Source organism: Corapipo altera, unplaced genomic scaffold, assembly GCF_003945725.1.
Source record: "Corapipo altera isolate COAL_440 unplaced genomic scaffold, ASM394572v1 61281, whole genome shotgun sequence".
Classification (NCBI taxonomy): domain Eukaryota; kingdom Metazoa; phylum Chordata; class Aves; order Passeriformes; family Pipridae; genus Corapipo; species Corapipo altera.
The window spans coordinates 3,331,753-3,403,841 of record NW_020884921.1 but is presented as its reverse complement, the minus strand read 5'-3'; the positions used below and the strand labels follow the sequence as shown (position 1 = coordinate 3,403,841).

At 37.4% G+C, this 72,089-nt stretch overlaps 1 protein-coding gene and 1 long non-coding RNA gene across 3 annotated transcripts; both read right to left on the bottom strand.

Annotated features, from left to right (window-relative positions):
* Positions 1-19,935: 19,935 nt before the first annotated feature.
* LOC113953600 lies at positions 19,936-23,388 on the bottom strand. Its single transcript, XR_003529937.1, has 3 exons — positions 23,281-23,388; positions 20,675-20,740; positions 19,936-20,065 (listed from the first exon to the last, which is right to left on the bottom strand). It is a non-coding gene; the product is annotated as an uncharacterized LOC113953600 (long non-coding RNA).
* A 9,460-nt stretch (positions 23,389-32,848) lies between these two features.
* SLCO4C1 (solute carrier organic anion transporter family member 4C1) lies at positions 32,849-62,050 on the bottom strand. 2 transcript variants are annotated; one of them, XM_027656865.1, is made up of 13 exons: positions 61,754-62,049; positions 57,475-57,738; positions 53,373-53,567; positions 50,601-50,697; positions 49,577-49,698; positions 48,466-48,581; positions 48,029-48,173; positions 45,896-46,091; positions 41,612-41,768; positions 39,647-39,834; positions 37,505-37,569; positions 35,539-35,676; positions 32,849-34,006 (listed from the first exon to the last, which is right to left on the bottom strand). In XM_027656865.1, the coding sequence occupies exons 1-13, from the start codon at positions 61,986-61,988 to the stop codon at positions 33,882-33,884; spliced, it is 2,043 nt and encodes a 680-aa protein (XP_027512666.1). In that variant the 5' UTR covers positions 61,989-62,049; the 3' UTR covers positions 32,849-33,881. The 2 variants fall into 2 exon arrangements, with proteins under 2 accessions (XP_027512666.1, XP_027512667.1); XM_027656866.1 differs by lacking the exons at positions 49,577-49,698; positions 50,601-50,697 and having other exon boundaries at positions 61,754-62,050.
* Positions 62,051-72,089: the final 10,039 nt, after the last annotated feature.

Sequence of the window (72,089 nt, the reverse complement as noted above, 5' to 3'; positions counted from 1 at the left end):
GTGCCTGGCATTCCTTCAGTGTGAAACCTGCAAAACCTCAGGCTTTAGCAAATTTACTGCTGATTTGTTAAGAAAAGGTGAGAAAAATGGAAGTGTTAATGTGTCAGCTTGGCAACTGGATGAGTATAAGAAAAGCTGAGAAGAATCTCATTGAAAAGCAAGGAGGAGGGACATAGGAAAAATTCAAAAGATTAAGAGGAATTCAAGATCAGTCATTAAGGTTATTCATTGATTTAGTTTACTTGACAACTTTTTTAATTCAGTTTCTCGAGGCAGAAGAAATAATCCATCCACAAAGAACAAAGTAGCTAATAAGTAAATGTTCATTACAGAAGATATACGAAAATGGTAGTAAACACAGGAACAATTGCAGTAAAACTCTCAGGAGAATATTTAGGTCTTCAAGAAAGCTCAAATTAGCTAAGAGATGTAAAGCCTGAAAAAATTGCTTTTGGTATTTCATCACATTTAGAAAGTCTTTTACATTTTGTCCTTGGTGACAAACTCATAAGAGTGTCCTAAGAGCACTTGGACTGTCCTACTACCCTTGCAGAATTTTTTTTTCACACCTTCTCACTGTTTCTGAGAGTTGAATATTTTCCCTGATTTTCTAAACTTTATTTTGGTTACTTTATTTGGTAATTTATACAAATTGTTATATAGCTAAACCACTCCTTTCCCTTTCTAGAGGTCATGCTTTCACTTTGCTAGTCAAACCCATAGTTTATTTCAATTTTTCTCATAACAGGCTGCACATTGATCCTTGCCTGTATCCTTTTTCTTGAACACTGCATTAGAAATACTCTTATACTAGAAAAGAATATAGTATGCTAGCAAGGAATCCTGAGATCTCTTTGCCCCTTTTCTTGGGAACAACTTTTTTCATAACTCTTGAATTCTACTTTTTCTGTTATCAACTGTGACACTAAATTCCTCTAATCTTTTGTCATTTCCAACTAAACAGCTTTCAGTTAATAATGAATTTTCTTATTACCACTCCCTAAGGATATGACTAAGTAGTTGTACTATTACATTTCATATCATACCTTGCAGACTATTGCACAAGGTGACCTAGTTTTTCATCTCTCTTTTTGATGATGCTGAACAACTTTGTTTTATTAGCAGGCCTCATTAGCTCTCTTCTGCCAAAGACGGCAATGAAAATATTAAATTATATTGGTCCCAAGACTGATCCCTGAACAACTTTACCTGTAAGTTTCCTCCTACCTGACAATTTCCTTTCCAGAGCAGGTCAAAGCAATTTTCTCTTTAACTACCTAAAAGTCTTCACAAAATTTATTCACAAAGAAATGTTTTGAGTTATTTTCTGATGTGTTACCTTTTTTTAGTCCATGAGCTGGTTTTTTTTTCTTCTAAATTCTTAGTCCATTACTTCTAAGGGCATATTTTCTCTTTTCTTAAAAGGTTCAATTAAATAACTAAGAAAAGGCTAATGCTCTTACTGTTTTTTGCCATACAAGGCACTGCAATTTTGGAATCAAAGGTTGTAAAAGACTTTTAAGATTGTCAAGTACAACTGTTAACTCATCAGTTCCAAGTCCAGCGCTAAGCTGTGTCCTCGAGTGACAGATCTACACATATGTTCAATACCTCCATGTATGGTGACTCCACCATTTCCCCGGGCAGCCTGTTCCAGTGTTTGAGTACCCTTCCAGTGATTAAATACTCTTCATATCAAATCTAAACCTCCCCTGTCTCAATTTGGGGCCATTTCCTCTTGTCCTGTCATTTGTTACCAGGGAGAAGAGACTGACCCCCACCCGCACCTCCCTTCAGGTAGTTGTAGAGAGAGATGAAGTCCCCCTTTGAGCCTCCTTTCCTCCAGAGTAAGAGGGGTCCTTGAGAGGTCATGGAACTTTACTTAGTGAAAGCTAAAAAACTACCTGGAAATTTTCACTTTCCTAAGGAAAAGGAAAATGTAGGAATGTGTTCCAAACCATTTCATGCCGTCTTCTTCTTAAGTACTATCACTTACAATGAAACTTGCTACACAGGTAGTGAAGGAACATCGGGCACTTCTTTCAGTAGTCAAGGGAAAAGGTTAGATAATGAGGTTTGAAAACATTAATTTCAGTTTCACTTCCACCCTAGTTGAAGCATTCTTCATATTCTAGCCTTTCCTCGATCACTGCTGCAGCTTAACTCCAGTTACCGGTACTATTGTCCTAGATGGACATTGACAATCCAGTTTTAGGTCTTTACCTAGACTTCTCCAAACCTCTAGGTTCACAGGATGGTATCTTTATTACTTCCCTTTATTCTTTTTATTAGTGAAGTTGAAGAACAATGTGGCTTTTGGTTTACCTTTTTTGCAGACCAAACTTCCTGCAATTTTTATTTTATTCCAAAACTTCCACATATCTAAAAGTTAAAAATTTAGGCAAGAAAACTGAGAAAATCTTTTTCAATTTCTGAAGATTTGTGCTAGTCCCCACCTTTCCTTTAGCAAGTACTTTAGGCTTTCTCCTTAGTTTAGTACAAGTTCTAGCTATTTTCCATATTTGATCTAATTATTTTCCAATTTGACTATATAAAGTTGACCTCTAACGTCTGAACCATTGTTATTTTGTAGCTGACATACTGGTTCCATCTGTTTATTCTTTATTTACAGTGAACCATTCTTTAGTGATTCTGATTATTTATCAAAGGCAAATTTGAAACCATCAACATCTTTTGTATTTTCTGTGAATTCAAAGAAAATCTGCAAATATCCAGATGTACCTGACAGTACATTTATTTTCGAATCTTCAAATGGTAAGTTTAATTCTCACATCATTCCATTATACTCATTACTATCAAACCCATGAAACTAACAGCAAAATGGCAGAAGATTGATCAATCCCAGCACAACCCCTACTTTTTTTTTTTTTAATGAATCTTACCTTCTTTCTGTACTATTCTTATATCTTCTTTGAAATCTATTGCACCATAAACACTAGCAGTATAGCCCTGCCTTCAATTGGAAAGCTCTGGTCTTCCCAAGACTAATATCCTACAAAGTATTTCTTCTATTTCTTTTATGACCAGACTCAAAAGATGACATACAACCCTTTCACTAGCTCCAACAGCCATTTACTGTAGTCAGTAACAGATCTTTCCTTGTCTTTTGTCTCCGTCTTCAGATATACCTTCAACCTTTTTTAAATCTGACTTTCACATACCTTCCATTCCTCCAAGAGCTGAAAGCTACAAATTGCGACCAAACCTTGATCTGTGCAAACAATACCTGTGAAGAAAGAGTTGCCAAATGACCTCATTCACATATATCTTTCTCCAAAAGCTCTCTTTCTTTTTCAATTATTCCCAGTTTGCTGATTTTGTCCAATGTTTACTACAGTTTATGATCTTCAGAATCATATTCTACTTGCCTGAAAATCTGTTTTCCAAAGCATCTGCTTCAGAAAATAAGCATTTTCTCAGAAGAGTTAAGAGATGCCAGGGAATTCACCAGGACCAATTGAGTCCGAGTTTAATGTCTGCAGGAAAGAGGAAGGTCTTGAGAATGCTGCAGGCTCCTTTGGGGGCCAGAGATGCCAGCCTGCTGACATCATCCGAAATCTCGGGCTTGTGGATGACAGGAAATTGTGAGAAACAAGTAGTGCTACCATTTTGGGGGAATTTGGGCAGGCTGTGGAAACGAACTGACCTAAATGTCATCCCACACCTAGATAAGTGACATAACCACTGTAGGATCTGTGTAGGGTTTTCTTATTTTTCTTCATAGGAAAATTGTATACAGATTTTTCACTCTGAATAAAAGTGCAGGACTAAGAGTCTTAATTAACAAGTCACTTAAACTGATTCCTGAATATTCTTTCTTGCTTACCATTTAGATGATTTGTATTGGAAGTCTGTAAAGCTATATCAGCTCAGCACTCTAAAAATGCTGCCCTCTGACCAGTTAAGTGGTACAACTAATATTCTGGAGATTCAAACCTTCAGGAACATTTTAGCTGCACATCATGCAAGGTACCCTTGAGATAATCAACAGCCATCTAATAGTGATAAATGTATTTGTCAAGAGGTAGAGCAAATGAAGAAATATACATATTTCTCTTCCATTAAAAAATAAGAAAAAATATAGCTGCGGAATTTGTCAGTTTCCTTTGTCACCTCAAAACCAAGTGATTGAATATGACTGGTTAGGGAGAAAAGAATTCTGAATCCTAGCTTTGTGTGATGCTGCTTCAAAAGGAGAATAAACCCTGACTTATCTTTCATTCTTCATCAGAAAAGAAACTCACAATCAAGGCTGAAAACTGTATGTGTTAAATAACCATTATAATAATGTTGCAATCATCATATATCTCCATTTTCTTCCCACTCTGGACATAATTGGACACACATACATTTGTGACTGAACTGTTAAATAGAAAAATCTGCTATTTGATTATCTTTCATGTTGCTGCACATGACATTTGAAATACTGCATTTTATCTGAACATTTTAAAATAAAGGAACAAATACTTCAAAGCATCAAAGCTCAACACTAGCTTTTACAGTTGCTTTATCACTGATTTGAGTTTTTCAGTTCCAGTTTCACATTGTTCAAAAGATTAAGTAGTGTCATCAGTTTATGTTATTTCCCACTGCTGTGCTTGGTAGCGATCCATGTATAGGTAATAATATATATTTTAATTGGAGGAATATATAGTTACCATTATTTAGCTCATATTTCCAAAATTCAAACATACCAAATTTTTTGTTCGTTAAACATATGACAGAGTAGTCACTGATACTTGAAGCTATGAGATGGAGTTACACAAAAGACAACACAAAATATTAATCCTCATGGTTTTGACGCAGAGGAAATAAACAAATATATACCTTAGGTTTTTTAGGTAAACCACACAACTTGTATTTACAGATCTGCTTTTTCCTTTTAATCTGATCTTCTGTGGACCTTGCTGAAAATTTTGGGCTATGCAGATTGTATATTATTTTTACTCTATCAGAAGTCAGCCAACATATTTTAAACACAGCAGTATAGTGTCAACAGAAGTCAAGCTGATCATAGAATAAGCTACAGGAGATGGCCCTGCTTGAAGCTATAAAGGGTCTTGCAGGGGAGTACTGACAAGGAAACACTACATAATTTATATTGAATGATTTTCAGTGGCAGTAATAGTCAGTGCTCAGCTTGCACAGCATAATTCATTGGTGTTGAACAACATCATTCCGCCACCAAAACAACACATTGTAAGAACCACGAATAAGTACATTCCTTCTCTGCTCAAAGTGGCCTCCAATAACAAAGTAGAAAGAAGAGCCAGCACCACCTTACAGAAGTTCAGTGGAAAGAAGACTGTATACCCCTGTATGTGTGAGAAAGCAGGACAAGGATTCACATACACATAAGGTAGAACCATTGACATAAAGGTCTTACCACAGCTCAGAGCTTCTGCCCAGTGTAGACATGGAAGGTTTTCTTAAAGCACTGAACTCTACTTACTGCACTGAGGATTTTAGATATGGTTGAATTATAAAAGCCTAAGCTTTATTTTAAAATCCAATTAATTGGATTTTAATGTCATTATGAGTTTGTAATTCTCTAGGCATAGCTACAGACTTCAATTTTAACAAGGCTGTAACCAACTTTCTGCTAATGAAGATGTTCTCTTTATAACAAAAAACTCAGGAATTTATGTATACATTCTAAGAACAGCTGATGCTATCTTCAAAAAGTCTCCACTCCTAACCCTGCAATACCAAGAGCTAAATTCCCTAATCTTTTATGGTACATTTCACTGAACTTTTGTATTGTTTTGTCATTTCTAGAAGCTGTTCACAGTGACCCACCTCTAGAATCTGCACCCTCTTTCTGGGCAATACCTATTTTCTCCTTTTCTTTGCTGTAATTACTGTCCACTCCCTGATGTATTCTTCCTGCCTTCAGACATCTTTCCTCATCAGCCTACTCGCAAGGCCTTCTTCCTTCCTTGGACTTTCACACCTATGTTCCTTGGCTTTAACTTATCTCCTGATGGCATATTTTTTCCACTGTGTATAGAGCTGTTGAGGAAAAAGACCTTGTGAGACTGAAATAAATAGATAGACAGTTCTTCTATTTTAAGTGACCATTTAGGAAACTAGTTAGTTATCTCAGCCACGCAGAAGAACCATAGGTAGGAGTAACATTTTTCATGCAGTGTACTTATACTGGTCCCTATGCACAAAGTAGCAGAGAGAAAAAGTGACTTTCTGCTTCTAAAATAAGGAGGGAAACAGTAGAGAACAGTGTGAGAGAGGAAGAGGAAGGAAATCAATTTAACAAAAGAGTCCTGCAAATCCATGTCCGAACAAACCATTATTGAAACTGACTCCTTGAAAATATGGCATGGTAGACCTTGTTTGAATCAAATAGGAACATATTCAGATGCTCTAAAGTGACAAATCATGTTCAGTGGCCTCAAAACCAAACATTTTCAGATCAGAGTAGGGGAGTATATCATAAAGGGAAAAAGAAAAGTAACCACTGCACAGCTGAGTTCCCAAGCAAAGTGGGCACCAAAATCTATACAGACCTCTACTGTGAGCAATATATCTCCTTTTTTTCCAGGGATCAGCTTATACTGATTTTGGTTGTGGGAAGTCATCCTGAACATTCTGGATGTGGTATCATACTGAGTGGTCAATAGGAAAGATTTTGACAAGTTAAATTAAGAAGTGCAATACATCTGAAACAAAATGGTTAAGCAAGCAGTAGGACATTGTGATCCCCTGCTAGCAGTAATAAAATTGAGGTCTCTACAGGCTATTTCATATGAAAAGACACTGATCATAACTTGTCATCTTGTGAACATTTTAATTTGAACCATTACATTTTTTTTTAAATTTAAATCAGCCTGGAGTACAGACCATCACCATAATAAGCATGAAAATGCAAAAGGATTTTGAGTATTACTAGATTTTGATGAAACAATGGTCTGTACCTTAGTAATAAGAAGGATGTGAATTATTATGGGGTTTTTTTTAACAAGATCAGGCCAGAGGACTCTTTGAACATAGACTTCTCTAAAGTACAGAAAGTAGAACAACTTCCCATCTCATTAGAAACATTCACATCATGAGTTCTTCATGGTCCCCTTTAAATCCTGCAACTTCTTTGAGAATGAATTCTGTTAAAAACCCTATACAGTTGAATCTGTCATCAGTTTACCTTCCCATATCCAAATGGTCATAAAGGAAAATCATTGCCACCTTTTATCTGTCTTTGAATTAATGATAATCTTCAGTCTTCATTCAAACCTCCACAGGCATAGCAAGTTACTACAAAATCCCATATGAAGATGGTGCACTGAGAAACTGAGATTTAGAAACCCTGCGTGATAATACAAGCCAAACTGAAAACAGAGGAAAAACTCTTAACATATCTTTTAGCTGATTCTAGCTTTTAGTAACAACTATTTTGCAACCATGACCCTGAGGCTGGAAAACAATACAACTTCTGGGACCAGGATTTCTCTGAGTGGCACATTAATTTAAACGAAGTATCAGTCAGATCTCAGAAGAAAGCATTTTTTAAAAAATATTTTTCAGCATTTAGAGCTTGTGGGATTTGTTTCATTTTACACTTGTTGTGTCAGTTTACCCACCCACCAGCACCTTTTCATGGTATTTTATGCTCCCAGCTCAGCAGAGATGCACTCTGTTCAGAGGTAAGGGAGAAATTTATTACTATGACAGTGGGGAAACACTAGAATATGTGGCCTAGGGAAATTATGCTATCCCATTCTTAGAAATGCTTAAAAATAAAAGGGACATTGTCCCACATAACCTGTGGTAGCTTTGACAGTTATGGCCTAAGCTGGTGGTCAGACCATAGAACCCCCATCAAGTCTAATTTATTTTACAAGTCTGCAATACTAGTCTAGGTCCAAAGTTGAAATCCCATTTCAGAAGTAAATCTGATGGAGTTTTTTTCCCCTTGTCTTTGCTATTTATATAATTTGTGGGAATATTCAGCAATCAAAAATTCATTGGACTGTATACTGTTAGGGTCAATTACTTATTTCAATTAAAATATCTTATGCGAACAGAATTAAAGTCTTTGATGCATTTTTGTTTAATTCCTCATATTTAAAAACAAGGATAGTAGCAGTACTCAGACTCACAAAATACCATAAGGGCATTGTAAAAGTTTTATAGACCATATTTTGCTAATTTAAACTTAACATTATCCATGCAACACATATCCACAGATGCCTACACAGAGTTATAGGGCTTCATGAAAGGAATAGAAAAATATTAAACATTTAGATGACTAAGAATAAGCCATTTTTTCTGAAGTCTACAAACATCTTAAGACCTTGCGCACAGATAATGGTAAAGTTATACATAAAATTCATGTCTTTCATTTAAAAAAGTATGACAAAATTGCAGTGTTGATTTCCTCTACTAATAGCTTACCCCTAGCAAGAAAAAAAAAAGACAATAGATAAAATTCTTATTACTAAAAAAAAAAAATGCATAAGCACGAAGTCCATTAAACACAGTCTAACCACATTCATTCTTAGAAACATTTTGTATATATTTTACAGATATTTATGGTGTATACAGTTGACTTGATTTCTCAGATAAAAAGGATGTTAAAACAACACTTTTTTTCTGATCTGTAGTATATATTTTGGACACAAAGCATTTCTTTATGAACAGACTTCTCCACCTGACCTGAGTCTTGTGAAAGTCTGCATGTTTCTGGAATATGCAGAGCCTTCCAATGCAGAAGACTCTAAAGGTAACAATGTGTGCATGCTAGAGTATCAGAGCCTTATTTTCCACTCAGTATGAAACCACAATTGATTCTCACAACAGTATGAAACTTTATCAGCCTTTCAAGGTTCACAGGCCACCTACTGTGCTTGTTGGTGATGTAAGGTGCTCACTCATTGGTGAACATGTGAAAAGCTCTAACTAATTTTAATGCTGCTTTGCAGTTTCAGGATTTTCACTGTTTGAATTTTCTTAACCAAAACTGTCTTTGTTTTACGAACAGCAACATGACAGCATTTATTCCCTTAAGAAACAAAGATGCATTTGATTTCGCTTAAGTGGAAATTTGTTCCTTGATAGAAAAATTTATCTTAATTTTGTCAATATCATTCCAGAGCAATTGGATTTAATTATACACATTAGACCCTGTAGAATATCTGTGGAAACTACATCTCAGTTACTGTGCCTCTTATCCTTCACTGATATCAGTCGTGGTATCTCTGGGTGACCCTTTTCCATGTCATTAAAAGGGAAAAAGCAGATCTTGAAATTAATGTGAGACACTCTTTTCCCCAAATTAAACTTCCGACTTCTCTTTGAATAGTGGTGGGAACAGATCTGTATTATGAGCAGCAGCAGTGACACCCAATGGTCACTCACAAATTATGCTTCAGACGGAGTGTGAGGTACATACTGACTGCCACTGAAACAGAACAGCTCGAAGTAGTAGTTCAAACAGAATTTTATGTGTGTGAATTTCTCACTATAACTCTACTATAAACATGGTATTTAAAGTCCATTAGACTTAATCTTTTATTTGGATCAATCAACAATGATAGTCAAAGATAAAAACAAACTACTAGCAAATGAGAAATGTATCTTAGGGATCTCTTCACACTTTGGAAAAATCATGAATTTATAAGGCTACAAGGTGGGAGAATTTTCCTAGAGAACACAGAAATACAGATATCCTACATTAAATTTACTTAAAAGTTTAATGACTTCAGTGACATCCCTCATCAGTGGATGAGCCAACAGCTCCAATTTCCTTGGACTGTCCTGTACAAGTTCAAAGAAAAGAACTGTAGAAGTAAAAAAGTAATTGCAATTTTTCCATGACTATCTTGTTTTGACAGATTATATTCCATGTGGATAAGTAAGTACTTGGAATAACTTGTGATTCCCACTGTAAAAATTCTCCTACAAATATTGAACATAGTCAATTATGACTGCACCCTAAAAAATATTTATAGATTAAGACAAAAGTATTTATTAATTGTACTTATTAATCATCAGTGAATCTTCTACCATAGATTAGTATATATGGATTACCACTCCAGAGACTAGAGATTGAGGCTGGGGGTAGGAAGAAACATCTTTTTTTTTCTTATCAGAATTTTCTTGAAGTTGTTTTGGATTATTTTTAGTAGAAGTCAATAGTTCATCATGGAAAGAAAAAATCCAAGCAGAGCAATTCTAGAGGAATATACACCAGACAAATAAAACATGAGAGCTAGAGTCTTTTCTTCCTGTCAGGAATATAGACATTCAGATGAAAAAAATAAAAAAATTATGCAGGAGAAGGGAAAGAAAGTGTCAAGGTTTTTTCTTGTCATTTATAACTATGAACACTTTCCAAGTGTGTAAACTGATGGAAAATTTGGGTAGGAACATTAGGGATTTTTTTCATAATATAATATGATGAAACAACACAGGGACTGCTGAACTGCACTGAAAGGTAAAGCACAGTTTGACATCTTCAGATTCCTTCAAGATTTTGCTTAAAAGACTGTAACTTTAAAAAGTGGTATAAATTCCATAATGATCCCTTCAATTTTTATTCTGCAAAACACAGTCAATAGATTTTCATTCCATGATTTCCATAGCAAAAAGCAATCTTGGAATCCTCCAATACCTACTGAGTTATATGAAGATGAACAGCATATCTGTATTTTGAAATCCAGGACAATATAGAAAATTGAATTATTTAAGTTAATACTCAAAGAGCAAATTCAAGACCAAACAATGGTTTTCAACTACATCACCATTCAAGTAAGTATACAACAGCATTGTCATTGTCAATGTGTGCATTAATTTGAACTTAATATTTCTGCCCAAATAATCAGTTTCATATTTTTTCTTTTATTACATGTACACATACTAGAATCGACACTTAGTTAAAACTTTTCTTAAGATGAGGATTTTAATGATTTTGTTTCACACTTCCTATTCAATATACTTTTCATCAATTTCTTCGTGTGTTCAGAGTCCACATCCAGCTATATTACTCTTGCCTTACTCTGTCAGTAGTAAAGAACTGTGAGCTCCTGTTATTTTTTAGCAATAATATTTCTCTGAAGCAATACATTTATAAGGAAGACCATATTACAATGTCAGTTTTCAGAAAAGACCACACAAAACTGTGATCTGGACTTATTCCCGCCTGTGATTACTCCAGTCCTGCTTTCACTTGTGTCATAGAGATCCACAGCAAAATGTATCCGCATTCTATCCAGATCTGGAGGCTGTTTAATGCTTACACATTGTGAAATATTTCTGCATCTGTAAGACCTTTTAAAACATGGAATTTAATGGGGAAAGAAAAAAAATACTAACTTGAAATAGTTATTTCAAATATTTCGAATAACAATAAAAATTTCAGGCACCATACTAAGTTCCTCATTAAAAGCTAATCAGTGTTTAAGAATAGCTGATCTGACACAAAATTAATGTTTTTAAGGGGAAAAAATGGAATCTATGAGTTGTGATACAACAGTGTGAACATCATGAATATTGTCACTTTTTCTCTTACCAACAAAAACAAGCTGCTGACATCTCTAGTGATAATGCTGACTCCGATCAATAAATTTAATATAAACCACTGAGACCTACCCACCATCTTTCCTCTGCTGATTAACTGTGCCAAAGTGGATGCACCTGGGAAAAGATATTTCATTTTAGTGAAATGGTCAGTAAAAGACCAAATTCAAACTGGCTCTGTAACATCATGTCAGAATTAACACTGAAGTTGGACAGAAGGAAGATAACTACCTTTTACATTCTGAAATTTGCAGAAATTTGACACCATCAGGGAACCATCAGTCCAAAACCATTTATACAATCACCCAGGTGCTGCAAATCCATCCAGAATAGGTCCTGCCTGCCCTGAAAACTGTTTGTACCACTTTGGGAAATATGAAGGCTCACAGGAAGGATTTATTCCCTCACCTCTACTGGAATGACCTGGAAGCTACCTTAACAGCAAATGGCAAAAAGGCATGAGGTAGAAAAGCCCTAAGGGAGGGTAGAGCTGAGCTCAGATCTTAACTTTATCCTCATTAAGATTTCACAGTGAAGATATTCACCACCACCTCTCTGAGGTGCTGTTCTCTATTTTCTCACAAACCTTCTAAACTCCAACCAGCTCAAAAATTTCTGAAGCTGATATTCTAAGTGCTCCCATGAGATCACAGATGCAACTTTTATTGCCTTGTAAAATTGCATTGCTTTGTTTTTCTCAAATTTTTACAAGAAGTAAATAGTGTAGAATAAGTATCTAAGACAACCCCTGAATAAAACATATAATCTCATTAGTGCTGATATTTATTATAATCTCATTACCAAGATTTTCAAATGGGAGAAATTATATGAAATTCATAAAAAATACACATAACACAATATGTTATGCCAACTATGCAAATAAAGCCTAAATCAAGTTTAAGAAAACACACTCGAGCAGGAAGAGAAACTGAAAACACAGAAAAATTTCTTCTGGCTTCAACTGGCCTTTGTATTAAATTATTAACTACATCAGTAGTTTTCTACTCCATTTCTCTCTAAATTGGAGAAAGATGGATTTGATGGGTGGACTGTTAGGAGGATCAGGAGACACTTGGATGGTCAAGTCCAGACAGTAGTGAGCCAATGGAAATCTCATGAGGTTTAACAAGACCAAGTGCCAGGTGCTGCACCTGGGTTGGGTCAATCCTCAGTATCAGCCTAGGCTGAGAGGTGAACAGATTGAGAGGAGCCCTGGAGAGAAGGACATGGGGAGCTGGTGGGTGAGAGGCTGGACATGAGCCATCAATGTTCAGTCATAGCCCAGAAAGCCAAGTGTGTTCTGGGCTGCATCCAAAGCAGTGTGGGCAGCAGGTGAGGGAGGGGATTCTGTCCCTCTGCTCTGCTCTGGTGAGACCCACCTGCAGTGCTGCATCCAGCTCTGGGGTCCCAGCACAGGAAGGACATGGACCTGTTGAAGTGAATTCAGAGGAGGGACATCCAGAGAATGGGGTATCTCTTCTCTGAGGAAAGGCTCAGAGAATTGGGATTGTTCAGCCTGGGGAAGACAAAGTTTCAGGGTCACCTAATCACAGCCTTCCAATATCTGAAGGAAGCCCACAAGAAAGATGGAGAGGAAATTTTTACAAGAGTATGTAGTGACAGAAGAAGGGGGAATGGCTTCAAACTAAAAGAGAGTAGGTTTAGTTAGATATGAGGAAAAAAATCTTTACTGTGAGGATAGTGAGGCACTGGAACAGGTTTTTCAGAGAAGCTGTGGCTGCCCCATCCCTGGAAGTGTTCAAGGCCAAGTTGAATGGGGTTCTGAGCAACCTGGTAAAGTGTAATATGTCCCTGTACACAACAGTAGGATTGGAAATAGCTGATCTTTAAGCTTCCTTCCAACCCAAGCCACTCTATGATTCCATTATTAGTAAAGTCATTAAAAATAGAAAAAAATGAAATTGTTCTCAATTGCTCCCAGAAATAAAATTCAAAATATAAACATATCATAATTTTAAACATGGTGCCTGAGGTTATGATGTCAACAACTACAAATTAAAGGTTTTTGCTATTGTAAATAAACAGCCATCCATTTTTGCATTTTTACATTCTCTGTGTTTGAATTTTATTTTTTTTTTGCTTCTATTTTATTGATCAAAAAGTGAAGTTCATGTAATTAATTAAGCTATTTATTGTCAGGAAATGAGTCAGGGTTAATATATACATGTATAGTGACTACCAGTCCAGAGTACTGATAAGCAATAAACTGGGACTTGGGTAAGCAACAATTAAGTCTAAAAAATAAACCAGCTTCATTCAAAATGGTGCAAGTTATGACAACTATGTGTCTCCATAGAAGTACTGTAGTGTGGGAGGTACATTACTGGAAGCATGTACAGTCAGTAACTGTCTGAAGGCTGCATTAACTGTAGTAGAGAAATCACATCAACAGGAAAAAATACACCATTCAGTGAATTAGAGCTGATTGAAATTATGGCAGCAAATATTAATTTACTTTTGAATACTTCTCAGAACAGCGTCAAATAAATGAAGTTCTGTTTATCCAAAACAGATTTCAAAAGTCACAGGAGTAGGACTACATTTCATTGAATCTCATTCTTGGCAATAGACTTACTAGTGTTTGAAGTAGATTTTGACACATAAAATTATCTCTGTGCTGTAACACAAAATAAACATGTTTGTGATACCCCAGAAAGACTTCTGAGTGTTTCCTTACTGGTGCATGGGTATTTTTTTCTGCTCTACCATTGATAATTAGAAATGTGATGTTGATAGGCCCTCACAGGGTAACCAGAGAAAGTTCAGAGGGCAGTCACACTGGTTGAGGGGAAAGACTAAGCAAAATAGTCCCCACTAACCTAGAAAAGAGAAAACTGAGGAAGGTCAAGTCAGCTACATAAAACTACGAATCACACAGGTATGTGAATAACTATGTTTACTATTTCTATGGACTATCCATCTTTTATTCTTGGAAATGATGAAAAATACTTGGAGTTATTTCACAGCTACAGAATCTGAGGCAAATAAACCATAAATGGCAGGGCTTCCCATGTTTTGTGTGCTGCAGCTGTCACAGCTCTGAGCACAAGTGAAAGTCAAAAAGGACAAGCTTACGCTCTAAATATAATAAACTCTATTATCAAGAGGTTCATGAGAAATTTCAGAAACTCAATGTGTAATAAATTTACACTAGAGTTTACACTAATTGCCTGGCTAATTTATGTATTAAATGGGTATATTACCTAGTTGTAAGAAAATAGAAGCAAAAATATGACAGGTTTGCATGGTGTTTTTTGAAGTTAGAAGGCAGATATATATCAAATTTCAGTTAATATATAAGAAATTGCCTGACCATTAACTTTTTTCCTTCTGTCCTTCCCCAGGCTTATTAGGGAATAATTTCTGCAAAACAAAATTTTGGGAACAGACCTTAGACTATCATCCCAAATCTCAATTCTGTTGCTGAGTTGCAGCAAATATTTACAAGGATTCTTCACATCACAGGCAATCTTCCTTCACAATATTGGCCAAACTAATAAAAATATACCTGAGTTAATTAAAAAAAGCAAGCCTGCTCATTAAGACATATTTGATTTGAATGGGCAACTTTCACCTCCAACGAACTCTGAGAGTTCACTCATTTTCAAAGAGAATGTAGTGAGTACCTCAGTCTCAGTGAAAAGGTATTTGAGTATTTCAATTCTAAAGATCCCCATTTTTCAAAAAAATTCCCTGAAAAACAGGACATTGTTTTAAGTTGTAGGGTCAGAACAAGGAATTAGGAGGACACCTATCAATACAGCTCAAGATAGCATCTGCTCTCCACAGCTATTTTCTAAGGGATACTTTCCATATCCCTTAAATGGTCCTTTGTCAGGAAAGACTGAATCAGATGTCAGAGGTTCAGCTCTAGGCTTGAAAAGACTCCACGCACAGCAAATACTAATCCTGAAGGTCTGTACACAAATCAAAAGAATGTGATCTTCCTTGTCCAGAAAGGGCTCCATCAACAGCAGCAACACCCAGTCTTGGCAGACCAGAACTTAAAATCTCAGGACTAACTTCTCCTACCTGATCCTGAGGTGTGCACACTACAAATCCTCAGCTCTTCAAACCTCAGCCCCTAACAGGATGTGAAAACATCTAGTGATGAAGGGGACATGATACAGGGAAAGACTCGAGACCCACCAAGTGGTCAGGGTTTCATCAGAGCCGGCCCCTGGAAGAGAGTATATAACCCACTTTCCAACACATATCAGAATATTGCTTGATATTTAATGACATTTTATAAAAAAACTCGAAACAAAACAAAACAAAAACCAAAGGAACAACCAAAAAAACTCTCTGTAAAACATACAGATTTCACTGAATCATCATGATTGTGTGGAAAAATTCTGTATCCAAGTTCTCCCAAGATTTCTTCTCAACTAGTGCAAAACCCGGAAAGTGAATGTGTGTGTGGCTGGCAGGGGGAAGGGTCTTGCTTTGTTTCTTTGTTTCATAACTCCTGGCACTGATCTGATGATCTTCTGATATATGCTGCTGCAGGAGGAAAACACACAGCAGAAATTTAAAGCATGCCAGTAGTCCTAAGGTAGTACCTCATCAGAACTGACATGGAGTTGTAGAATCAATTTTCTCATACAAAAGCGAGAACATGGTTGATCTGTGTAGTGGTTTGAACCTTGTTTTCCCCCAGAGGCTGAAAAGTGGTAACCCCCAGGGGTGGAAACCCCTGGAAGTTTTGAAGTTCTGTTCAATGGGCGCTCCTGCAGAAATGTAAACATACCACAACCAGACCGGAAGAGAAGAGTGGTAGTCTGAGTTGTTAGAAGAAGTGGCCATGTTGTAATAGCCACGAGGAAAGGGGCCCGGAGCCCCTCGGGGCCTCTGGGTCCCCCCAGCCCCAGTTGGGGGCTACAGAGACTTGGAACAGTGTTAAGCTGGACTATGTGTCTGTAGCTGTGAGCTGCGAGATGTTTTCCATCTTGAGTGAGCAGAGACAGAGCAGAAGCGGCAGCAGTGTCCAAAGACTCTGGACAAGAGCCAGGACAGATAAGAACTGAACCGGAGGAAGCAGCAGAAGCTAGCAGCAGAGCTACGGAGTTCTGGGGGTAAGAACTGATATTAGACCCCCCAAACTCCTTTGAGATCTCCTGGAAGGAGGAAGATGATGGACTCTTACTTGAAAGAGCCTTGGAGTGCTACCGCACTTGCAGAGAGGAGCTGAGAAGCTCAAGGTGTCCTGAAGCTGGACTGGGACGGAGAGGAATGTGGAGGAGGGCTTTGCCCCCCCCGCTGCCTTGAAGCAGAGCGCGGAGCTCTCCAAAGGGGAATTTTAATCCCCTGAGGAAGGGACTTTCACGAAGATGCCCCTGCATTTCATGATATACCTGTGGTGACGCGAGTCTGGTCCCTGCTGGCAGTCCACAGGTGAGGCCTTCGCTTGGACCGAAGGAGAGTCGAGGGGCTTGAGACCCCCTTGTGTGTATTGAACAGAGATCCAGCTACAACAATCCAGTTACTGCTGCATGCATGAGATGAGGAGACCTGCTGCCCTAGAAGAGATTCCTGCTTTGGGACTGGAAGGGATCTGTCCTTCTTTCCCTCCTGGACTTTTATTTGGAGGGGAGAAGAGATCTGATCCATTGTAAATACTATATGTCATGGTAGTGACACACATGTGATTGTGTGTATAATGTGTTATAGTATTTATTTGTACAGTCACTGTAATATATTCCCTTTCCCCCACTTTGAGTCTGGTGTGTTTTGTCTGGAAAAACCCATCTCACATTTGGGTTGAGATGTGGGAAGGGGAATGGAGCTAGGGAATTGGATTTTGGGCTATCTCAAACCATGACAATCTGCTAACTTCAGATCTTGGCTACTTAGTCACTACAAACACAGTGGAAAGACAACACTGCTTCTTCCCAAAACCCTTCAGGAAATTTATGTTGAATGAAGCTGAGAATCTGGTGTATGAATTCAGCCATGTAATCCATTACTTACTTACACAGAGAAATTATCATGGTTCTGTTACTGTTTTAAAATAAGAGACCTATACTCGCAGCCATGACCTGCCAGCCATAACATCTGTAACCCATAGACTTCTAACATGAATGATGGAATACTTGATTTTCAGATGGCAGTGGGACCTTTAAAACCCACAAAATGCAAAAACTATTCATGCTACAGCCTACATAGTTATATATTATTGGACACACATTATAGCCAACTGCTCTTAAAATGTGCTAAATACTTACACTGTAAAGTTTATAAAGGAGTTCAGTAAAGTTGTAATTAGGAGCACAATAACTGTATATCGAGAGGTCCTAAAAGGCTTCTTGGAACAAAGCCAGCTGCCAGTTTTCAGTGTTATCTATTAGAGTTAACTTCATTATTACATTTCCCTTTTGCTGCTGCAGTAGAGGATACAAAGTAATTTACAAGATTCATACCTCCCCATTCAATTACCTGTGCAATTCAGCTTCACTGGAGATCCGCCTGTGCTTTGAACTAATGCATAAGACTCTTATGGAACCACAGAATCATTTAGGTTGCACAAGATGTCCAAGATCATCGAGTTCAACTGTTAACCCAGTACCACTGTGTTCATCACTAAACCATATCCCCAGTTGCCATATCCACACACTTTTTGAACATTTCCCAGGATAGTGATTCCACCACTTCCTTTGGCAGCCTATTCCAATTCCTGAATACCCTTTCAGTGAGGAATTTTTTCCTAATATCTAATCAATACATCCCCTGGCACAACTTGAGGCTGTTTCTTCTCAGTCTTGAATGCCCTTGTGATTAGCTGCCTAAAAATTTACTTGGTGTGTGCATAAATCCAACCCACCCTCGCATCTTCTTATTAAAAATAAAAGATAATAATAATAAAAAAAATTAAGACAAATTTTCAATAGTTTTCTAATACTATTTCTCCCAACACTTACTATATCATTTTAATTACAACATCTTTGGATCATTTCAGATTGATAAATGAAACCATTACTAACAAAAGAGTGTTCAAACTCTGCTTAAATTCTCTGTTTCAGCATCATTTAATCTCAAGGGCAGTTTTAGATTAAAGCTTTAATTCAGTGGTTTGTATGATCCCTGGATATAACAGACACATCAGCTTGTTAGGTTTTGCAGTGCATTCTAGAAAGTTATTGCACATCAATGTAAGATCAGGATCATCTTCATATACCTGTAATTAATTATTTCAGTAGGAGATATTTCAGCACACACTGTTGGCTGTAAAGCTCAACCTTTTTATTTCTTAAAAAAACTCCAGAAGATTCAGGTAGAAAAGAGAAGCAGATGGCTGGTCATGAGTTGGTAAGGGGGACCATAGGAGTCTACCTAGCTCTAAATATAGAAATAACTGTTTGTAGCACTTCATGATTTATTTACATTTACATTTTCTATACAAACAAAGACCGTCTGCAGAGAGGCAGACGGTCGTCTTCAGCCACCAGAAGAAAGAAGAGAGCGAGCTCTCTTATCTGCACCTTATTTATATGTTGTGTTACGTTAAAGGATGATATGGAATACTTCCTTAGATTTCTGACCCCTGTTGCTAAGGAAGGCCTAAAAAAATCCAAAAGCCAACCCAATAATAATAATAATAATAATAATAATAATAATAATGACCGCAACAACAGCAACAGCAGCAGCAGCAGCAGCCACTCTGTTTCTGGAAAGTTTACACACTTACTAACATACAAACTATATATCATTACCTTTTTTAAAATTAATTCTGCCAGGGCAGAACTGTTCAAAAACATCTTTACCTCTTTTACACATCAAGCTCAGCATAGAACTTCCACTACAAAGTTGTCATTCATTGTATTTTGTTTGTCAGAATTTGATTGAGTCAATAATTTGATTGAGTCATCTATGAAGATTCAGCCAATGAGAAGTATATACATTTTGCCTTCAGAACTGACATAGGAAATCTGAAACATGGAAGTGGTTTTCACTAAGAAGTCTGCTACAAGAAGACATACTGTAATATTACAGGGCAGAAATACTACCTCTTTTACTAATAGAACAAGAAAGGCCTATGATTTTTAAATAGTAATTATGAAAAAAAAAAGAAAAGAAAAAAAGCTCGGGCAACTTCTAAAGCTTTTGTAATTTCTAGGGCCAATAGCAAGAAATATCAAAATATTTAAGATACTTGTTTTTTAAGGAAATATTCTAGGATAAACTCATTAGTAAATTTAATACTTTATCCCCTTTCTATCCTTTCTAATATTAGGTGTATCCATTCGTTTGAGACAGTAAAAACATTCCATGATCATTTATCTCAAACTTATTTGTACAGCTGTTGCAAATAATTAATAAAAGGGAACATAAGAAAAAAAACTATAACACACTGAATACCTTTATGTGCAGTGGGCATATCTCAAAGAGTTATCCTAAACGCTGCACAATCCCAATATGCAACAGACCAACATCATGCAAATTATGGAGATAACATGTAATCACCATCCTTGTCCTCATGCTATCCCCAAGCACCCTGTGAAGGACCAAAATAGACTAGGTTTTATACAAAGTCCCTTTCTTGCTCAAGTAGATTAAAAAGAATGTAATTCAATTCCAATAACAGAAAATACTTTGGAGTATTGACTACTTCAATTTTTAAACATGCAGGAATGTTCATTTTGGTGTTTTCTTTGTTGACAACTTATGTGGTATCAAATAAAAAGTTAAGTCCATGCAATGACATAACACAGCAAAATAAGTTCTGGGGAAAAAAACACCACCACCACCACCACCGCCACCAAAAATTATTTCAGAAGACATTAAAATACATTTAGCTTGTAATAGTAAAATTCCTAACAGCAGGTGCTTACTAAGAAATAATTTCCTCAGTGCTTAATGGTCCAAGATGCAGCTGAGGACGATTAACTCCTCTCAGCTGGTCATTAACTGGCAAACGAACAAGAACCCAACCATGATTAAGAATCATTCATTAGCTATTTGGATACTAAATCACATTGTCCACACCCAAACTTTAAATCACAAGGAATTTAGATTTTCTGTTTCTTCAATTAAAGTTTAAAGAAAGGAGAATCACCATCCACAAAGAATAATCTTCATTAAGCTGTCAATATTTGCAGATCACCAAAATAAACTTCCTGCCTGATACATAAAGGGTACATGTGCCTGCTCCAAAATATCCAGCCAGGAACTATCAAAAAGAATTAAAGTGGATAAAAAAATATTCTACTGGTTAGTCTCAGACTATTTAGTAAAAAAAAAAAAAAAAATCAGACTTCATACAAACTACCTCCCACACTGAATTGTAAGATGTTTTATCTAGTATCACAATATCCTTCTGGATATTAGGAGCACAGACTGCAGGATTCTCACAGAACTAGGTGGTAAGGTCTCTGGGAAAATGGTTTAGAAGGTGCTGGGGTCCATCAGTGGTGGTCACGTTTTCAACAGCACCACCTAAAAGCACATAAGCAGGCAATTCCAAAATGTTGGATGTCAAGCAGGCGAGGTAGAAGGCCAGCTTGGCTGAGCAGGGAACTTATTCTGGAGATAAGGTGAAAAAAGGAAGTGGAAGCAAGACTGGGTGACATGGGAGGAATACAGAGACACTGCTCACCGCTGTAGGGAAAAATTTGTGTGGTCAAAACTCAGTTTGAGTTGAAGTGGGCCAGTACTGCGGTAACAACAAAAGAGCTTTTTAAAATTTGTTAATGGCAAAAGGCAGTGCAGAAATAACACTGGCCAGTCCCAGTCACATGATGAGGATGGTCACCTCATAAACAGGGACATAGACGAAGAAGACATATTTAAAGCTTGCTTTGTTTTGGAGTTCAAGAAGTGTTTGGATAACACTGAAACACATTGTGTGATTCTTGGGAATGGTCCTGTGCAGGGGCAGGAGTTGAAGCCTTGTGGATCCCTTCCAACTCAGGGTGTTTTATGATTCTACGAAAAGTCACAATTAAGGATTAAGCAATGATGATGATTAAGCAAACGACAGATGAACAAATTTACATCTTGACTCAGTGAGATACAGCTCTAATGCTCTCCAGACTTCCCACTCTCCATGGCAGGGTGGGTATCATTCTGTTAATGCACAGTGAGCTCGCACGATGTCCTCAAAATACCATCAGGTCGTCCCTTCATCCTCCTCCTCACTCCCCCTGCCCGACCGCCTTTGTTTGGATCTGCAACGACCACTTATTTTTGCCAGCATAACATTTTGGTCAGAAAATCAAGCCACAAATATGACCAGGTTAAAGCTACATCTGAGACAGGTAAACTTTTGAAGAATGTGATGATACAGCTTGAAGTTACTGCAAAACAGCAGTCCTGTCCTGCATGTCCTTCAATATAGGACTGCTTTTGTATGCAACTTCTTTGCATATAAAAGATGCTCTATTTTGATTCACTCTCAGTACTCTTGCAGTATCTCAGTCTCTCAATATTACTGCAGTATAACAAACATAAAATTTTATCATGTTTTAAACACAGCATGGAGATTTAATTTATATAAGACAATGACCACCATCTTTCTAAATATTCTTATTACTTCCAAGCACTAATTAGAAGTAGGTACTAGTCCACATTTTTGAGATTTTGGTCATTCTCTATACCATAAGGTAGAAGTTTCAATTTGAAAAGGGAAAGACAGAAGTCAGGATAGACACTTGGTATCTGTTTAGGTATCTGTGAAATGAGATTCTTACTCTCTCCAAACCAGATTTTGTTTACAGTTCTGATAAAATGATTTTGGAAAAGAGTAACCTTGTTGTTTGCACATATATTCTCCTTTTCTACCTTCTGTGATATAAGTGTTTGATTTCAGTGTCCAAATCAAGTTTATGGTAAGTTATTAAGGAAAAGAAAGACATTTCATTTGTAAAATGCATGAACAGAATTGCCAATGAAAATCTGACTCCAGAGTCTTTATATTAGTGATGATGTAGAAAGTGGAATAGCACAGCTTGAATTTCAGTTAGATCACTGGGCATGCTGTGTGGGCTGTTGGAAAAATCTTGCTTTGACTTATTAACTGAGCACATCTGATCTGGAAGCTTCAACAGAAAATAAATATGGAGTGCCAAGATATCATTTCCACAGAAACACTTTTCCAAGCATGCTTTACATGGTTGTTTTACAAATATGTTTCAATTTCTTCTGTTTATTTTCTATTTTACTGTATGTTATTGTATGTATTTCATTTTCTCCTAATAGTAAAAGTTGTTTCCCCTGTTATGGAAAGTGAAGAAAAAAATGTAAGAAAGTGTGCAGCAGATAGCCCATTACCGCCTTTTCTGTTCAGCAAATTCCCTTACATACGGAGCCATCCAGTATTTGCTGCTCATGGAGATTGCAGGTACTAGGCTGCAGAAATGCTTCCTGTGTGCTGAGCTTGGCATGGTGGTAAGCCGGGACCACAATGTCTTTTCTTTCAAAAGTATTTATAAGTTTTGCTTTATTATCAAATTCATGTCAAATGCTTTTTTGTTAAATCAGAACAGGAGTAGGTCTGATTTCCAGCCACTTGCAACACACCGTGACAATGCATTCATTAAAGCATAACTAATAACACTTATCCAAAGGCACATGTGTAGAAGCTTGCAAACAGAAACTGAGGTAACCCTAGACCTTGGGCATTTCCTGAGACAGACAGCAACCACTCAGGGCTTTACATATTCTAAAATCTGGACTTCTGTCCAAACACAACTTTCTTCCTGCAGGTCCTACCTCTGTCTCAGTGTCATCAGCCTCGTGCAGACATTGCAATCCTCTCAGATTGAATTAATGTGGCTACCCCCATGTTCTGAATGGCCTTCTGAAACAAGCAAACATTTTTCTGAATTACATCAAAAATTAAAACCATTATAGCAATAGAAAAACTACCTTCATGTTTTTATTTCTATATTTGTTTTTACATTTTGCATGTATTTCCAGGGTTCAAAGTCATTTTTTTTAAGAGCAACAATTTAAGAAAATATAAGTTTTATATCTTTTGTCCAAATACCTGACATTCTGAAAGATCTACTACTTTCTCTAAAATTAACTTTAATATTATTTTAAAAAAAATACAGTATAGCATAGCACTGGTGTTGGTTATAAATTTCTATACCCCCGGACCGTTGAAAAGTTTAGTCTCCCAGTTTCCACTGTTAAAGTAGAAAACAAAACCAAACTGTTTGAATCCCTGCCAAGCATGCAGTATCAGTGTGTGATGCTTTTCACAGTTTCTCAAGAGAGATTTGGACCCACAACACACCCTGTACCCAACAGAGACTCAGATTCATGCTGGGTATGAAGACACAAGTACTGCATGAAACACCTGTCAAGAGTTTTGGCATTGGGTCACTGCCAAACTGTACAGTATTACAATAACATTTTAATTTATCAAGTTAAAAAAGACATGCTGACTTGCCATGTTTCAGATTCAACTTATTTTCAGCCTGTGAAACCAATAAACATAATTTTGAAAGAAGCTTTATAGGGCTAGAATCTGAGACTAATACCGTAAAAGGGAAATGGAACTTTTTTCAAGTACATAATTCTTTAAAACAAACAGCAGTAGGGTTGAATTGGAAGTGTCATCTTGATCATCACTTTCCCTTTGCAGAGAGAAAAATAAGATTTAATGGTTACTGGTGTATTGCTCTGCATCAGATGCTGACAGTTACAATTTTACTTTCATTTTAATTTTCTGCTACCAATATGCTGATCTCAGCAAATGAATTTGCTACTTGAAGAAATAAACTCCCATTAGGATCATAATTTTTAGAGAGCATCAACAACACAGTCTTGTGCTGTTAGATCATGTAGTCACTACAGTGTAGTTAATTCAATAATTTAGAAGCATGGCGGGAGGGTGGGGGGGAGAAATGGATCTCAGTGTCCCAGTTTATCTATCTCAATTACTCTTACTCTCCCAATATCCTTTCTGAAAAGAAATTACTCACTCAAGGGCAACTAGACCTGACTCCCTGTGATAACAACAAATAAACACTTAGAATGTCAGACAGAACAATCATGGAAGATTTTGCTTTTTAATGCAAGTTGAGGCTTGGGATCCCCTGAAGAGGTCTACATTGAAGACTTCTATTCATCTCAAGTTGCCTGAACAAACACTAAAGCTGAGTTGTTGGATAAATGCAAGAGGATAAACGGAGCTCAGGTACCCCTACACTGCGTGGCAGCTGCAAGATAGTCCTTACAAGTGCCTCATTAAGTGACCTTATTTTTCAGATTGCTGAAGCTTTTCAGCAGAGCTTTACCAGAACACTCTGAAGAGTCTCCACAGTGAAACACATGGTTCATGTTAAAATGTGTAATATGTTGACCTCCTAATAATGTTATTTTACTACCTACAAGCGATGTTAAGCACTATGCTAAAAGAACATTATTGTTCAGGCAAATAGATACTGCTTTCTAAACCAAATTTTAAAAGGTAAATGTAAGGAAAATACTTTGCCTGACATACACAAAGCTACGAGATAAAATTAGTAAATATCATCTTTTGCCTTATTCATTTCAATATGAAAGTGAAGGACAGTAAAATACACATTGAGTGCACCACGTAATCCATGCAAACCACTGTGGAGTTCAAGGTGAATAAAATGCATTCAAAATAAGCCTAAACCTATTCAAAGAATACAGTTTTATAAATGAGACACTACCAACCATTCACTGTATAAGAAGACTTCATGCCTTTTCCTCAGAGCACAGAATAACAGCAGTTGGTTCTGCTGATATTTTAAAAGCCACACTATTGGCAGAGACTGACTATACCTAAACAAACTACGCAAACCAACAAATGGAAGAATTAACTAGATCACTGCTGTCAGTCTGGTTTAGTTTGCTAATTTTCCAGAAGGAAGCTGACTTATGCCTGTACCACCTCTAATATTGACCTCTACGTACACAAGGGATACCGTGCAGAATTGAACTGCTTTCAGTCTCAAATGCCACCACAAGACAACGTGTAAAACACAAGCTCCTCCAAATGGAAGAGTAAGTTCCAAGAGACTCACGACATATATATGCAAGGTACTAAACCTATCACACAATTGTTTTCCAGATTCATTCCTGCACCAATTCCATTTCTTCTGTGACTTCTCCTGAAATTAACTTCACGGTACAATAATCTTCACTAGCAAATAGCATATAATGATATATTCTAGCTGAGTTTGAAACACCACTAGCACAAAGCTAGTTGAATATAAAAGCACCTAACTGAAATGTGTACATACCTTTCCTTTTTTATTTGATTTTATTATCCTGGGAATAAATGTGTCTTCATGGATACTACGTATTTTAAGTAGCAATGTGCTAAAACTTACCTATGTTTCCAACTCTCCATTACTTATGTAGCTTTTGTATACAGCTGACACAAATATGTCTTACTTCCAGCATTCAGGACAGATGTTCTATTGGATCAAATTCTATCCAGTCCACATTGATTTCCATCACATTTTATTGCCAACAAACTGTTGTTCTGTACTTTAAGGGCTCCCACGTGCACATCAAGCATCCCATTATGTGATACACTTTCTGGCCCAATGGTGATATCTCCATAAATATTTCAGGCAGAGATCACAGCAGCTGCTCATTATGTGTTTTGAGTTTTACAGAAATTTTAGTTAGAAGTCCCCACAGTGTTCCAAGGAGTTTTATGTTTGCTCTTTTAATTAAAAGGGAGAAGAAAAAAAAAGCAAAGTTTTTTTCTCAATTAATGCAGAGAGCCTCCAGCAACAGCCATCTTACCTGCAACAAGCACCCTTGCACAAAAAAAAAGGTGTCAAAAAACCCAAACCAGGATAAAAGCCACAACACAATCATGCATAGCAAAGAATACCCAAAAAAAAAAAAAAAAAGCTCAGTCACATTAGTAAGTGGAACAGTTATTTAACAACATTGTGCATTCCACACACTTGAATCATTCCAAATGCATCCATTATAGCAATTCATTTAGAACAGCATGATTCTGAATTGACTTACAAATGCTTTAAAATTACTTTAAATCAAGTACAGCTTAAGTATAGCAGGCGCAATGTTCAAGTTCAAAGCGAAAACAAAGACAATCAAAATATTTAGCTCTACTGTTTAGTGCTTAAATTCTCACCCATCTTACCTGTTTAGTCTTCTGGTACTTCACTGTTGCAATCTGGAGTTCTTTTATACAGCATTTTTTGATACCATGTTTTTTTCCTGTACATGATTTAATACTGAGTTGTTTGAGTGTAATGCGGGAAGCCCTAGAAAAAAAATGTATTGTTTGCTTTTCCCATATAATTTCAATTGCTTTTCAGATTGCATGCCTTGAAACAGAAAAAAAAGAAAACCCCAAACCCCATGCAGCACTACAGACTAGAAAACACGTCTTATGATGAATGGCTGAGGGAGCTGGGTTTCTTTAGTCTCAAGAAGAGGAAACTTAGGGGGGACCTTGCCCCTCACCCCACCCCACCAGTGAGGAGGCTCAGGGTGCACAAGGAGATGGGAGTGGACACATCCAGGACAGGTGATCCCAAATGACCACAGGTATATTCCAGACCATATGTATCATGTTCAGCATATAAAGCTGAGGGAAGAAGAAGGAATAGGGGAATGTTTGGAGTGATGGTGCTTCTCTTCCCAAGTCACCATTGCATGTGATGGAGCCATGTTTTCCTGGAGATGGCTGAACACCTGTATGCCCATGGGACGGGGTGGATCAATTCCTTGTTTTGCTTTGTTTGCATGTGTGGTTTTTGCTTTACTTATTAAACTGTATTTATCTCAATGCACAAGTTTTTTTCACCATCACTCTTCCAATTCTCTCCACCATCCCACCAGGAGGGAGTATAAAAATGGCTATGTGGGGCTTAGTTGCCAGAGGAGGTTAAACCACAACACCTTCCACATACTGCAATGTTCACATTATCAGATTTGCTTCCAGGGTTTGTTTCCAAAAGATTATGTCCCTTTGCAACCAAACACTGGATGTCCTTGTGTTCTGGTAGGCACAATCAACTTATTTACAAAGCTCTTCAAATGCAACCTTGACTAGAATGAAATAATACAATAGCAATGTAATCTTCTTCATCTCCTCTGTGAATTTCTCTGTATCACATTTTCAGCCTGCATTTGTTCTGTCTCATTTCATGTCTCCTGATATAGCTGGTTTAGTACGTTTATTTGCCAATATCCTGCTGGAACTGCTTCAGTTCACTTACTGCAGGTTATTATTTCAGTGTTTTGGAGCCTCCATTATCTGTAGCCTGACAGTTTGCCATTTGAAGGAATGGCAACAGATGCTTGAGAAATGTAAAGTGGAGATGTGGATTAGCATTAATCAGCATGCTTTTCCTAACCTATGAAACTAATCTCTACATCTAGCCAATTAAAACATGACAAGCGAGACATCTTTAAAACTTGACTAAGTAGGAAAAAAATTCTGAAAAGCACTAATTTTCTGCTATAGCTCAGTCATTTCTTACAAGGTTTATAGGTTACTAAAGCCTTTCAGTTCTGTGAGAAGAACTTCCTTCAGCTGGATACATGGTAAGTACATCAAAGAATTGTCTTGCAATTTGTCTAAGTACCCTGAATCCCCTTAAATAAACAGCAAATCCTTCCCTGGCTTCACACCAATGGACCCTATTTTATGATTTTATTTCCAGACAAGTTAAATATTTCCTTCATTTTGTACCTTTAAAGACAATTTCAGAGCAAAAAACTGGGGGCAAAACAGGTCTTTATTTAGCTCAGACACTTTTTTTTAAAGTTTCTGAATAACTTGGAGGAAATTATGATCTCCATACTCAGCTTGAATATGATTTTGCTGGTTTATATTCACCTCTGCTCAAGAGTGCCATTTCATACTAAAAATTCACATATTCAATATGAATGCTCAAAGATTAATAATGGTCAGAAAAAAACCTTTGTATGTGACACTGGGACTTCCATTTGGGACATTTACTAACGTATTCTGTAGACTGGAGAGGAATGGGTGTTTTATAACCAGTTATCAACACTCCCATCATACAGATTTGGAAAGGCATACAATAAGCTGCCCAAATTCATAAGATTCTTGTATAGCAGATTCACTCTTCTGGGTATATTTTCCATAGAAGCAAAGACAAATAATTTATTCCGGATTTTTTTGCATCATTTACTACTGAGACACAGGATTAACTGTCTTCCTCAGTATTTTTTTAAAGCTTCTTTAATCTAACATTAATCTTTTTTACCTGCAGATCTCTCTCTTTCAGCAAAAAAACTCCACAAGGATCCATACAAAAGTACAGCCGCATCATGCTTCATGGACATGTCATAAAAAGAAAATAAATCACAAACAGGCATATTCACGTATTTACCACAAAAAGAAAGTCACTGCCACTGCAAAAATAGAAATCAAGCAGACAAAAGGCACCAGTCACATTTCCATTAACAGAATATTTTTGCAAAAGCTGCATATTTTTTGCTCAGTGTTTTAAAGACTCATAATGTTCCATACAAAAACCAACAAAATTGGATATTTTTTAGCAGAAACAGAGCCATCTGGTGGGTGGGAAAAAAAGCACACACACACACACACACACACACACACAAAAAATCCTCATCCCAGTTATATATCGTAACTGTATGTTCTGCTATTCTAACAAAAGATTAAATAAGTATATCATAGTCATTCATTGCTAAACAGAAATATTACTCAATTCAAAACTTTTAAAGGCTTTCAGACTTAAAAGATGGGTTTTTCAGTAATTGTCTTACACTAACTTGCACCTGATCTACCTGTAATATATTTTAAACCACGAAGCAGCGCAAGTCCTACTGTCATTACCTCAGTAATGGTCAGCAACTGAATTTCAAGCTGGTAAAAACGGCTAAACAGCTGCAGCATTCCTAAGGTTCCTACGTTTCTGTCCATAATCTGCCAGTAGACATACTTTGGTCTGCTCTTTTTACAATCAATACATTTCAGTAATTTTATTCAGATATTTCTAACCATGTGCAAAAAGACTCCACAAACCAGGTATATATACAAAATATTACTTTTAAGTGATGATAAGTATGGTAGCCACATGCAAAACAAAATTCATATTTTCCCCTCTCTCAGTATTCATGATGCCAGAAAGAATGTATTCTTGCCATGGCAAGTGAATTTTGGTGTTAAACTATTCACTTTGGAGAAGTTCTAAAATAAAAAGAATTAGCTTATTTTAACAGGGGCTCCAGCTTTCACTGTCCAAACAGATCTTGAGATTACTTTATCATTATCCTTCCTCTTCAAGCCAGAGAAAGCACAGTTTGCAGTCTCAGTTTTAAGATTAAAAAAACCACAACAACAAAAAGTTTAGTCTCAGCTTTAATAGCTAATTACTGTCACTCCCTTGTAAGCATCCTGGAATCTTACAGATTAACTGAGTAGAGGCTCCAATAAAGTTTTGGAGAATTCATTTGCATTAGACATACAGGACAATATACTTAGGTTTAGAAGCTTACTTCTGGTTCACAGATGAATTAAAACTTTTGTTTTACTGCAATGTTTAGTGGGACAGCCTCATTTGCACTGGGATATGTTTCTAAAAATAATCATGCTCATTACAAGACACAACTTTCAAAAAGTTTTAAACTGCCCTTATTTTGGACAATATTTGAAATTCTTAAACCCCAAATCTGTGGTTGTTGACACAACCTCAAAGATACGAGTCCCTAAATTTAGCAGTCCAAGCACTCTAAACAGTAGTTCACAGAGCATGTACAAATCACAAAAGACTGTCAACTTCAGTTTGAAATGTTATCACTCTTAGCAAGAAAAGAACTAATATCAACCAGTGAGACATACACAAAGTATTAGCTGCTAAGTATTAATATGAGAAACAAGCTGATAGGGTTTTTTTTAAAAAAAAAAAAAAGAAGAAACAGCAACAAAACCAATTTAAAAAAAGGAATCAAAAAACACTGCTCAAGAACAGTTAGGTCTTCCCTTGTAAAAACACATATAGAAGTTACATTTTTAAACACCTCCAAGAATGGCAAACTCCACAAATTCCTGACCAACTTGTTCCGATATTTGACCACCTTCACAGTTAATAAATGTTTTCTTGTGTTCAGAGTAAATTTCAGATGTTGCCCTTTATGTCTACAGCCTGTTGTCCATAGAGTTAGGAATTCCTAAGAACAGTCTGGTTTCCACTTCTTCAAGGCTCAGAACCCTTTGAACCTGATCTTCTGCTGGCTAAAACAAGCTTCCCCAGGTCTCTCAGTATGAATTATATTCCCACCCCTTAATCATCTCTGTAGCCCTGCACCACAGCCCATCCAGTAAGTCCGTAATACAGTTGTTCTGGAGAGCCCAGAATTGGATCCAGCGCTGCAGATATGGTCTCAGCAGCACTAAGTAAAGGGCAAGATCACTTCCTCTGGCCTGCTGCCAGCGCTTTGCCCAATGCAGACCAAGACATTATTGGCCTTTTTTGCAGAAGGGGTATACGTGAAGGACCAGGAATCAGAATGGGGAAAATCTCAAAAGTGGAAAAAGATGTACAGTGATTGACAGGACTTTATGATACAGACTTTACAGTTATTATGTATATACACATTGTATGCTTCCCCAGAATTTATATTTCCCGGGCACGTCCCAGCCTGTTCACCTCCCTGCTCCTCTGTTTCTCTGCCGATTGGTTGGAAAAGCTGCAGACAGGAGACAGCCCCCATTTGCCCTTTCCTCCCCTGGTTCCTCCTGCGCTCCTCCCCTTTTTGCCCGTGTCCCCATCTTGGTTTGTCCCCCCGCTTGTCTGTCTCATGCTCCGCCCTATGTTCTGGCCCTCTCCCCTCCCGAGCTGACAAAAGACCAGGTGCACACGTGAATAAAGGATTCTATCTGCATCCCACTCTCGTGTCCCAGACTCGTGTAGTGCCACAGTCCCCCCCCTTTTTGGACCGTGGCAGGTATATTACTGCCTTGTGGCCAGCTTGTCCACCATGAACCTAAGGGCCTTCTCTGAACAGCGGCTTTCAGCTGGGTAGTCATCTCCAAAATAACCTGAGGTTATTTTTCCCTGGGTGTAGGCCTTTGTACTTCCCTGTTGAAATTCATGAGGTTCCTGTTTGCCTATTTCTCAATCTTTTAAAGGTCTCTCTGGAGAGGGCAGCAAACATCCAGTTTATCAGTCACTTCTCTAAAACACAGTCTATCCCATCATTCAGGTGATTAAAGAAGAGGTTGAACCGTACTGGCCCCAGAATTGATCTGTGGGGTTCAGCACCAGTGACTTGACTCAAACTGGACTTTGTGCTTTGACATTCCAGGCACAGTCATGGGGGCAGTTTTTAATTCACCCCTCCCTGTCCACACACATAAGATGCACCTCTCTGTTTACCCTCGCTTTCTAAAAACCTTTGACACAACATCTACTTTCCTCCACTATTTATTGCTGTATCTATTAATTTAATATGGCTATGACACAAGGTAAATCAGTAAACTTCTATTTGGTCTGCCTTTCTAGTCCCTATGCTGCTACTCCTAAACTAGCAAGCATAATCTTTAACAAGTCACAGGATAGGTTATAAATTACAACAGCAATGCTTCCTTCCTTCCCCACCCAAATAACCACTCCATGCAAGTAAGAGTGCTGGTAACCTCCTCAGAAGAGAAAACTCTGGTTACTCTGCCTCCCAGCTTTTGTAGTCTGTGCAACCACATTCAGCAGCAGCAAGTGTAAATTATGATCTCAGTCTAAGCAAGAGAAGCAAGTTTAACAGTTGAGCTACAGTACTACATGTCTTTACTATGATTAAGTGATTTGTTATACCTCATACAAACCATTTCACAGCTGGAAAATGAAAATTATTTCAGAATTTTAGGCAGCATTCCAAAACTTTAAGGAAGATCTCTATTTCATTCTTTCAAGTGATTTTACCAATGTTGCTCTGAGCCCATTTATCAGGAATGAATCACAGACCCTATCAGGAGACATTCAGCTATATGGAGCAAGCAAATTCTACCCCTTTCCTTCTCTCCCTCAAGAGACCTCAAGTGTTGTGTTACAGGGTATAGTTGATTTTGCTTTATTTCCTGAATAAAATATTTCCTGTAAATAAAATTTACAAGTAGTTACAGAGGATCTTCTTGAGTTGCATACTTAACCTTTACCTAATTCAACAGCTACATTTAAAGAATTAGATGGAGCATGAGCCATACACCATAATCCTTTGCTGTAGCACTTGTTTAAAAATCTTGGTAGAGTCAATGAGTACAGTCCTTGTAACACAATGAAGAGGGCACACACAGCTACATAAGAATGACATGCACAGCCAGTGCAACAAAAAAGAAGTGTTTATTAACAAAGTAAAACAAACATATGGGATATCTGGCTCATTAAAAATTTCCTGTCAACATTGAAAGATATTTCAGTAGCAGGCACTGTAATTTAATGTCTGGTAACAGTGGCTGACTTGTATATCACTCCTGTTGTGCTATACAAATACAGTTTGAATAACTACTTATTATGTCAAAAAGAACAACTAAGGCTATATTTTTCTACTTCTGATTTTTCCATACACATTCTTGCTAGCTTTCAGCATTGTGCTTCTTGGAGTTGAGAAGTCTAGAACTTAGTCATTTGGAAGTGACAGTGCATACACAGAAATTATAAAAAAATAGGTTTTCTCTTCAAATTTTACAGAAACATTTTAAAAATGTTTGAATAAATCAGCTGAACAGCAACTTTCTATATATATTCCAGATAGAAACTCAAACACTCAAATTAAGCAATATTTTGATTTTACAACCCAGTTGACATATTACATATAACATATACAACATATAACCACTTATATTTTCCTACAATACTATAAAGTGAACTTATGCCATTAAAATAACATGTAGAAATATTTTTAAAAATGGCCAAACTTGCATATTCCCAAGCGTTGCTATAGAAAAAAATCCCCAAAGGCGCTAGCCCAGATTATGAGCACATGAAAATAAATCCTTTTAGAACTTACATAGTTCCCTTTATTAAACCAAGTTACTTGTTTTCTCCCACTACAGTTATGAAAAGAGGTAAGTGGGGCTCAGTCAGAGTAAGCAACTTGTTTCAATTAAGTTACACACTAGACTTTTTAAATTAGACAGCAAATTAAAGTGCTACTTCTTTGGATATACACAATGGAATACTAAGTAATGTTTAGCAAATTAAAGAACACTGCAGGTTCACAAATATTTTAAGTTGTTCAGATGTTAAATGTGATCTTTCATATTCAGGCAAGGGTGTACAAGAACTTTGGTACAACTGTTGTAGAAGTGCTTATTCTTATTGGTTTCTTTCAAAAGTCCCTGATTTGCTTATAATTCATGTGTGTACAGCAGATACCATTTCTGCATCCTTTTGCGACAGTGCTTTATTCAGTGGTGGAGGCTTGTAGAAATACACTGCCAGGACCACAAAGACGATTGTGATGATTTTGCAAGCAGCACCTGAATGCAAAGAATAGAAGAGTCCTTATTGCATTTACCTTCAGTACCAAAAAGTGTTTCAGTCATTTATAAAGTTTCACATGAGGAGTTACACTGTAAGACTGAAATGCACAGCATCCATTTAAATGTTGCAAAGGGCAGGTAAACGCAGTCTTCCAAGTGAACTTCACCGGCCTGAGAGTTTCTGTTTGCAGCAGCTGTTGCCTTTGCTTCAGTTTTGTATTTCCTCACCCCATTCTAGCCTGAAGTGCAGGCTTGTTTCAGTACTGTCATTTGCTGTATCAATAGTCTCTTTTCCACAATCTAGAACATCCCACATAGAGTGCCTGTTAAGAGTTCTCTCATCAGCTACCTTAAAAAGGTTACATACAGGTGTTTGTGCAACTTCGGGGGCCAAGGGGAAGGGGAAAACAGGAGGGACTGTATTGTATCATAAACATGCCTGGGAGATACTGAAACCTGGCCTTGTAACCACTGCTTTTTCAGTTTCAGGGTTAGATGTTGGTACTTCAGTTTATGCACTGTAAGTACCTAGAAGACATGACAAGAACAGTTATCACAGATGCAAGCTTAGCCTGTCTTCTCTCCCACAGGCACACACACAGTTCACATAGTTGAAGGGAACAGACTGTTAAACAAGTTGGGAATTGTTTTTGACCAGTGTTCAGAGATAGTTACAAGAACTTTATATACTTTAGAGAAAATAACTGAAATATAACAAGAAGAAAGCTCCTCAGACCTTAAGCTTTCAACACACAACCCAGATAACTACAGAATGGTTTGGGTTGGAAGGGAACCTAAAGACCATCCAGTTCCAGCCACCTGCTACGGGCAGAGACACCTTCCACTGGACCAGGTTGCTCAGAGCCCCATCCAGCTTGGCCTTGAACAATTCCAGGGATGGGGCATCCACAACTTCTCTGGACAACCTGTTCCAGTGCCTGGCCACCCTCTCTCTCAGTAAAGAGCTGCTTCCTAATATTTAACTGAAACCCACCCTCTGTGAGTTTAAATCCACTACCCATTGTTCCATCACTACACTCCCTGACAAAGAGTCCCTCTCCATCCTTCTTGTAGGCTCCCCTTCAGGTACTAAAAGGCCACAGTAAGGTCACTCTGGAGTCTTCTCTTTCCTAGGCTGACCAATCCCAATTCTCTCAGCCTCTTCTTTATAGGAGAAGTCCATCCCTCTAATCATCTTTGTGTCCTTTATCATCTTTATGGCCAGACTGAGGTGTGTGCCAGTCCCCTAAAATTCAGTACATAAAGTGTGACAATGAAGGAAAACTAAAGAGCAAAACTCTTTTGTACTATTATTTAAAATATTTTCTAAGTAACCTTTAAAGAGTCACTTAATGTTGTCTTTCTCCTTGCACAATATTTTGCTTTTTATTATTTATGAAAAAAAATTTAAAACACTGCTGCTAAAGATTAAAAGTGTAAGGTTCTGTTTTAAAATAATTCCCATCTAGCAGTCAGGGTCAGTATATCTATTACCTTGTATACGGACTTAATATAAAGAAATTACTTACTCATGCCCATCAGCAGATAAACTACTCTTTCATTATCATATACCCAGCAGGCTCCTTTAGTTTCACATTCATCGATATCCCACAGAGTACAACTGCTGTCTATAGAAACACCAAACAAAATTGGCCCAGGAATAGTACCTAAAAAATACAGTAAAATGTTAGAATGTTTGAATTACTTGAAACAGTCTTACCTGGTCTTTGTGTGTACGGTGAAATGCCGAACTGGTGGGGAAGAAAAAAAGGGAGAACCAAACACTAAACAGAACATTTTAAACAAAGTCATGGGGCTCATACTACACAGCAAGTGTGCACCTAAACACTGCTCTCAATTAACAGGTAGGATGCATAGAGTGCCAGTTAATTCTTTATACAGCTCTCACTTTCCCAAGCAAAAAGTTTGTTCAAAGATTTGAGTTTTTTAAAGCTTCCTCAGTTTTCATTGAAAAAAAAAAAAGTTATTTAAATCAGGGGTGAAAGGAGCTAATCAAGGAAGTAGGATTTTAACTAATAGTCTTCCTTCAGATCATATTCATTAACCTGTTCCAAATGCAGAGCACTAAAATATTATTATACCAGTATTTTCAGCTACTTATTTCTTCCCATCCCTCAGATGTAGCCAAGCTTCCAGGAAAAAAATTCACCACAAAAAAAAAAAAAAAAAAAGGCAAAAAAAAAAAAAGCAGTGTTTAAAATTATCCCTGTGTAGATTTTATTAGATCTGTGTGATTTTTGTTACAGCAGTGTTTTATAAAGCACAAGTGTCTTACATCCAGGTATAGCCAATTTTATAATGAACACCCCAGGTACATCACTGTATATCTACCTAACCTACCCAAGCCTTAAACTGTCCTAGAGTTAACAAGTAGCTATGTCCTCACTAGGTCTTCTGCCTAGAATCTCTGTGTGATTCCTCAAGCCTACAGCAGCTGCTGTTAAGTAATGTTGTTAGTTGCTGCAGTTCTTCAGTCATAGTACAGGCAGTGCAAAAAGTTGTATCACTCCACAGTGAAACTATGAGCCAAGACTAACATAAATATCTTAACACTACCTCCCAGCTAATTTTTACCTGTGAGGATGTTTGCTTTTATTATGCTGTATTAGTAGAATGACTTAGATTAATTGAGGTTTCAACTGGTAGAGCAAAGCAGAACTCACACTTAAATATTTGATTTCAAAGGAGAAGGAATGGCTACAGTACTAAATGCTGACATAAAAGTCAAATAAGTAACCGTGTCTTGTCCCAATCTTGAATTAAATATGCCTTTTAAAAACTGTCTATTACTAAAGCAAGAGTTTAAAATATGCCTGAGAAAATTCAGGTCAGTGTGGATCAGAATATAACTACGTTTAGTTTTGTTTTACTTAAGGTGATTCATCTGTCTTACTGAGATGCTGAAGATGCTTAGATTTAGAAGTGTTATATTTCCCATGTTAAAACTCAGTAATTATTTATGTACAAGTGTCTACAATTTCAATAAATGCCAAAATTAGCCAAAGGAATTTTAAAGGAAGGGAGAGGAGGGAAGACTCCATCTATCCACTTTGAAATATACTGGCATGGCCAATAAGAATACAAGTAAGTGTATGACAGTCACTTTCTTTAAAGTTCTGGATCTTCAGATGTTAACTACGTGAAGCTGTTTTCTATTACATCAGTTTTTCTTATCTCAACCTTCTTAATAGACCTTCTTCTGGGGAAAATAACAGCAGGTGCTTTTTGCTGAATGACAGTTACCTGTATCTGGTTTGTGCTGATAAGAACAAGAAAGGCTACAACGAGCACAAATGCCCTATTATCAAGGAATTTGAATCCAGATGGTACCTTACAACAAGTGTATCCTATAAGCCAATGACAGGCTGCTTCAAGCTCCTCTGAAAGCTTCTTAATGCATTATTTAAAAGTCTAGAAAAAAATGTCAAATAAGAAGATTATTCAGAGGCAAATGTTTCAACAAGAAAATCGTACCCAGTAGCCGTAGAAACACTAACTGTACTCCAAGAGCAAATGACCGCTGTTTATGTGGCACACACCTGTAACAAGATTTGCAGTTTAAGGCACAGTAAACAAGTTTTAACTGTTTTATTTCTCTGCTGTGTCCCTCAGTGAATATGCTTTAGTTTAGAAATCCAGCCTGCAGAACAAGTAACAAAACTATTTCAAATACTGTTTAGACAAAAGACTGAGAAAAATCCCATAGCCCATCAAGAAATTTTAGATTTAACTAGTTTAACAAACAGTATAAATAAAAAGGTAGCTTGCTACCAGCACCCTGATATACTGTCGAATTTTTTTTCCATAGAACAACCAAGGAAATCAAAAAGTGCTAGGTTGTAATCCTGAGCTACTACTACTAAGGAAGTACTAAATGAATTGAGACCAGGCTTCAGCAGAGCAGATGTTGTATTCTCATAACCTTTGCATATAATTACCTGACTTTATAATTAAACCATTCTGGCCTATGCTATACAAATCAATATAGTGATTTAGTAAGTAGTAAAATTTACCTCCTTACCTCTTCCTCATTTTTTTCAGATATTTCTCTGGGAACAAACATGTTTTCAGGACAGTGTCCTAACGATACTACTATAAAGGCTAAATACAACCTAATTTGCTTATTTATACAATTTAGTTTCAGAACTATTTTCTTTAATAAACTGTAACGTCTTTTCTTTAATAAACTTTATCAGTATTGAAAAATATCTCATTTACACATTCAGAAGTTATTTTTACATTCTGGAGTATGTATGAGGATTAGCCACATATCAAAACATCAAAGATGAGCAGTTATAGCAGTCAGTGTTAGGACCCCAATACCCAAAAGGCAGCTAAGGAAAGGAGAATGAGTTTTACATCATGCAGGTCATTATATCTAGCAGTAGAACACTGTCATGAGCATGCGAGTTTACATTTAAAATTGCACAAAATAGGCCAGATGAAAAGATATCAGAATATACTGTAAAACTTACCTGACATTTAGCTATTTAAATTAGGTTTTGAACATTTAAACTACTCTATCGTCCTTTCTTCCATAAAAACAGTCTCACTATTTTAGCTGAAGTGTGCAAGTATTCAAATATCCAAAGGTGCTGCTTAGAATTATCAAAATAAAACTACATCAGTTCAGTTTTGAAGATAATGCAACACTTCATATTATTCTGCCCCCGCACTAATATGACAAGGTGTTAATTCCAAATTTACACCTACCCTGAACAGGAGGCTATTACAAGGCACTGCTGCAGTGTATCATTTATGTCCTCAAGCCCCTGCCAAAGAGCATCTAGCCACAACTTCACAAAGCATCATGTGTATTTTGCATGTATGCCTATGCATCATGGGTATTTTCTCTCTAGAAGTATTAGAGGTACAAGTCAGACTTCATCATACAGGAAAACAGCCGTACACCCAGAATGAGGACCACATTGTAAAAAAACAAAAACACACACACAAAAAAAAAAAAAAAAAACAAAACCAAAAAACCCCAAAAAAAACCCCAAAAACACCAAAACCAATAGTCTAGCTTTCATGCATATCAGTTTCAGCGATTTGAAAGACAGCCAAACCACTGATAAACATACATGCTATCACATTTTATATTTGTGACCACCATATATACAACATCAACACCATGAAAGGTAGTCCATAGACTTTGACAGGTCAATTTTTCAAGCCAGAACTCTGAATTGAGACAGGAAACAAAAGCTGAGAATGCAAGACTGGTTTTTTCATTCTTTTCTTGATACAATTTGAAGACCTGACACTATTGATACACAGAGTAGTCAAACATTTTCTTCATCCAAACACATGGCATATTTATTCCTTCTTGCTTTAACTAAAACAGTCAAGAGTGCTCCCATAAGAAGGATTTTGATACAAACAGGCAAACTTTAATAGATTCAAACCATATCTACTAATCAAATGTAATTAAAGAGAGAGTGAACAGTTGTATGACTCTCCTCTCTTTCAAGTACTGCCTGCTTACTACAGAGTACTTAAACCAATGCACAAGGTATTTGCTGTTGAAGTACACATTCCAAAACAAAGCAAAAATATTTCACTGATACAAGCTTTCACAAGAATGCTACCTGTCTTTCAGCCCAGAAAACGTACCTGAGAATGGCCACAGTTGTTGGAGTAACAGCCATAAATGTAAAAACAACAGCAAAAAAGAAGATCGTCAAGAATAAAGGTAAAAATCTGCATTGTGTTGGACATTTCCCAGAGATAGCTTCAAAGAGAAAGTCTTCTGAACCATTTTCTCTTATTGGTTTCCCAATACAGGAACAGTTGTGGTATATCTACAAATATATAAGACAAAATTTAGTTCCAAGAAAGACACAACGTGACATTATTTTGGTAAAAAAAATTCATTGGGTCTGCATCACACAAGAACAAACCTTGACCTTACTATAAGGGAAACAGTCCATTTCCTGATGACACTAACCCTAATTTTTAAAAGTAGTTCATCAGAACTTGACTGATCCATCTTACCTGAGCAAAAGTTATTATTGCTTTTTTGACCTAAAAAGACAGTGACAGTCTCCATTTTGCAGCAAGTTTTTACCTAAAAGCATAAAAAACCCCCTTGAAACTAAAGATTTTAAAGTTAAAGCCAAACCATATGCAAGGAGAGAGGTGAGCTCTACTCTTAAGACTTAGGCAGGAAAGACTAGAAGCTATATTGGACTGCTTTTGTAAGCAGGGGAACAACTGGAACATGCACTTCTTTTAAATCCACACAAGTTTGTTTTCTAAGAAAAAAAGCCCACGTCAGTGAAATGTGAAGTTTTCATAGCAAGCAGCAGTCTCCTATAGTTTCTTATGGATAATACCTTCTCATTTAACACGGTCCTTTTCTGATATAAAAAGTATCCAGGGGATTGCATGTGTTTAGAATCTTCCTACAGTCCTCCCACATCCCTGCTCAAGAGTTTGTTATACTAGTAGAGACAAGTACAGAAAGCCTCTGAGTTCTGGAAGGGCTTGATAACCAACCATATTCATGGCTTACCATTCCTGCATCAGGGGCAACTGACATTCAAGTTTTAAAAACTTCACAGAAGCAGTATTAAACTCTAGTTTAATATCTAGTAGAAAAGAACAGTATGTAATGTCAAAAGACTTGTTGATTTCTAGTTTTCTGATTGACAATTCTATTAAAGTACACTTAGATTTAACTTATTTTCAGCATCAGAATGTCTAGTAGAAGTAATATTTGCAAAATGACACGACCACACAAGTGAGAAACACTGTGACTGACCAATAAACCCCTACCAGGGAAGAAGCTCAGGGAAGATGGGAAAGAGGGATGTGCCCAGGAAGCTCACAGAATAATGCAGGCTATGAATGACCAGAGCTGTTGCAAAGAATGCCATACAAAAAAGAAACAGCTGTGACAGCTGAGTCAATCAACCAATGGTGTAAATGGTTCTCCCTGAGTTCATTAAAAGAGTGGGAATGTTTCTCTAAATTAGCCAGACCAGCATGGGGAGCTGGGAAGTGTGGCTCAGCCCAACATAAAGCATAAAAAGCCAGACAACTACCAGAAAAAAATCAGAGAGCAATAGGCTTGAGCTGGCTTCATATGCCTTCCCAACAACTGAGGAAGCCCAGCATTGTGACAGTGAACATATTAGAGAGCAGCAACAGTAGTCACACTGGTAACATAACTGAACTGTGTATTGCAATTGGTGTATTTTGCTAAAGGTAACTTACATTTGTGTTGTGTTTTTAGCATATTTTGCATCACTCTACTAAATCATAAATCCCATGTAACATCAACTGTTATCAAGTAAATTTGGTATTAAACATTACACCTCTACAGGTGGAATATCTAAGAGCACCTGGTCAGAGTGTACTGGACTGTGAACATCAGTGACACATATCAGTATTCATTCCACTTAAACTTGTAAGTTAAAAAAAACTAACATTTTTTCTTGTAGTGACTACTACTTAGATTCATAAATACTGTAATTTCCTGTCATACTAAGGGAAGGATGCTTTTGAAATACAATGCATTTTGCAGGAAACCGGAACAGAACAGACCACGTCAGCTGTATTCACTGCATAAAGTACCTTTGTCATGTTGCTATCAACAAGATATGATTTGCATCCTGCAAAACAGGGAGAAAAGTATTGAACTCGATCCCTGCCACACACTGGGTAGTACATAGAGCGCAAACATCCACAGTTAGCGTTGCATGGTGCTGTCAAGTTACGCAGCATGCCTGTTCTGAAAAGCAGAAGTTAACAGGTTTTTAATAAAGTAATTGAAAAACAAAAGATACATAGATAAGTACTGCAGGATTTATAGCATAATAAATCTCAAACTATTTAAGTCAGGTTATTGATGCACTTGATTATTTTAAAAGTTATATTCATAGTAGCTACATCCCCAGAAATTTCTAGTTATTGTGCACCTCGTTGGTTTTATGCTATTATTCCTTCCACAGATTATCCCTGCAGTTTCCATTCACAAAACAGATCACAAAATTCTGCATATCAGCCCAATGTTTATCTTATACCATCTTCTCCCTCCCACACACTTTGGTATTTGAATTTCTTCAATTTACAGTTTTAAGAAAAAAAGTACAAGATTAAAAACACTATTTGGTGTTGTTTATTCTTTTGATCATATTCCAAGGTTTCTCCCCATTTTTGATTCAAATCCAGTTGCAAACCCACTGCATTTTTACTATTTTTAAGACTGCTATGCAGACATCTAAATTGTACAAGCACCAAGACAACTGCATATGCTAAACGCAGAGTCCAATGACATAGAAATTAGTCTTATTACACCCTGAAGACCTGAAACATTTTTTTCCTGGCTGTTTGGGGAATAACTAATGAATAACAGAGCTAAACTAAACTCTTGCTTACTATATCTACTCTCATTTTAGGCATTTACTTCCAGTAACAGGCTATAGTCTAGTTGTATTTGAAGTAGTCCCACAATGTTATTAATATGAAAAATCAGTTTGAGATGTGTGAGGATTGCCTTGAGGTGTAACTAGAGATAATAAAAAACACCCTTTGATTTTCTAATAGTAGTTCATTAATAAGTAAAGAAGTTTAACAGGTTCAGAGTTCCATCACCTAAAACCAGGATTCCGACACTGCCAGTAGTTTAAATATTGTACTGTAAAATAAAAGTTCCACATTAATTATACAAAAGCAGGTTTCTCCATAAGAATTTAAGATAGCAAAAATACTAGTATGAGAAAATTTATCTAGGAATTAAGTTGAAAACTTACATGAATTCAAACTGCAAATGGAATATTAGGGATATCATAACTATATATAGAATCCACTTGGTTGTAGTACAGTGAAATCCTTCTAAATTACATTAGTGCTTTAAGCCTAAGCAAACTAACTGTCATTCTTCTATGTACGAAGAATTAACTATGGTGCATCATAAGCAAATTCACTAATTACAAATTTATTCATACAGTGCCTTGTTAGCCTGCGAGGCACGCAAAGGCTAGAAATATTTAATCAATTAAGTGTGCAGACAATGTCTCTCTTCCCTGACCTTCAAAGAGGGATTGAACATTTAGGTATGCATGGTCAGAGAAAAACATTGAAAAAAGATACCACTGCTTTTCTAAAGCCTAGCAGATGAGACCATTAAATGTCCTTTAAAAACTCTATCAGTTGGGTGTTCTTGCACAGCAAAGGAATCCCAAAGACACATGGAAATGAACAGAACTACAGCTTTAAGTTTTCAATGAAATATTGGGCAATTAATTTTGGCAAAAACAATTCTTTTGAAGTGCTTGTTAAGACAAAATAAGCCATGCTAGTTCTGCTGATAGCCTAATTTAGCAATGAACAGTGTTACTACAAACTATATACTATTTTCACTAACATATGTACTCAAAAGTGAACCTGTACTGGCATGGTTCTGGAACTAAGCCTACAAAAGCTTTCCTCACTCCTCTAGGCTATTTCTCAATAGAAAGAGAATGCTTACGATGAAGGATTTCTTTAAATTCTCCACAAAAATGAATCTGATTAAGTTTCCAAGTCAGTTCTCAGAGCAGTTTCATAATTTATTCTTTCAGAACCATTTGTTCAGTAGTATAAGTAGGAGTCAGACACCTCCACAAGCTTATACAGTTTCAGAACTGGCACTGTATTAGTGCCACTAACTATTCTGATGCAGGTCACATGTATATAGTGACCTGTATATAGTATAGTTCAACATTTAACATTGAATTAACTAAAACTAAACCACTTTTTATAACGGATGCTGAGGCAAGAGAGTTATTTCAGGACTGGTTAACTCCAAATTGCTGTAGATAAGCAGTCTTCAGCAACAGCTAATGTACATAACTGACAGAGCAACACAAAACTGTTAAATACAAGTTAACTGTGTTTAACTTCAGATGAAAATTAGTTCAGCTCTACCTTTTGTCAGCTGCTCATTATCATACAACCTGTTCAGTTATATTTTCTAGACCACCTCTTCATATTCAACTGATGAATACAGATTCTTTTGCACAGTATGTAACTAGAACCTTTTTAAAACCAAAGTCTGAATTCTGGTTTTCACAGTCCTGAATTGTTCAAGTCATCTTGCTGCTAGAATTTTTTCTGACACTGAAGCAGAGCCATATTTTATGCATCAGATTTCAACACTGGCCTTTAAATATATTGTCAATTTTTACAGCAAGTTGTAAAGACCAAATCTGAATGAGTGGTAAGTTTATTTTTCTTTTGGTCACCAATATATAAAACTTTGTTTATTCACTTTGCATTCCTTCTGGAAAAGGAAATACATATTAATTATTGAGGTATCATGACATTACATTTCTACTTTCTACCACTTTGCATGTGCATTAGAGGCTACAAAAGCAATACGTGCCCAAACACATCTTCTGCGTTTTCATGGTGAATTTCATGCTATTACAGCAGTAAAGTGCAATACTCCTCTTGCCCACCCTATTTAGGTTTCAATGCTTTTTTGCCATGGAAGGAGAACTTTCAGATTATACCTAACCCTTGTCTAAAATGGGGGACTGGGGAAAACAATACAAAGGTATAGGGAAGTTATTCAGTCAGTTGCTCATTATTATGACTTTTCCAACTGGTAGCTAGCAGTCCCTAGGTACCAGCCTAGTAGAGTTATTTTGCATAGCACCATCTGGCTCTTTGGCAGACCCTCAAACAGCTGGAGTTGCCTCTGGCTCTGTTAATTAACGACAGAGTAACCAACTGCTTGACAGTAGAGCTTTGGAACACCAATGCTTTTAAACACTGCCTGTGCTACAGAAGTTTGTACTATTTAGAACTATAAGAATTGAAACATTATGATCTTTTACTTATTTCTTTAATACAGCATAAATTGGGCATTTTCTACAATACAGTGTCTACAGTGGTGATTTGATCACATTCGTTTATTCATTTTATTCAAGTATGGACCTAAAAATTCAGTATTTAAAGAAAGTTTATCCTTGCAAACATTTCTTTTTTATTTTGTTTCATTTTGCTTTCACTTTTCTGACTTCTTTTCCTTCAGTGCCCTACTGGTTTCCAGAGTAAATTTTGTTCACAGCAACAGGAAGAATTTATCCTAGAATTTCTTACAATTACTACAAATATCTAAAAATGAGTGATAGACTACATTCTCATTAGGAAGCAGAATTATGTTGTTTAAAGGAAAGTAAAGTACATTGAGTTTAGAGAATTCTTTTGTATACCTGCTAGCCAAAAATATTTTAACTGTGTTTCAACAATTAACCATGTTACTCCATCAGTTTTGGTCTCAAATTTTGTCACTAAGTTATTCTCTCTTTGCATTAAGTTTCTACCTCTGTCAGCCATTAGACCAGGGAGAAAAAAAAAAGAAAGGTCCCTTTGTACAAGGAGGCCAAGTGCCCTAGAACTTGATGCTACAATCATGTCTTTGCTCTCCTAGTGAAAAACTTGCAATTAGTGTAAGTTGCAGTGCACTTCCAAGTGCTTTCACAAAATTGACAACTCCTTCCAGGAACAAACTGTTTAGATTATCCAGAGTTGATTAAATGAAACAAGATACAAAATACTCTACATTTACAGCAATACAAAATTAGGTGTAGTCAATGCCATGTGCCTACCACACCTAAAATTGTTACAGAAGCTGAGATTTGTGTCAAGTAGGGCTTGACTGCTCAGAACATTTTGCAGGCAAGGCATCCATACCTTCTCTCATCTATTACATGAAGATTCCAAAACAAAGCTTTATAAAGTTGCATAAAACATTTCAGATTCATACAGAGAAGCAAAATATGACACTTTAAAAGGATTTATATTCTACGATGTAACCTTTTTATTTTAAACATTAACACCAAACCCCATAGTGCATTAAAATATATTTACCCATTATATGTTTCAGAGACACCTGCGAAAGGTTCATTCCTGCATTTGGCAAATAAAAACACTGTGTTTAATAGCAGGGCCACTGAACAAGTGCTTATCATGAACTTGATTATGCTTTTCAAATCCATTTTGCACTTGGAAACCAAGACGCCACTTATGACTTGGCCTAGTACTGCTGCTGGAACTAATACAAGTCCTAGAGGAAAACAAGACACAAAAATGCAAGACATAATTGTGAAGCAATTAAGAGTGCAATTTTATACTAAGAAAAAAAAATCAAAACAGTTACCTGTAAAATGCAGTCCACACGATGTCATTTTCAAACTATACTACCAGAATCTGACTGTATGAGTCATTTATTCTATCCTTACACGACCTTTAGCCTTTCCAGAAGTTTACCTTGACAGCATAATTTACAGCTGTTCCAAACCCGACTTCAGCACAGTCAAACTCGATGCCTTAGGAGTACTACATATTGGGCAGGAATCTCTGAACACCACTAGGCCTTTTCACTTCAGAAAATACAAAATGCCCATTCATTGCTTCAGTGTCTTTTTTCACATGTCTATATGTGAAAAATTTCAACACATTTCTTTGCAATACATGTGTACCGAACTTGTTACTAAAAGAACATAATCGCTATCATACAAGAGATAGCACAAGAAGCAATGAGGCATCTACTGAAAGATTTAAAGAAATCTAAGTCAGTGAGTCAGTTTTGCTGTCCGAGGCCATATAGTCCACAATGATTTGAGTGGACTCCAGATAAATAACTGGGCGTTTCTACATGGCTAATCTACAAAATAACACAGAATTCAGTATAACTTGCACTGACCCAAGACAGCTTACTTCAGAGACAGTTCAAGTACAGTGGCAAAACTGCACAGGTCACAATCAATCATAGTCAAATGTAGTTTTAGTAGTTTTCACGGTCATTGGTAACAGACTAGTTAGCTCAGTTCAGGTACAGACAGCTTTCAACATTAGCATAGCCATTTCTTTAAAGTGGTGCATTTAATAAGCCCTATCAATATTTTCAACTCAAAGGCATCCAGACAAAGGTCTATGGACATAAAATGCAACACTCAGTTTTCTGCTTCACCCCTGGTTATTGTTTAACAATTGAGCATGTATTCCAATCTATTTCTATGCAAAATTTGAAGATACTTTGTTCTGAAGCCAGGAATAGTGACAGTACTATATCTAGTATTGTCCAGAGCAGTAAGTCAGTCAGTCAGAAAGTCTCTCCCAAACATATTTGTTGCAGAAAGAGCAGCTCAGCTACCTTATCCTTATATTGCAGCACTCTACAGCTTGGCAAGACGTGTTTTAGAAACATTGAGTCTGCCATACAGCAAGCATCTGTGGGCCATTATGGACATGTCTGCCTTGATCTGGTTGCTGTTCTTGGGAAGAAATTGTGTCAGAGTTAATCATGGCACCATACTGAGCGCAGCTCTTCCACCCAATTTTTCTGTTTCTCTAACACTCAGCTTTTCATAGAATTCTGCCTATTACTTTTCCATATCAGATAATAGGAATAAGTGACAGTAAGCCAACTATAGAAGCTGTTACATAATTGTTTTATAACATATCCTGATTAGTCATTTTATTGTAAATAAATCTCACCGTAACATTATTGCAGAACTGAAGAAGAGAAGGGTAGAGTCAACCCTTTATTTGCAAAAAGCACTGCTTTTTTTCCAACTGCCCTTTATCTTGATTGCTTTAGTGGGACTAAGATACTAATGCTACTTCACCTGATTTTAAGTAAGGAAAATTAAATGTTTTTCACCAAGAATAAGAAAGGAATAAACTACAGTCTCATCAGCACACAAATTTCTCATTCTACTTCTAATATGAGATTGACAATCTTCAAAAAACCTACAGACAAGTAGATTTGCACCCTTGATGAATTAAGTTTAAGTTAATAAGTATTAACTTATACATTAAAACTTAAGTTTTCACAAAGCAGGAAAGAATAACAAAAATACTGTTTCTGATGTGAAATTGCATTCCATGTAATCACATTCACAAATATCTCAGGCAAACAAGATACCCATATAATCTTCCTCCACGTTAATGAGGTGTTCAATGCAATATATCTAAGATTTATAAATAAAAAGTAATTACCTCCAAGAGTTGCTGAAAAACTTGACGTCTTTCCAAACTGATTTTCTATAAACTTTGGTAGAAATGTGGCAAATCCAGTGGTAACTAAAGCTTCTGAAGAACTGGCTATTATTAGACACATAAGCACTGGATTCCTCAAGAGTATCTATGGAGAGAAAATATCATAATGCTCCAGAAATCATTTGATTTTGGTACCAACTAAAGTGGAAGCCACTATATTTTAAAGTAGATAGTCTAATGGAACTTCAGCAATATGCTTTCCTGCTTTAAGAACCTCAAGTATCAACAAAATGAATATCCGTTATATTATCAGTAGCACTGGAGACCACTATCACAACACAATAAAGAAGCAATTACCTTTCTAAATATAGATTATATAAAAAAGCATTTCATTCCTCAGAATATACCAGTTTTAGCCAAGTTTAGATTTTTCTTACCAGGAGAGATATAGGAAAGTCTTTAAAATTTTTTCCAATATTCCTGATCCGAACTAGGGCCTCACTTCCATCATCATGAGTTTCAGAGACTTTTTCAGCCTGTATTTTTGCTGTTCCTACAAACAGTCATATTTATTGACAATGAAAACATTGAATACCTGTGCTCATAGACTTAATGTCAAAAGGGTAGAAAAATTCATGTTTCCTTTACTTGGAAAAAGTAGTTCAGATACTGCAGGTCTTCTTGAGTGTTTTATTGATACAGATTTATAAAGAGATCAATAATAAATTGAAAGGAGATTTTTGTTGAAAGCATCATGCTTCCTTTGGAATATCTTGGCTGCAATAAGGTATTATCAGAAATATCTTAAAATCTTCAGAGTATGCTGAAGCCCATTTGATTTTTTTTTAAAGCATCCTCACACTCTCCCTTGTTCCCTACTTCATTGTTTCTTTTCCTCCATCATTTCTCTTTCAATATTAGTATACTAAGTTCCTTTGGATGCCTGGATTCCAAGGGACTCCTAGATGATATCTACCTGAACAGAGATTATATTCTAAGTATCTCTCTAGAAGACTGTTCTGGGATACTTTGATTCATACTTTATTATTCCTAATAAAAAAACAAATAAAAAACTAATAAAAAAACGAAAGACAACAGTGCATGAGTTAAGTCATTAGAGTTTCCATATTATTCTTGGTGGGTAACACAGCAGCTTTAAATACAGTTCTGGGTAGTTAGATGGAAGCATCTTCAAAATTGAACATCAGTCTCCACATTCAGGTACCTGTTTCCAGTTCTACTGGAAAAGAACCATGGAATCCTGGAATGGTTTGGGTTGAAGGGGACCTCACATCTCATCTAGTTCCAACCCCCTGGCCATGGGCAGGGACACCATAAACAAGATCCTTCTTCTAGTCCCATTTGCCTTATTTTAAAGGCTACATACTGGGGGGGGGGGGGGGGGGGAAGTATTTAGCAGATTTTAGCCAAAGACTTAAGTTAACCAAACAATGGAATCAAAGAGGAAACATCCAGTCCAGCAGACTATAAACCACAAGTATAAACAAATCCCTCTTCCAAACTAACTCAGTATTGCTAAACCTTTACCTGGTAGGTGCTTTGGAAACATTGAAAAAGGTATTATAAGAAGCCAAATTGCAAAAAAGCATGCAAGAAATCCTATCCACCATGCTCCAAGCCAACGTGGGTCATCTTGATCCACCTTTGTACTGAAAAAGTAATTCAGAAAAAGCAGGTTTATCACTCTGAATTTCAATCAGCAATTTCAGATTTCATGAGCTGGAATATTTATTCTTAAAACTGATTTAACAGAAAGCCTTTTAATATTGTAATTGTCTTGTTTTCCACATGTATTAAATTTTTTGTTTGCTTGTTTGCACATTCACAGGGTCTATTATAAAAATATTGCATTCTACCAAATATAGCTGTCATCTCATTAGTAAATGTCATTCTGATTTAGAGGCTACTCTTTGGCCCTGACTTCAAGATCCTGAAGCATTACTAAGATACTGAAAAAGCTGGGTTTAGAAAGAATCTTCATAACCAATGAGTTATGTCAAAGCCAACTCTGAAGTTCAGAATGCCATTGCATTGCCCTAAAACACAGGAAATAAAAATCTAAATGAAGTTGTTGGCTTGGACAGTAGTACAATTTATAACATTTTTTTAATAGTGGACTATTACTCAACCTGTTAGATTTTCTCACAAGCTTTTTGCCAGGAGTTAAGCAGCACTATCCTACCTCTCATATTGCAGCTCAGGGAAACGTTCTGCACAAGAAATCAATAGGTGCAGTTTAACACTAAAGGAGCAACTAAACAGAAGACAAAGCATTTTTGTTACTCAGGTTTAAAATAGCTAATATCTGAAAAGCTAGAACTAAATATTTGCACTGTAGAGGAACTTGCACACATAAAGGGGTCACACTACTCCCTTTGGGAAGTAATTCACTTACTTGAAGCCTTTATGATTTCAACTTGCTTACAAATCAATGAAGCTCTTGCAGTATTTTCTGAACAAAAACTCTTTCTTACAGGAAGAAAAGCTGAAGATTTCAATTAAAATTATTAGGAAAAGAAAATAGAAAGCAATAAATTCAGTTGTATCTTGCCTTTCTGGGATCTGGATATCAATATAAACATTAAGCAGTTGCCCTCCTACAACATATCCAATAGCAGGACCCAGCAGAGACATGGCATAGGCAATTCCTAGAAGACAAAATACATCGAGTCCACCATAACTTAAGCTTTTTTTTTAAAAGCTTTCTTTTAATAAAATTCTTAAATCAACTTCAGATCAAAATTCTGTAGTTCAACTTGTTCTTTTCACTCTCATTACTTCAACTACAGCATGTAGAAGGCAAAGTTTATACTTGTGCCTCAACAAGGAAATTTGCAGCTCTCATTAAAAGCTGCAACTCGGAGGTTCAGCAAAAAACATCTCACTGACTGCATCTTTAAGTATTATTAGACTGCCATTTGCACCTACCTTTTGTGCCTACATTCAAGAGCTGGCTGAGGAAAAAGCTGAAGTGAAAGTATGAGCACCAGTTGTTAACAGTACATGACCAAAATCTTTAAGAATCTAGTTATTCATATTTTTTAATCTTAAGTATTTTTACATCTTTCAAGACCAAAAGACAAGGTTTCATTAAAATGTATGACTGCAGTAATATCTGCCTTAAAATACAAAGCCAGGGCTCTTGACAGTGCCTGACAGCACTAAAAAAAACAAAACAAACAAACAAACAAACCAACACACAAATACCAACAAAAACAACACACCAACAAAAATCCAGACACACCATCTAAAAAAAAAAGCCAAAAAATAAAACTTGCCACCAAACAAAAACAAACCCTAACCTGCAAAGTAGCAGGTGTAACCATATCCTGCTAAAAAGTACAAGACTTTTTCAATATCACAATAATCTCCCTGACCTACCACAGATTTCTGTGGCAATTTAGCACTCACTGCTATCAGGAGCACTCTGCAGATTAAGGCTTGCAACTAACAGAAACAAGACTGACATAATTAGTAAACATGCATTCTTACTGCTGATATTCTAGGCTGCTTCCCCAGGCTGAAGAATCTGGATTTCTGATGTTTCCAAAATGTTTGGATCCTGAGTACTTAGTATTAATTTCACTCTAGTTAGATGGCAAAAGGAAATGATAGGGGAGGCAGGAAGGTGAGAAGGGTGCAAGAGGGGAAACCAATGCAAAAGGTGACACAAGTCAAAATAAATACTGAGTAAACATATCCCAGGTTTTCCTGTATTTTGGAAATAGTGACATGCCTATCAGAACTTTCTAAGTTCACATTCATTCGACAGAATTTCAAACCAAGTTAAAAGATGCCTTTTTCCTCCTACACATCACTCAGTTTAAATACCATTTGCAATAGCTTAACTTTTCAGTGGCTTTAGTTGTTGATGTCCCAGTTCAGCAAGAGCAGAACAGTCCTCATGAAAATGCACCCAGTTTACAAGACAAAGAAACTATCAACTTTTGAGTTGCACGCCTATAGTCAAAGATGTTAGCAGCTATTTACAGAAAGTTTTAGGGGTTTTTTTGTTTGTTTTTTGCTGCCTTGTATAAGCCTTATTGCATTAGGCAAGGTAACACAATATACTTTAAATCCTTAATACATTGCATAAAAGCAAGAAAAAGAATTAAGGCTTAAGGTAGCTACCTGCCCACTCACTTGCATTTCAGTTTAATTATATTAGGCAGAATACACTGCTCTTCTGAACTCAGATGCCTGAAGATTGTACATACATTAGTTTATTGTACTCGTCTTTTTAAAGTATGAACACTGACATAATTCTCCTGAGTTTTCAGGTCACTACTTAATCCCTCAATCGTGCAGACAGCCCTAATTCTGCTCTATTTATTTCATGGGCTTCAGGGCCAGGGATGGGGGGAGGGAAATGAAGAAAAAGTATAATACCAGCAAAAATAAAACCCGTCTTTGTTATTTTAGATTTATCTTATGCAATTATTGTATTTGTTGGCATCAAATGAAGTGGATTGCCTGGAACAAATGTGCAAGAATTGTATGCCAATAGGTGATGATTTCAATTTTGCCCCATAAAATCAAGTCTGGAAACGAGTTCAGGAATCTGAGGCGCCTTGAATTTCTCCTACAAGTTATCAGTATAGCTAAAATGCTTCTATCAGCTTACACACAAAATGGGGGGAAATAAATATCTTTAAATCCACAGAAAACACACTTCGACTACAATGAACTTGGCAGTAAAAATGCACACAACCCAGAGAATGATGACTGAAAAAAGTTAAAAACTACTGCTAGTTTTTAAACAACCCTAACCCTAAAGCAATACTATGGCTTTGAATGAAGGAAAGATACTTCCAGTATGTCTTCCTAAAGTGTCAGATTTGTACGTGGCTAGATAACTGCACTGATCGCACAATGCACAGCACTGTCTCCATACTGAGTGGACAGATTACTAACAGAAGGTAAGTAAATAAAATTGTTAAAGGATACAATATGACCTAGCTACTGACTAGTTGATATGCAGTATTTTTCAACACCTGTGACACTAAAAAGCAAGTTTTTGCTACAGCCTATTCTGTTGTTAACAGACAGGCTACATTAACCAAAACCATTTTCAGTTACTGACATCAAAAAGTAACAGGAGAGGTGCTCAAAGTAACTTTATCAGGCTCTACAAAATAAAACTTGAAAAGACTTGACACTTCAAGCAGACTAATACCTAAATTGCATGGTAACTGATGTAGAAACACTTTATGCACATAAGTAAACAATTACAAGATTTTTGGAGTAATTCATAAAAGCGTTTGGAAGGTATTGTAGTTTATGATCAATCCAGACAATATGTTATAAACAGTTTAAAAGTTACCTATATAAAGGGAAGATTTGTGTTTTGGGACACTATCATCAATAAAAGCTGTTCCCAAAGTATACAGCGGCGTTCCTCCAACTCCCAGCAGCAGCTGTCCCAGAATGAAGACATACATATACTTGTGATGTGAAGACTTCATGCTGGCATTGCAAGTTATATTAGCAGACACAGTTTCTGGAGCTTGACAAGTGTCTGAAAAACAGAGACAACAAGACTTTACAATTCTGATACCCAGCTCATCACAGTCTAGCTGAAGAAAAATCTGTACTGAAAGCTAAACTACAAATGAAGTGCTGTTATGTCAGGCTCCCACTTCAATTTTCACACCTATTAAGGCATCCCATATGGCAGTGCCAAGGTTTATATCCCACAAAAGAAATACTATCATGGCTTGGTTCTTGTTTCCTCACCAGGAAGGTAAGATGAATGAAATAGCCTTATTAAAATGCATTGCCTTGTTGAAAGCATTACTGATCAGATTTATGGAAAAAAACAAACAAACAAACAACCATCTGTCAAATGGTCATTCCACAGGTTGTGAATACTCCTGGGTAACACACTTCATTTTGTTCTTGTATGTTATGATTCTAAGGAGCACTAACAACTTCCACTCAATTGACAGACCAGCCTGAACAACCTAAGGAAAGCTGGACTGCTAAAAAGTGCAGTCGGTCACTAGCAAAGATAATCCTCCCTTCTCATTTACTCTTTTGAGAAATGTTTCCCTACGAAAAAAGAAAACCCACCTTGAAAACCTACACCACTACCTCTCATAGCGTACACACACTGCCACCTCTCCAGAGCAAGTGGTTAAGGTAAAGCCTCTGTACTTAAGCACACAAAGAGGAAAGCAGTGGTGCAGCAGCGTAAGGTTGTGTCTGCTCCTGTATTGTTTGGCACTACAAGGAGGGAAGAGAAAAGAAAAACTGATGACAGGGAGTATGTGTTCTCTTCTCCTTCCCCTTGCTATCACTGCACTTTCAGTAAGAGTGCCAAGTGACGAGATAAAAGAGAAGCATGTTTCTTTTTTTTCACAGAAGAGCATGAAACCTTAAGAACGACAACAAACTCATCAGTTTTGTGGGAATAAGCCACACTGAACAGACATATGAAAACATCCTTCAGATTCAACAAGTAGACTGATTCATTCACACTGCTTTGCCACAAAATTACTACATTATTTTTAATTCCTCAGGTCCTTTTACATTTTAAAACACTTTTTACTTAAGCAAAGAAAGGGCAAGCTCAATCCACACTTTGAGTTCACAAAACAAAGTACAAGGACGTCCTTGCCACACAGCAGATATTTAAACAAACTGTCTACACTGGTGTTATAAATACATGCATGGACTTTACCATTACTCCCTGTAGCTCACAACTTTACCATTATCCCTGTTGGCTCAAACAGGTCAACATAAGGGATAATAAAACCTCATATCAAGAGGAGGAGTCAAAGATTTCCTTCCTTTGCACTTAAGAAGAATCCTGGGTAATTTGTCCCAGTGTTTGACTGTCTTCACAATGAAATTATCTTCCTTGTGTCAAGTGAAAAACTACTATTCACGTTTGCTGTGAAAGACATATTGAAATATGTTTAAATTTTTAAAATAAAATCCGAGACAGAAGTTTAAAGGTACACTGCTTATAGCATCTGCAGTTTTCACAGTCCCTTCTGCCATCTCTGATTAATCAAATTCGGCTGCTTCGCTACGGACACACCACCAGGTGGAGCCCCTGACTGCACATATCGGAGCCAGCTGAGGCACCGGTGACCCTGCAACCTGGAAAAGTTCAGAACAAACAGCTGGTCACACCTAGGCTACAAATCGGAGTCTGAAGCCTTTCTGGAGATTAGAAAAGAAATGTTTGCTATGGCTAAAATATTTTAATAATAGGGAGACCATTCATTAACAACTCCTTCAATATGAAACTAAACTACTTCTAAAAAGTGGTATTAGGATAAATAAACAATCAAGTAGTTTTGTTGAGTAGGATATGTATATACTCAGAATAAAAGTAAATTAATATCCCAAGGTAAAACAGTAAGTTCCATGAAGTCTGTAAGCCTTATACTGGAGGTTATATGTATTTTGTATTCCAGTCTAGATCTATTTATTAGCCTGGCAGCCATATTAAAAATTGCACTGAACTGTACTTGAAATTATCCTGCAGGTAAAACTCACTGTAGTGACATACAGCAAACAAACATAAATAATCAAGTAACCAACTAGTAAAATGAGCTGTTCAGAAATAAATTAGGTGGTAGATTTTAATACAAAGCATCAAATAAAAGTTTTATAGAAACTTTAATATTTTTTATTAACTACTCATTCAAACAAATAATCAAAAAGGAAGGACTTAGGGGTGTGGTGCTATTAAATTCCACAACCAATGTATAGTTAAGATGCTTCATCAACATCAGAACTAGCTAAACCAGACATCCCATGATCCTGTACTTGACAGTTAAAGGATGCCATTGCACAGCACCTGAAGATTTATGTTGACTCTGTCACAGTGCAAACGTTCCCTACACTTAGTCATTTATCTTTAATAGTGTTTTGTTTAAGTCAGCTAAGTCTCTCACCACAGTCCCAGCATAGGCACCTGCATCACAACAGTCAAAACAGCAGGAATGTTGTCAGCTGACAGTGCCATGGCGAAGGAGACACATTCCTTTTGAAATCTAGAAGTGCTGGGGAATTTTTAAAAGTCCATGTAGAATATCTTCCTAATAAAGCATCAACATCTACATCCATGTAGATGTCTGATAAAACAGTAACATATTCTTTGAGATTTCAGCTACAGTTGTTTGAAAGGAAAGAGATCAGTTGTGATAGCTGGTCTTCTCTCCCACACTATCAGTATCTTGTTTCAATTAAAAAAACCCCTGCAATCAGGTTAAAATTTATATATCAAATTAAGCTTCCCTTCCATACTACAGTGAAGGAGGAAGTACAATACTGAAACCAAAATTGTAGAGAAATGGGACTGTAACAGAGCCAGGAGCAAGTAACCTGTTGCCCCTCTATTAAAAGGTAGTAAATAATCATCTGCTCACAGCCCTCAAACAGACCGTTTTCTTTTGGCCTCGTTCAGTTAAATGTTCAATTAACTTCCATTACAGATCCTCATTTATTAGATAGGGGAAAAATAGCTTACCAAACTTGTTTAACTAATATCTGGACAGCTCATGCAAGTGTATGACATGATCAACACTAAGGAAATTGAGAATCAAAACCTTTCATCAGGTTGCTTAACAGCTACTGATTTTCTTAAGTGAGCACACTAGTATGCTTAGTCATTGGAGGCGTAAGTCTGGTTGAACATTGCAATAACAATTAAGATTAAGTCATCCTGCTTTAAACATATCTGAATATTTCTGTATTAGTTACAGGTGTGCCACTAAATTGAAATACAAACCACACTGCACTAACTACACTGCACTGAAGTCTTCTTTTATGAGAAAAGTTATGTAAGAACCGAGACCTAACTACTCCCATGATTTAAATACTGCTTTGTTCAGTACAGTTCAGTACTGCTTGTTGCCTCTATTTCAAATAAATCTACAAGTTTTAATCAACATCTTTTAAAGGAACTTAGAAACTTGTTAATGAATGAATCAAGATGTCTTTAATGGTTCAAAACCCCAAAGAACTGCAAAAAGTAGCCACCTTTCAACAAGATGGCAAGTCTAATTTTTTTGACTACAGTCAAAGCTTTACTTTGACACTTATTCTACCTCACTGATCTAACTTGATTCCAATTCACAAATAGATGCCAGATACTTTTCTCAAAAGTGAATTTTAATTGCATATATCAGTGCAAGTAAAAAAAAGGCATTTTATTCAAATGTTGCTTATAACAAGAACTGATATTGACAGTTAGATCACTTCTGTAAAAAAAAAGTTCACTGTGCAGAGTTCTGTAACTTCTTGAACTTACAGATTTCACAGAATCATTATTTTCAGTGTCACAGATAGTACCTTATTTTAGGATTTTAACAGAGATTAGTTACATTGTACCAAATAAAGAGCTGCACCAAGTCACTACAGAGATTCTTTTTGTGTGTGTGTAATTTTCAAAACAAAGATAAGCTTACCTTCAGGTTTAGCTCCATAATGGTATTTTCCAACACTAAAGTGTGGTAAGCAAAATATAAGGGAGCCCAGTCCTAGCATAAATGCTGAGAAAGCAAGCCATCGTGGTTTGTGCCCTCTTTCTCCGAAGAAAGATATAAACAGCGACAACATGCAAAAAGAAATGTCATAGCTTGCAGAGATTAAGCCAGTCAGGGAACTGTTCAACTCATAACGCTTCTCAATTGTTGAAATACTAATGTTAACCAGGCCATTTACCACAATACCTACAAAACCAAAAAAAGAGATAATTAGTCAATGATATATTCATTTTAACCTTTTCATCACACTATGGTAAGTTTACCCTTGCTTTGCTACGAAATTAGCATATTTACAAAGCTCCACTGTAAGTATTTATTAGCTTTAAAATCTAGGTATGTAGTAGATCAACACAGTGCCAGCTTACGCCAGTAAAATTGCACAGGACCTATTCAGTTTTATTCCCCTGTGGACACTCAAGCATTAAGCCAGAAATATACCATGCCTCAAACTCTTTTCATGTATTAATGTTCCAGATTCTGTTTGAAGCACAGATTCCAAACAGAATGCATTACAGTATCAAAAGATACTGTACAAGTTAAAAGGAAATTAGTCAAGGTTATGGCTTGCACTAGAATACAAGCTACAAGTGAACTAAGTTCAGGAGATAGCTTTCAAAGTACTGTCAAAAAACATGAGTTCCTCCCTGCCACCACAAGGGAAGATAAAAAGGCTCTTGAATAGACATGCTTCCCCTATAATTGAAAAAAGCTATGTAAAAATACTTCACAACTGTTCTAGAGCAACTGAGATGATTTACTTCAAGTGAAAAATAAAAAGTTTGTCCTCTGAATCTAAGTTCCCAGAAGCAAAAGTATGAAATGACCCAGCATTGCACAAGCTGCCCTACTGAAGCACAGATGAACCTCAAAAAAATAAAAATTATCCCAAAGTAGAAGTAAGCTGCAATTGCCAGTGCATGTCCACTTTTACAAATGCACTGTCTGTAGATTCTAACTCGAATCTCCCATCCTGCTTCACATTCTGTTTCTATGTGAAACACCAGAGAGATTAATAGCAGTAGTTCATAACAGTGTCAGGCAACTTCATCATAGTCTAATTAAACTGTGTCCATAATAAAATATATACCTGAAAAGAAGTTAGGAAGTCTTGGAGTCACAGCTGCAAATAACTTGGAGTTATGTAACCTCATAGATGACTGATGAGCCTCTCTCATGACACAGGCCCTACAGTTATTCTTACTCTTTCTAAAATTCAAACATGATTCTCTACTGTCATTCTACAACCAGAACAGAAGGACTGGTGACAGCAACAGGCTTAAGTTACTTTTCAACAAGCATTGTACCATCCAGAAGTACAGCTACTGAGGCCAAACTTCAACATCTCCTTCAAGTGCTCCAACATATTGAAAAAAATTACTCCAAATCAGCCAGTTGTTTTCTAATCCCCACCACAGGCAAACATTTCAGCTTTGTATAAGGAGGCAGCTCTTGGCACAATCTTAATTCCAATACTCTATGGTTTCTTTATTAATGTTGACAATGCTACCTATCAGTCAATAACAGAAGTATTACAGTGTTCCTCCACTGCCATTGGTTATACATTTGGCAACTTTTTCCTATTAAGGAGCATTTACCAAAGAACAATAATAGCATGAAGGAATGAACAAACAACTTGTTCCCCCATTTGCCAGCACCTCAAACATTTACTAAGGTCTTGAGACATTCATAAGCAAGTGTGCTACACAGTAAGTGGATTATAGAGCTAGAAGGCATTGTCTTTTACTGTAGTTTAAGTCATCACCTTTAATTTGCATCCTAAAAGCCATAAAACCTCATAGTTAATTTTAATGAATAATTAGATTTCATCTGTAAACACACAGATGTGATGAATGGCAGCATAACTCCTCCAATGGCATCATCTAGTGACTAATCGCTAGGAAAGATGGAACCTGGCAAATACTTGATCTGAAAAACAAGTTCTGCAAGGCCATCTCAACACTCTAAGGTTGTAGCACAGAAGCTAGTTTTCAACTCTTCTAAACCAAAACTTTATTGTCCCACTACATCTGTTAGAGCTTTAGGTTCAGTGGGTACTGACCCATAAAATCCAGATTAATTATAAACCAACTTAATTTGCTCTAGTGAAACACAAGAGTATTTTTTCTTTATCCTGTCTTAAAAAAAAACAAAACTGCTCCGCAGTTGTTATAAGCATGGTGTCTTTAACACAGTAGTCTGCAGGCATACGAAAAAATTAAAAAGGCCTAACCAGCCTATAAAATATTTGTGCTATTCAATTTTTTTAGACATATTAGAATGAACCAGCCTCAAACAGCAGTTTTGTTATTTTGTTTAATAAAAATTACTGACAGTCCTTCTTGTACTCAAAATAGTGAGATAATTTCTACCTTATTTCCTACTACAGCTAGGAATTGCAGCACATCCAGTTACTGTATTACAAGATATAACATACATTTATGCAACTCCACGTGCTGTACAGAAAGCAGGTATTAGCCATGCAACAACATTCTACACAAATTGTTTTCTATTCTGGAAATACAGGTTTCATACATACTTGAAACAGAAACAGCCAGAAATTACAAGTTCCACCTGGAATCTTCTGAGAAGCTGAAATACAGCACATCAGGTGCTAACAATAATCTCTTTTCTAAAGCTGCTAGAAAATAACCTGACAAATACATTTTTTCAGTTAGATACACCCAGAAATCTACACACAGGTACCAGGTCACTGCAGATAATCACCCACTATGTTCACTCACATAAAAACCCTTCATTAGTCTTCAATACCTTACGTTATAATCTTTTCTAGAGGTGTGCTAGCAAGTTAAATAGATATATTTTATCTTCCTCAATGATTGTTTCTGTAATTTGGAGGGTAAGTCAAATAATTAGACCCAAAACCACCACACAGTAGTAGCTCACAAAACTCCAAAATTCCAGTTGTATTTTGTGTGCTTTTATCTAAAGTCTGAAGCTACAGACTTGAATGTTTTCATAAAGCTTCATACACAACATCGAATTTCTTGCTGAACAGGTTGAAATCAGAAAAAGTTCACAGAAACACATACTGAGAGACAATGTCCTTCAAGGACTTTCCAAGCAACACAAACAGCATTCAAATCCTTCTAGGTTTTAAGCAAAACCTCCTGTTCAGTTCTCCTCATACCATCCCAGTTATCTCAGTGCAGTTCCAGGCAGGAATGCAGCCATCCATATCCTGCATATCTTTGGTGAAGGCTGCCAGTTCCTGTAGCATCAAATCTCCAACATCTCCCTTCACCCTTCTACAGTGGTGTCATTCTTTAGGAGTAACAACAATGAGCTTTAAAGCCTCATATTTTTCCAGGAAACACACTTTCACTTCTAGTCAGCCCAATAAAATTGAAGGGTTATGAACATTAATCCAATAGCTCCATTTGAAGGACAAACCTCAAGACTGTATATTTGGTACACTAATGTTTCTCCTCTATCCAGTCACTACTACTGCTTCCTAAGCTTCAGACTTGCTAAGGCCCTAACAAATCTTTTTACAGAAGACCAAAACTATGGACAAGAAACTCAGAAGCTGAACAGCAGAAATTTAGGGCAAGCTAAGCTTCAGGTTTCCCCCACAATCAAGTTAAACCATTAAGTTTTGGGAAGACGGCTGCACGGGGATCTACAGAACAAGAACATGTTGTTTGTTTGTTTGCTTGTCTTCAGAGCCATCCTAATTACCCAAAGTCCTAACCCAACCAGGCCAAGATACTGTTTTAGTTAGCAGGGAAGTAACACAGTACATGCTCGGATACTAGAATTTTTTCTACTGGTTTATATTGGTGTTTTATTCCCTGGCTTCTAAGTCCCAACCCATAAGTGCATGTGAAGCATGAGCAATGCGGATGCAGCACTGACAAGAGCACGAAGCACAGACCTGGTGGGACCATGGACTCAGCAGTGGCCAGTAACGTAGGTGGGAAAAGAAGAAGCAGAACAGAGTGAAGTAGAGAGAGTAACACTGTACGAGCAACTTCCCTATACAAGGCATTACTGTACTTTCTTCCCCTAGCAAAGCCATTACCGTCTCTAGAGGAACCCTGTCTCTCCTTGCCCACTGCCTAAAACATCATCATGCTTCTCCTGCCTCCCCCAGTCCAGGCTCCCGGCCAGCTTCCCCCCAGGAAAGAGGAGCAGCAGAAGAGGTGCCCCGGGCACCAGAGGGCCCACAGGGACAGGTTACCTTGGAAGGTGGCCAGCAGGCTGTACACAGCCAGGTACCCCTCGGGATTGTTGCAGAGCTGCAGAGCCTCCGGAGTGCAGCCGCCCCACCCGCAGGGCCCCTCCTCAAATTCGGGATCGGAGGGGGCACAGGCACTAGAATTGGCACTGGAGCTGGCGGAGTTCCAGGGGCGCTGGCGGCCGAGGCTGGGGCTGGGAGTCTCGAACGCCGCGTTCTCGATGCCGCCGCCGCTCATGGCGCCCGAAGCCGTTGCCACCCCCGGCTGCGAGCAGCACCCGCGCCCAACGCTCCCGCCGCTGAATACCAAGGGGGCAGGGCCGGACCGAGCGGAGCAGGGCAGGGCCGGACCGAGCGGAGCAGGGCAGGGCCGAGCCGGCCGGCCCCGCCCCGCCGGGCAGGTGCTGGAACCTCCGCCGCCCGGCCCCGACACGGCGCGGCCACCTCGGCCGCTCCCTGAGGGAAATCGCACCGCACCGCCGGGTCGGTGTAAGCCGCCAAGAGAGGCGTGTTATCCAGCGTCATTCGTTTTGTGCGGGGAAGAAAAGAAAAAAAAAAATTAAAAAAGTCGTCACGAAAGTCTCTTTCAAATGAAAAAAAAATAGTTCAAAATGTCCTTACGTAAGTGTTGCAAAAAGGGAAAGGTTGCAAAATGTACCAGATACGGTGCTTTCCCACTTCAGGCAACGTGACCCACCCACAGCAAAAGCCCTGGACATTTGTGGATGACATTCTTTGAAAATACTTATTCCCTTCCCGGACCAGTGAGTGTTTCCACATACAGCAGCTCCCAGTCATTGAACACATTAATTCAGCTGCAGACATCAACCACTAGAATTTGTCAAATGTATAATAAAATCCAAGTTTGTTTGTATACAGTGTAAATTATTTTTCTCATCTGCACAAGATGAGAACAGTTGGGAGGGAATCTGGGGATCGATTAACTGTCACTGCTGGTGTTCACCTCTGGGCAGTGGAAGTTAGTCCTGAAAAGTCCTTCCCCTCTTAAAAGTCATTTACATTTTAGAGACAGGTGAAACAAGATTGAAACTAGAGATATCATCAGTGACCTTGGCTTCACAGTGAAAGCCAGGGCATCCTCTTCAATTCTCAGCCATCTGCCCTTAGGAGAGAAGCACACATTTTCAAGTACTCATTAGCAGCACAGAAACAACATGGAGATGACCTGTAAAAGATAACAAATAACTTAGACAAGAGAATATGTGTCCGTTTATTCTTATAGATAAGTTGCAAATGGGAAATTAGCTGCTTCTGATTCTTCTGACGCATCTTGCAGAGGCAGTGGGTGATGGCTAGAGCTGGAGGGCCATGGAATCCCCTGGCAGCTGGACCTTCCTCACGCTCCTCCTTGGCCACCACAGGGTCCCTTCCAGGTGCTACTCCATCCCCACAGAGTGCAGTGACCTTCCCAAGCCCACAGGAGTTCAGATAGCTGCTCTCCAGTGAAGCATTCATCTGCTGGTCACTGATGATGCCCAAACTCTGACACTATCTTATTATCATTTCAGGCTATAATCTGGAGTGGTTTTTCCTCTGCTGGTCATCAAGATATATCCCAGTTAACAGCTTTGTGAGAGGTCTAAGGATGTGCCTGAGCCAGCTGGCACACTAGTCTGTTTCAGAAAGAATATTTTAGTAGAGTTTTCTTTTTTTGTTTGCATTTTATTGACTGGGTTTTTGCCCTCCTAATTAAAATAAAGTAGGACATGGCATTAGAAATGATACCCTGATCTTTGATAGAGTGCCTATATGCTAGAATAGTAAGAATAATCCACGAAATTGCTAAATTACTATACTGCTAAGGATACCCGAAAACCTCCCTTTTTCTACCAGATCAGCTAGGTTTGTTGTTATCTTCATCTAGCTGTCAGCTGGTGGTTTTGGTTTTATCACCACAGGAAGGTGACAGAACAGAAGGGAAAAAGAGAAGTGAGTGGAGCTCACTGTGAAAAATAAAGTGTTCAGATGAAGCCAACATTTTTAAGAGAAGTGGGGAGGATAGCATTGTGGTGTCCAGTATAGGCCTAGTCTGGGAATTAAATAGGGAATTGAATAATCCAGGAAATTCAATAGGAGCGAACTCTTGAGAATTTATACCATGCTAGCAGAACACAGATTTTAGAAGAAAGCCAAAGGAACAGAGAGAGAGAGATAGGGAATAAAATATTATGTATTTTTGCAGTGGTTATGTCCCCAAAAGCAATTTACAGAAAAATGCAGTAGATTCAACCAGCTGTTATAAACTGCTCTACTCTGAGACCATACTTAAAGCTATTACAGAAGTTTAAGTTCCTGGCAATCCAAGACTGGTTACAAAATCTACCCAAAAATGGCAAAATATGATTGGTTTCCAGGAAAGTATCTAGAGTGCACTTGGCACAGCCCGGCCCCGGCCCGGCCTCGGGCCGCGTGCACTCGAGCCTGGCCACAGCCGTGAGAGAGGAGGAGCTTCACTGGTGCGGCCTGTGCCATCGTGGGAGATGAGAGCGGGAGCCTGGAACACACAGAAGAGGAGGAAAACTCCAAACCTGGGCAGATGGAGCTCAATCAGCCCTGCAAGGCCATCCATCTAAGAGAAGGTCACTCTAATTAAAGCTACGTCCTGAGGACCTCTCTGGCACCGTCCAAGCTCACTCGGCCCTGGCAGATGAACCTTAGGATTAAAGGGTGGGCTCAGTTCAGCGCATACTGTGTCTCACCTAAAAAATCCATTGTGCAGTCTCAAAGGCCTTACGCACATTTGCAAAGCTCTGTATCGACATCTTCTACAAATGCAGTCACACCAAGATCAAAAGACAAAGGCATATACACCTGCCTCCAAAGGTGCAGCCAAATTAACTTTAGCATGCTGGAACATCAGAACCATGCTTTATTCTGTGGATAGCAGATGTCCTGAGCACCAGTCTGCCCTGATTGCCCATGAACTGTCACATCTCAACATCGACATAGCTGCTCTCAGCGAAGTTCGCCTTCACAAGGAAGGCAGCCTCAGAGAACATGGTGCTGGTTACACACTCTTTTGGTCAGGTAAACCTAGAACCGAAAAGCGTATCTCAGGAGTCGGCTTCATGATCAAAAACTCTATTGTTCCTAAACTCAAAAATCTGCCATCAGCTCATTCTGACCAAATTATCTCCCTACGCCTTCCACTCCACAACAAGCAACACGTTGTCCTCTTTAGTATACATACCCCAACTCTCCAAGTTGATCCTGCTGAAAAAGACAAATTTTACACTGACCTGTGCCACCTTACCCAGAAGGTTCCTGCAGAGTATAAGATCATTATCCTTGGTGATTTCAACGCCAGAGTAGGAAAGAATTTTGAAGCCTGGAAAGGAATATTAGGCAAGCATGGTGTTGGAAACTGCAACGATAATGGTCGCCTTCTCCTAGAATTCTGTGCTGAACAACAGCTCACCATTACTAATACTATCTTTCAGCAGAAAAATAGTCTGAAGACAACCTGAATGTATCCCAGATCCAAACATTGGCACCTCATCGATTATGTCTTGGTGCGACGGAGAGATGTCCGCGATGTCCACCACACCCATGTGATGCCCAGTGCAGAATGCCAAACAGACCATCGACTGGTGCACTGTAAACTTAACCTCATTCTTAAATTCAAACCTAAAAGGGTCAGTATCCCAAGGAGGAGACTCCAAGTTAACAATCTCCAATCAGCCAGAGTGAGACACAAATTCCAGGCTAATCTTCAAACTAGGCTAGATAACCATTCCTCAGATTCTACAGATACCTCTCCTGTAACACTCTGGCACCATATTAAAAACAGCATCCAGCAGTCCTCTGAAGAAACCTTAGGGTTCTCCCTCAAGAAGAACAAGGACTGGTTTGATGAAAACAATCAAGAGATCCAGGAATTGTTGAGGAAGAAGAGAACCACCTACCAAGCACACCTTGCACTGCCATCCTGTCACGTAAGAAAAACAACCTTTCTCATTACATGCAGCAAGCTCCAACAGAAACTCTGTGACATCCAGAACAAGTGGTGGATCAGTCTAGCTGAAAAAACACAATTGTGCACTGACACGGGTGATCACAGAGGTTTCTATGAAGCCCTGAAAACAGCATATGGGCCTACATACCAAGCTCAAAGTCCCCTACTCAGCACTGATAGTCAAACACTTCTGACAGATAAAACCTCCATTCTGAATCAATGGTCTGAACACTTTCAGACCCTTTTCAGTACCAACCGTGTAGTCCAAGACTCAGCAATTCAGTCCATCTCACAACAACCAGTGAAGTATGAATTGGATATTGCCCCCACTTTAGGAGAAACCCTCAAGGCCATACAGCAGGTGAAAATTGGCAAGGCAGCTGGAGTTGATGGAATTCCACCTGAAGTCTGGAAACAAGGGGGCCTTGCACTCCATGATAAATTTCACGAGTTCTTACTATGCTGTTGGGAACTAGGCGAACTACCATGAGACCTTGTTGATGCAGTCATCATCACCCTGTATAAGAAGAAAGGAAAATCAGCCTCTTCAAATTACCGTGGTATTACTCTGCTCTCTATTACTGGCAAACTCCTGGCAAGAATACTCTTGAACAGACTAATACCTGCTAGAGCAGAAGGAATTCTACCTGAAAGCCAATGTGGTTTCAGAACCAACAGGAGTACCACAGACATGGTATTTGTTCTCAGACAACTGCAAGAGAAGTGTAGGGAACAGAACAAAAGTCTCTATGTAACCTTTGTCGACCTCACCAAGGCTTTTGATACTGTGAGCAGAAAAGGTCTATGGCAGATTTTGGAATGTTTAGGTTGTCCCCCCAGGTTCCTTAAAATGATCATCTCACTCCACGAGGATCAGCACGGCCAAGTCAGATATGGCAATGCACTTTCTGAGCCCTTTCTAATAACTAATGGTGTGAAACAAGGCTGCGTTATTGCACCAACCCTATTCACAATCTTTTTCAGCATGGTGCTCCAAAGGGCCACGGCAGACCTCGATGAAGAAGATGGTATCTACATTCGATATTGTACTGATGGAAGCCTATTTAACCTAAGGCAACTGAAGGCCCACACTAAGATTTTAAATCACCTTGTCCGGGAGCTGCTTTATGCTGATGACGCCGCCCTTGTTGCTCACACAGAAGCAGCTCTGCAGCGTTTAACATCCTGCTTTGCAGACGCTGCTGAGCTCTTTGGGCTGGAAGTCAGCTTAAAGAAAATAGAAGTTCTTTATCAACCTGCACCTCAGGAAGTCTTCCATCATCCCCATATCACCATTGGTGAATCAGTGCTCAAATCAGTCCAGCAGTTTAATTACCTAGGTAGCCTCATCTCCTTGGACGGTAAAATTGATGGAGAGATAGACAACAGGTTAGCAAAGGCATGTAGTGCTTTTGGAAAGCTTCATAAAAGAGTTTGGCAAAATAAACACTTGAAGAAAAGTACCAAGATCAGTGTTTACAGAGCCATAGTGCTGTCTACTCTCTTACATGGATCCGAATCATGGGTCATCTACCGCCACCGCCTGCAACTCCTAGAACGCTTCCATCAACGCTGCCTTTGTACAATCCTAAACATCCACTGGTCAGATTATGTGACCAACACATCTGTTCTAGAACAAGCAGCAGTCACAAGTATTGAGGCCATGTTGCTGAGAACACAGCTACGTTGGGCAGGGCACGTCTCCAGGATGAAGGACCACCGCCTCCCTAAGATCTTGCTTTATGGTGAACTTGCCACCGGCTCCCGCATGAGAGGAGCCCCGAAGAGAAGATACAAGGACTCTCTGAAACAACATCTCAGCCTTGGCCACATTGATCAACATAACTAGTCTACTCTGGCCTCCAATCGGGAAGTCTGGAGACACACCATCTATAACACTGTTGCTTCCTTTGAGAAAGCACGCAGGATCACTCTTGAGGAGAAAAGACAATGCAGAAAGAATCGTGCCTTGCAGAATTTACCACCTAAGGAGTCTTTCTGCTGTGCCTTTTGCAACCTGACATACCTTTCTTGTATTGGCCTTTTTAGCCACCAACGTGCTTGTGTCAAACGGGGATAGAGACTTTTCCCTAATCTTCGTTTGTGAAGCCCAGCCGTGATCTAGAGTGCTCAGATAAAAAGTGGTAATAGACTCTGAGGTGAATAATCTATTTGGCTAGACTAACAATGCTCATGAAAAGGGAAAAAATATAAGTAATTTATGTTTATACTGTGACCAGAGATACCTGCTAAAGTTGTTATCCTCCATAGTGTGTGCCAATTGTATACTCAGCTTCCCAGAAATCACTTTTAAAGGAGAAAACATGAAGAAAGATTACTAGAGAAATTTGTTTTCCAAAAAGAATTGAAAGAAACCAACTGGTTCAATCTAGCAAAGTGAAGTACTCTGTGAAATACACAACCAGGAAAGAGAAAAAAAAGGCAACAGAAGATTTGAGAACAAATGAGCAAACTGACATCAACTAATTTTCTGTTAAAGTTAGAAGGCTTTTAATTTTCAGTGGTGTGTTATGGAACCAATTAATAATGGATTTAGTGAATTCTAAAGTTTTAGATGGGGTTATGACTGGGATAAAGACATGAGAACTGATTAACTAGGAAGTCTCTTTATGATCCAAAGTGTAAAGTGGGAATGGAAACTATATTCTAGGAAGGAAAAAAGGATGTTTAAGTCAAAAGAATATAATAAAATTAATACTGGAACACCTTGAGGAGACACTAACAAATATTAAAAAAAAATTGCTAAATTTGTGGAAAAATTCTAAAATTTAGCCATGTTCTAAATTTACAGTGTTTTATTTGATCAGTTACAACTTCTACAGTCTCACACATCATAGGAGTTCTCCTGTTGCATAGTATCATGGTGTGTCACATTTTTGTGATCATGGGAGTACTAGATAATACCTGTGGTTTTGCTTAAGAAATAGACCTGCATTTTGAAGTCTGAGAACTGCCATTCTCTGAATTTTGAAGGGGACTGAGAAAATTATGACAATAATGTCTTACCATCAGATAAGGCAGATAGGGGAAAAAAATGCATATTCAAAATATTTTTTTCAAGAATCTCACAGCTGTCCCCTCTCATATAGAGGCAAAGTGGTGCACAGACCCACTCTCTCTCATTGCAAGATTATCTCCTAGAAACATGGCACAACATTTTGTCAGTACAATACTCCCTTTGACTCTCACAGCTATAAAATAAGATGCAAAGTTGATTACCTGAGATCCTTAGAACACAATTTCCAGGAAGCTTTTTGGTGTTTTCTGAATGTTTCAGACCTCAAGTACTTGCACAACTTTATTTGTGATACCTTGACACTCTGAGTAAAATCCCTCATCTGTGGATTATTTCATGCCTAATGTGTAACCTCTCTCTCCACATAATTTTCTGTCATTTGACCTAGGTCAGAATTCATGCAAAGGAAGCTGTGAAAAAAGGGTGCTACCTTTTTTTTTTTTTAATGAAGAATCTTCTTTTGCATCTACATTTTTTTTCCAATTAAGAAAATTGATCTTGAGTTGTTGTACACTTTGTGGTATTTAAGATGCATTAACACCTCTACCAAGTGCATTTGCCTGTTTTGAACAGGCATGTGGAATAAGTAATGTTAGCAACCAGAGAGAGTCAGAATAAAATACAAATGAGCCTGCCTTATTGGCTTGTAAAACCAGGAGTTTAATATATTAGTTATCTTTTCTCTTGACTATCTTCATTGTTTTATATTACTGGTCCAATCTTAATCCCATTCCAGTCCTGATAATGTGCTTGTCCTGGAAACAATGTAAAGCCTACATTTTGATTGTCTGTATGAAGTTTTCTACTTATTTATGTAAAAATTATCTGGTTTCGTTTTCTTCTGAACACACTTATTATTTTAAAAGTGAACAAAGCAAATCTACAGCTTTGTACTCTTCAGCTGTACGATTTAACTAGCTCAAGGTACCTCCAAATTACATTATGTCTCAGAACAATTGTGAGGCTTGTTTAGCATTTTGTATGTATGTAAATTATGGTAATGTAGCTCTTAATTTACCCTGTGTGTAGTTCTGACACCAGTATAGGCCCAAAGAAGCAGTATCAACTTTTCTCTTGTTTTGAATATATGACAAAGGAGATACTTTCTTGAACAATTATCTTCATTAAGAGATTAGTAATGGATCTGAATCTTATGCCATTTTCATTCTGGGGAAGTCCAGCCAAGGTATCATGGACTGAAATGCGTTTAAGTGTATGCTCGTTTGATTACTTGGTCAGTGAAAATAAAAGGATTAATTCCTATAGTTATTCCCATGATTTATTAAACTGCCTAATGAATATGCCTCCATGTGGAAACTTCTGTTTTTGTCTCAATGCTGTGATCTTTTACTTTTAACCAAACTTCATCTGTTTTCTGTAAGCTTCATGGGTTTTGACCCATAAACATATTTGGAGCTAATGTGACAAATCCCTTACCAGAACCATTGATTTTTCACACAGTAAGTTCCATGAATTTTTCCCTTCCCTTGGAATCTAATGGATAGATCAATAGAGAAGAACTAATTATTTTATTTCTTTTCAGAAACACTAGTTTCAGTGTTGTCTAGAGCTGGGCAGTCTCTTCTCTTTTATTTCTGCCCAGTTCCCGGTTTCAACAAAACCAAATGAAACTGGATCTGCCTCATAGCTTGTTTCATCAGGAAATACATGGCCTCTAGTGGCAGGCACTTAGTAACACTTTTTGATGTACAGTAAATTCTGCATATACAGAGTTATAGTTACCATTAACTTTTCCTCTTTACTGACAGAAGATATGGCTGCAAATGTTCATCTAGGAAGAGTCTCTCCCTTTGGGCTTTTAAAAAACATCCTTGACAGAAATATGTACAGAAAGAAAAGTGCTAGTATATTATAAATTCCACTGCAAAAGAAGTCCAATCAAGATTAAAGCTGTACAGTCAATATAGTTAATGTTTCAAAAATAGGTGAAAAAAATTCATATCATTGTAAGATTTGAGTTTTATTGCAATACTTGATGTCTCTGCTCTTAAAAAGTGATACATTCATTTTCTCATGAATCTCAGATTTTTCTAAGAAAAGGAAGTTTTCAGTTTTGGGAAATTCTTTTTTTTTTTTAAGGAATGGATCAATAGATATGACATTCTTTGTAATTTTAGGGATTGTGGTTGTATGGGGTTTGTCAAAGTTTTGCAAATTATAGCCACACAGTGCTTTAGCCTCTTACTAGCTAGTTATTTCTGCCAAGATGTCAGTTATGTATTCAAATAAATATACAAATTCTGACTTTTTTGCTTTAATTTTCAGAAGTATCTTAATGTCAAATATCTCTAACTGTTCTAGCCTTTTACAGGAAAAGTTTAACATTAAGTGTAATAAAGCTGCAATTACACAATTCTGCCCCATGTTTTTGTTGATCCAGAATAAACTTGCCTGGGCTTTTTCAGGGGTTTTCCCTTTTTCTAAATATATAAAACTTCTATTTGTTTAGAAGACTCATCTGACTTCATTCACTGACTGCTACCCTCCTGGCCAAAAATGTTTCCATGAGTGATTCTTGGATAGATTTGTTTTTAACTGTACTTAGTCATGATAATTATATATGTGAAATATAAAAGCTGGACTGTATTAATGTATATTATAAAATAGAGAATTTGTGCATAAAAATTGCTAAGCTCATGAACTCTCTAAAATTTCTCTACTAAAAAAAATCTATTAACAAATTCAACTTCTAAAAATTGCCCTACACAGAAAATATTCTAAAAATTAAGCTTTCCAGTTGTTGATTGCTTTTTTTAATTTCTCTAAAAGTAGAAAATAATAAAATACTGAAATTAACATTAAAAAGCAAATATGAAAATTAAAAGCTGTACTTGGAAAAAAAAATGACAACTCAAAGTCAATTGAAATTTGCACTGGAGCCTAAAATAATTTTAGCTGCAAATCAAGAAATTTTCCTGTTCAGCAGTCCACTGAATATCAGGTTCATCAAGTGGATTTAATTCATGGAATATATAAAAGCAGATGCAAGTGAAAAAAAACCTCCAAACTAAACTCCTTGTATGTTAGCTCTTAGTAAATGCAATAGTCAAATTAAGATGTTAAGCCATTACAGGATTATTTTTTTTCAGGATTTTTTTTTTTACAAAGATACTCAAGTGAATTCTTTCACTGGGAAAGAGTGTTGATCTTTATTAAATGGTTTATTTTCAAGGAGAAGTTATAAAGTATCATTTTAGAGGTCCATAGCACAATAATTAAAATCACATTTAATTTATACACAGAATCATAAAACAGGTGTTGTTCACAAGAAACCATAATAATACATTTCCATTTCTTAATTTCTG

What these genes read in the sequence shown, in the direction of transcription:
- SLCO4C1 (XM_027656865.1), bottom strand. Translation starts at nt 61,988, where the DNA reads ATGAGCGGCGGCGGCATCGAGAACGCGGCGTTCGAGACTCCCAGCCCC. An exon ending in TTTTTCAGCAACTCTTGGAG is followed by an intron (nt 46,092 to 48,028) that starts GTAATTACTTTT and finishes GTTTTCCTCTAG; the next exon opens with GACTTGTATTAGTTCCAGCA. An exon ending in ACAACTGTGGCCATTCTCAG is followed by an intron (nt 37,570 to 39,646) that starts GTACGTTTTCTG and finishes ATCTTGTTACAG; the next exon opens with GTGTGTGCCACATAAACAGC.